This window comes from Spermophilus citellus, assembly GCF_964194105.1.
Source record: "Spermophilus citellus genome assembly, chromosome: 1".
In the NCBI taxonomy this organism is placed as follows: domain Eukaryota; kingdom Metazoa; phylum Chordata; class Mammalia; order Rodentia; family Sciuridae; genus Spermophilus; species Spermophilus citellus.
The window spans coordinates 112,110,700-112,182,788 of record NC_138182.1 but is presented as its reverse complement, the minus strand read 5'-3'; the positions used below and the strand labels follow the sequence as shown (position 1 = coordinate 112,182,788).

The 72,089-nt window shown below is 38.6% G+C and overlaps 1 long non-coding RNA gene across 2 annotated transcripts; it reads right to left on the bottom strand.

Moving 5' to 3' along the window:
- Positions 1–42,681: 42,681 nt before the first annotated feature.
- LOC308656930 lies at positions 42,682–48,222 on the bottom strand. Of its 2 annotated transcripts, XR_014023800.1 has the most exons (4): positions 48,089–48,222; positions 47,379–47,465; positions 43,370–44,981; positions 42,682–42,833 (listed from the first exon to the last, which is right to left on the bottom strand). It is a non-coding gene; the product is annotated as an uncharacterized lncRNA (long non-coding RNA). The 2 variants fall into 2 exon arrangements; XR_014023801.1 differs by lacking the exon at positions 42,682–42,833 and having other exon boundaries at positions 43,108–44,981.
- Between the last annotated feature and the right edge of the window lie 23,867 nt (positions 48,223–72,089).

Genomic DNA, 72,089 nt, shown 5'->3' with positions numbered 1-72,089 from the left:
AGCAGAATGTGGTTAAGAGAGGTCCATGAGAAAAGGTCAGAGGTAGGGTGTCTCCACTATATCACACTCACTCCAAATATATAGTACGCAGAGCGTGAAGCAGAAATTAATATCTGCAGTAGTTCAAAGAAGAAAAGCCAGGAGAAATTTAAGTCATCACAAAGCAAGGACAGGAGAGTGGTTTGAACTCCAAAGCAAGTGCCTCTTAGCAAACAGTATTTTATTCACACAGTGAATGGTGGGTTGGTTCCATCAAACTCTTACCTGTCACATTGATCTTGTTTGTTTGAATTTTATTTGTTTCACTGTTTTGTTTGTAAATATATCTTTATTCTACGTCCCTGTAAGAATTATAATCATGAGGAACTTAAATTCATTTCACATTTGTGCACATGTGAGGGACACTCAGGGTTCTATGGTCATTTTTTCAGACTTGAGAAATGCAGGATTTTGCAGGTACGGCTGCAATAAACATGAACCCAAGAGTACAGACGTCTCCTTGAAGTCCTCACTTCAATTCTTTGGGTACAGAAACAACCTAAATGTTCACCAGTGAATGAATGGATGAAGTGACGCTTTCAAAAGGAAGGACTCCTGCTATGTTCCACCACATGGACAAACTGGAAGGACGTGACTTACGAGTCATGACACCACAGAACACATACCATGTGACTCACTTATGTGAGTAAGGTAGTGGGACTCATAGAAGAAGAGAGAGGACCTGGGGTGAGGGGAAATGGTGTTCAATGGGTATATAAAGTTTCAGTTATACAAGATGAATAAATTCCAGAGGTCTTCTATACAGCACCATGCCTGTGCTTAACAATAGTGTACTGGGGACTTAAAAATTTAAGAGGGTAGATCTCAAGTATCCTTACTATATTTTTTAATTGAAAAATATTAAAAGTAAATTTTTTAAAAAGAAAAATACCACCTTAGCATATTAGAAAGCGAAAATTGAAAAATTCTAAAAAGAGTACCCACCGTGATCTCAGTTATTCATTCATTCACTCATTTACTCATCCAACATACAATTTATTAGATATTGATTACATATAGTCAGGAATTATCTGAAACACCAAATAGAGCAATACACAAGTTAGTTAGGGTCAGATCTGTCCTACATCTTATCTTTCAGGAAAAAAAAAAGAGAGAGATAAGAGATAAGTAAAATGTTTTTAATAGACCACTTTAAGCCAGGTGTGGTGGTTCATGCTTATACTCCCAGGTTCTTGGGAGGCTGAGGCAGGACGATCACAAGTCCAATGCCAGCATGAACTTAAAATTTAAAACAATAAATAAAAAGGGCTGGGGATCTAGTGCAGTGGCAGAGCACCCCAGGGTTCAAACCCCAGCACCAGAAAACACACCCTCACACGTTAGAATATGATGTGTACACGGAAGGACATAAACCAGAGTGACTTGATCTGCAAGCCAGGTTATTCTGGAAAACAGGAAAGGACTTTCCATGGAAGGGATGTTAGAGGTGACACCTGGATGACGGGAAGGAGCAGCCATGGGCACAGTCAGGAATTCATGCTCCAGGCAGGGAAGCGTGAAGTTGAGAAGAAGGGTCACCAGGGCCAAACATATCATACTGGATCTTTTAAGCCATTTGAAAGAAAACAAGATTTGGGTTCCATGAGAAGCATTTGGAGAGTTCCTAATAGTGGAGACACAAGATTGAATTAAAATATAGAAAGATCAAAGTGAGTTCTAGAGCCTAAGAGCTGGGAGGCCATGGAGTTGACCTAGTGAGCGACGAGGGTGTGAGCAAGGTGTGGAGGAGGGAAGGAGAGAGGGAAGGCGTGACCGTCAGCGGTGCCATCCCTGGGACTCACTGATGGACAGGACCAGAGAAGGCAAGGGAGGGAAAGGGAGGAATCCAGATGTTCCATGGGCTTGGGAATCCAGGTGAAGAGTTTTTTTTTAAAAAAAAAATGAAATTGCATCAATATAAAGAGAATTCTGAAATATAACAAAACCCAAGGAGTGAATCTTTGGATGGCAGATAAAGTTTGCTTTTTTGTGCAGATATTCATTATTTTAAAATGGGACCATAATTAATGCTCTCTGTTTAAATGCCTGGTGATGAATGTCACTTGGTTTTTCACAGAGTCAAGGGTGAAAGGCACCTGAGGAAGGTGAAGGTCTGTCTGAGGCGTCTGACAAGGAGAGGCCCAGGTCAGGAGAAGCCAGGGCCAGGGGCTGATCATAAATGACGTTCAGGAGGTTGTGGGGCTCGGGAGCCAGAAAGGGAGAGGAGACACACGGCTGCAGTCTCTGCTCATGCGGAACAGTAGTAACTTGTCAATGTTATTGTTATTTCTGAGTCCTATTGAATGAACGGGAGTGCCACTCATAAGCATCGTCACATTGTTTCCTCATTAATCATCACTCTTGATCACTTAAACAGCCACCTGTAGGTAATTGTATGATGAAAAACAACTGAACAAAGAGCATTTCTAATCCCACCTAGTTATTTGGTGATTTAGGCCTCTTACCTTTCCACAACACTGTGTTAAACATGGCTAAATGTTAAACACAGTTAAATGTCACACCCAGAAGCTGGTATTTTTATAGGACGCTGGGCCACATGAACAAGGATGCTCACAGCCTGTTACAACTCCCTCCGGGGCTCCATTTGGCTCAGTCCTGACTTGGTCATATAAAAACAGAGAGGGTAAACATTTTAACATACCTCTCAGAAAACTCCACATGACATTTTAGGAAACTTAATCCAGAGGTTTCCAAACGTGACTGTCAGAATCATTTGGAAAACATTTAAAATACAGAATCCATCTCAGGCCTTATTCGAAACATATTCTTTTTTTTTCTCAGTTGTAAATAACTGATAAGGCCTAAGCAATGAGTGGGCACTTTAGAGTCATTCACGTTGAACTCTGGATAACTCAGTGGCTCACCTTGGTCGTCTGGGATTCACATCTTATTTCTCCACAATCCCATTCTGAATTTATCAGCTTTCCCTGCAGGCTGGCTTCTCTTATTGTCTAAACATGACTGAAACAGTTCCAGGCATTCAATAGCTCATGCTATACAATGTCCAGCAACATACAGGGCAGAAGGGGCCATCTTTTCTCGTGTCTCTTTCTGGAACGTAGGACCTTCTCAGAAGCCTAGCAGCAGACACAGCTTCACCTAATTAGCCTCACGTAAATGACATGATCAGGCTCATGTAATTAATCACAACTCCATCATGAGCCTGCCCTTAAACAAATCAGGGGTGATTATCCTGATTGGTTTATATGACTCGTGGTTGATTCTTGGATTCAGAAATATAATTGCCCTCCCCTGAGGCAGTGAGCATCTAGACAAAATTGGAAGAAGAGTGGCATTACTGGAAGCTGCACAAACCAAATAAAAATCCTGCAGAAGCACCAAACCTACTAGATAACAAGCCAAACTTGGGAGCTATAGCCCTGAGCACAGGATGGCTGCTCATCCATTTGTGGCCTTTGTGGAACTTAGTAGAAGAGAGTAGCCCTATGAGTGGACAGCTCTCAGTGGAGGGAGCTTTCCTTCAAGAGAAAAAGGAGCCCTCCCACCCCATCCCCACACTGGGGAGCAGGGTTGGACCACTGGCTGATGAGCAAGACAGGGCTAATTTTTATCCCCCTTCCTAACCTCCCCACAGTCCCAAGACTGAGCCAACAGATGCCTACCAACCAGCTCCCCGATTTTAGAGTTTACCAACTTCTACGGTGTAAATATTCCCACCATGGCCAATGTTAAGATGCATCACATTTTAGGATGTGATCACTGAACGTGGAACAGAGGTGGATGCTCTCAATTAGCCTTCATAGAAGGTCTGGCCAACCTCAGCACCACTGCCCATGGTCAGCTCCTTCCTGAGTCTGCACTGGGCTCCATATGGGTAAAAGTACCGAAATAAGCACTAAAGTTACATCTAACTGTATTTTAAGCACCTTGCCTTTAGTTATTTTTTCAGAACCCCACCTCACCTAGCAAACAGAAACTTCATGTTTTAAGTAACACCATGATCATTACTATAATATATTACTTATTAGTAGGAAAGAAAATTCTATATTTAAAAAAAAACTAGAATTCACAAAAGGCTGAGTAAAGAATTAATCATTTTTATAAATAATGTCAAAGGAGACTATTATACCTTTGAATTTTGTTAAAGGCACAAAATTTATTTTAGAAACTTTCTATCCCTGCTATTACTTAAAAATATCAAGAAACTTTGAGCCATGAATTACCTAGTCATACAATTTGTCCTTTGCCTCAAGTAGGTACTTTAAAACTTAAAGTTATTAAATATAAATGCTGTCATGCCCCTTTGGAAGCTTTTTGTAAAATTGGCATGGGAACCAATAACAAGGAAGCTGGTACTGCCTAGAGGTTAAAAGCATCTCTCATGCCAGGTTCCCTGTAGAAAGCCCCAGCTACCACCTGCCAGTGGGGGGTGGTCCTGGTGCAGTCCCTTAACCCCTCCTCACTCGAGCATTCTCATGGGTAGCATGAAGGTAATAACAAGACCTTATCAGAGTGCTTAAAAGAGGGCAAATGAAATAGTCCACACCCACCCTCAGCATCATGCCAGGGCACAGCCCATCCTCAGACATGAGCCATGGAATACTCCTGGGCCACGTGTACAGATCTCGTGACCCAAACCTAACTGACCAGTGACTCCCCCAGCGCTTTCCACAGTTCATTGTCTTCTCAGAGTGAAGACAACCAGGCATCGCCTGAGCAGTCTGTGTGAGTTAATCCGTGCTGTTAGTCCACGGCCATGCCGGGTGTCGTGTGTGTGATTTCTTCCTCTCCCCTCCCAAGTCCTGTGCTTCTCCAGGGCACAGACTTGAGTCCCCCTCCCCGGCCTCTCATGGTGTACTTAGTTACCCATGAGCACTTAAAAAGAGAAGCAGTCCCAGCCTACATGGCAAGAGGACAGTGTCCTCAGTTATTGCCAAAGCGAGGTGCTTGTCTTGTTTAGCCCTCCATCTCTTCCACTACCTCTCCAGGCCCCTCAGTGACCCCAGGCCCTGAGCTACCAGAGAGAAAGCAGATGGATCCCTGTCCCAGTGGCGAGACCTGGTGGGACGCTCCTGTGAGCCTGGCTGTGGTGGCTGCATTGCCCTGTGGCTCACGTTCTTGCCTCACTGTTTCTCATTCAGCATTTCTCCGCACTATTGGCATTTGGACTGAATAATTCCTTGCTTTGTGGAGCTGTGTGGAGCTTTCCTGTGCAGTGAAGGAGCCCCTGCTCCCCACCTGTGACAACCCCAAATGTTTCTAGACATTGCCAAATGTCCCCTGGGGGTAAATCACCTGGGGTGAGAACCACTGTTCTATACAATAGCTGCATTGGATAGCCGTGATCTGATCTTATGGCGCAGAGGAAGCAGCTGCAACGCAGCTGTGCAGTAGATTGGCTACCCAGTGCCAGGGCACTGATGAATGTCATGACTGGACTGAAGCATTCACTATTCTGCCCCTTGGTTTGTGGCTTAAAAGTCTAGCTCAAAATCTTTAAGACTGTAGGCATTCCATTAATGTTGTTAAACTATTAAATAAATGAGTAGACATCCTACTTTGCCACATTGTTAATACTCTGGGCTCTAGTTTTCCATTAAAGCATATACAGCAGATAGCTTGCACTTAGCAGGATCCACTGAGATGTAAAGTGGTGACAGCCAGCCAGGAGAAGTCCAGTGTGTAAGGGACCCTGATTTGAAGAGGTCCATGTCACAGGAGGCTGTTCTGAAACAATGGACAGCGGATCAGGGAGCTCACACAAGCTGTGTGACAGACCTTGGGCAAGATGCTCGATTTCTCTAAGACCCAGATTTCTCACTGTTTTAGGGAGCTTTTTCATCTCTGTGACCAAAAGACCTGGTAAGAACAACTTAGAGGAAAAGTTTATTTTGGTTCACAGTCTCAAAGTTTGAGTCCATGGTCAACCAACTCCCTAACTCTGGGTTCAAGGTGAGGCAGAACATCACGACAGAAGGGCATAGAGGAGGAGGGTAGCTCAAGACCTGTCAATCAGGACACAGAGAGAGCTCTGCTCACCATGGACTAAAATATAAACCCCAAAGGCATCCCCCCCGGGGACCGGCCTCATACAGCCACACCCTACCTGCCTACAGTTACCACCCAGTTAATCCGTATCAGTGGATTAATCTACTGGTTAGACTCAGGCTCTCATAACTTAATAATTTCACCACTGAATATTCTTACACTGTCTCATACACAAGACTTTGGAGACAACTCACACCTAAACCATAACACTCACCCATAACTATTACATTTCATGCTCTTATAGTGAGGACTAGAGAGATTGTAGGTATTTTGATCATAGGTGATCAATAAGTAAAATCTCTTACCATCATTGTTACTACTCATGTGTATAAAGAATCCACATATCTGTCCCAGATAAACCACAATGGGATACTGTCCCTTTTTTCCTAAGTGAGCCAAGATTCTGCATCATTTATGTGTGTATTACAATTTTTGGAATAAGAAAGTGCTTTGGACTGAGAGGAGAACTGGATCCCAGTCTGACCTTCATTAGCTATGAACATGTGAATATGTGAATCTATTATTCGGCCCTCTGAGACTGTCTCATCATCTGACACTTGGAAGATAGCTCACAATTTTTTTTCTAAATCTCTTATTCTGTATTCATAGGAATATAAAATGACCCTCTACTGATCTTTTCTAGATTCTTGAACCCATGTACATAAGATAACCATCTGCTACAGTAATAAAACAGCAGCCTTCTCTAAGACATTTTAGTGAATTGTTATAGGATTCAGATTAGAGTTGTAAAAATCAATAAAAAGTCACTAAATACATGTTAACTATCATGACTTAATTATTTCTCTGCATGGCAAATAACTGGGATATAAATATGTATGACTTTATGGCCAGTTCAAGAATGTGGTCTTTCCATCATGTATTGAGTAAAAATAATCAATGGAAAATAATGCCTCCACCCATCAAGCAGCAGTCAGATGGAATGCTGAAGAGGCTAACTGCAGACACAGCAGATTTGTTCTAAAAAATCAATCTTCCAACATGGCGCCCAAATTGATAAATTCCGAACAAGCCAATCTTTGCTGTGGAACCACTTGCATTTTCTTCTCTGCAGCTCTGTTTGTGACATTCCTCTGTTTTAATTGCTCTGTCAGCTTTCTGAGGTCTGGTGCAAATGGACAGAGAAATCTCCGGAATCTTATCACAAGAGGTGACACTTCCGGCCTCTGGATTGATTCCATCAAGAATATTCATTACACAATTACTGGATACTGACTGTATCATAATCCCTGGACTCACGGCCAAGGGGATTGTGGCAAAATTATGTGGCATTGCACATGGGAGCACCCTGTACTCTGTGATCCTACAGAAAGGTTATAGGACGAAATGCAGGGAGATGGTGGGAGAGGAGGCTGGGGGTGAGAGAGAGGGCAGTTGGGGCCACAGCTTTGTTCTTCAATTTCTGCCTCTTCGAGAGCTAAGACACTGACTCAGAGGCACAGATCATGAATGAGGATAATGAATAAGCCCGTGAAGAGGGTTGAGAATGATTAGCCTAAGCTGGCATGAGCCAGCATGAGTTTAAGGAAGGGATGGACATGACCACATTCGTGTTTTACATGAGGCCCATGACGATGGTAGGGAGGACACCACGAGGCAGGCAAGACCTACTAGGAGAAAGGAGCACTAGAAGGCTGTGGGGGTGACAGAGATCAAGTACAGAATCAGTAAGAAACCAACAGGAGAGAGACGCTCCAACAGTGTGAAGGGTAAAATGAACCTGAGTGACGGTGGTGAGGGAGAGAGGAGGAGGAGTCTGGAATGAAGTCCTGGCTCCCGGCTTGAAGGAGGAAGCAGATGGTGTGGCACTCCCCCCTGTGGGGAACTCAGCAGGTAGACAGGTTTAGGGTATGGCCTGTTCACCTGGAGGTGTGTGAGAGTGAAGGGCCAAAGGAGCATAGCACAGGAAGTGTCCCTTAGACATTCAGACATATCAGCCAGATGCTCAAGAAGTGACACGAGCTGAAGAGAGGGATATTTTTAAATATCATGGTAGAAATATAAACACAGCCAGAAAAGTTCATAAAAATAAATGTACAACTTAATAAATTATTATAAATTAAACATTCATTGAACTATAGCCCAAGACTAGAAATGGAACATTTCTAAATTCCAAGAAGCCACCTGCTTAATCACAACCTAACAGAACCCCTATTTTGATTTTATGCTAATCACTTCCTTGTGTTTCTATCTATATTTAGCACCTAATTATACATTATTAATCACTCTAGCTGAATTCTGCCTATTTTGACCTTTATATGAATGGAATGATATGGCTTCATTATTCTATGCCTGCTGTCTTGTCTTCAGGGATTTGAAAGACGTGTCCACGTAGCTGCGTGCTGCAGGAGTTTGCTTGTTTTCACTGAAAGGTGGGATTCGCATCCATTTATGTCTGGTGGGCATTTGAGGTGTTTCAAGCTTCTGGCCATCAGGATCAAAGATGTTATGAACACCCCTCAAAACCTGGCAGACATTGCTGGCAGCTAAATCGTGTGGAATGGGATGGAAGGTCAGGGATGGCAGAGTGTCCTCCACTTGAGCAGGCACTGTTAGCACATGTTCTTGTTGCTGTGCCAATTCACACATCTACAGCAAATGGGCAGTAAAAGAGATTCCCGTTGTTTCATCACCTCACCAGCACTTGATAGTGGGTGCCTTTCTAATTGCAGCCATTCTGGTCGGTGTGATGGTTATGACAGGTGGCATTTCACTGATAACCAATAAATCTGGGTATCTTTCCATTTGAATGTCAATCATTTAGATATCCTCTTTTCTGAAATGTCTGTTCTGATTATCTTGCCCATTTTTCCCCATTGAACTGTATATCTTCTTTTTAATAATTTATAGGAGATAGTCATATTTTCTGAATAACAGTCTTTGTTATTTATGTGTATTCTATGGATTGTGTTTTTTATGGTTTTAATATTTATTACTTATGGACAGAAGTTCTTAACTTTTTGTATTAAAATTACCAATATGTTCTTATGGTAAATAACTTTTGGGCTTAGTTTCAAAAACAGTTGTCTCTCTTAAAGACAGGGTATTCCTTTAACTTATCTTCAATGCATTTGATTTTTCTGGTTCTCCATATTAAGGTCTCCAATTTACCTGGAATTAATTCTACATACGGCTTGGTAATCATTTTCTTTTTTCCCCTGTAGAGGTAACCAATGGTTACAGCAGGACAGATTAAGTACTCTTACATGTCTGACTTTTTCCTGAGTTGTTTATTCTGTGGCACTTGATTACTTGTTTTTTAACCAATACCTTGCAATCTTAATACTATAGCAAAACAAGTATTTATATCTAGTAAAGCACACTCTCTTTCTTACTCAAGGTTGCTTTAGCTGTTTGGGGTCTGTTACTATCCATGTAAGTGGAAGAGTTCTTCATAGTCTCATGAACCATTGTATTTTAGTGGGGATCACATAGAATCTGTAGAAACATTTAGAAAGAATTAATAGCTTTATTATATTGAGTCTCCCAATCCATTAACATTTTATCTACTTTAATTTTCATTCATTTTTCCTAGATTCTCTGCCTAGAGGTCTTTCATATCTTAGATTAGATTTTTTTTCCTAGAAATTTATTTTCTAATTGTAACAAATTTCTAAACTCTATTTTTATGTACATTTTATTGCTGTATTGGAAAAAAAACAATCACCTTTTATTCTTTTGATCTTTTATCTAGCCAATTTAATTTTTAAATTAAGAATGTAGATGTAGATTCTTTTAGATGTGTCACATACAAAACCATATCCTCAGAAAATAAAGATTATTTTATTTCTTTATTTTCATTCTTAAAATTTTATTTGTTCTTCTTGCTTTCTTGCACTGGCTAGACCTCTCAGGGCTCAGTAAGTAGTAAAAGTAGCTATTATTCTCATGTTCTTAAGTTCAAATGGGAAACTTTTTATAGACATATATGCAATACTGAGAATATTGCAATATTATAAACAAAATGTGAATAAAGTAGACTTTATAATATGTGAAAAAGAGAAATCCATCATGCTCAAATTGGTAGTTCAGAACTGTAAGTTCCTGAGTGAGATTGGCCTTGAATGTTCCTTTTATCAATATCCTTGTTCAAGTTTTGCTGGATTTATGGAATTGCATAAGGAATGTTGTTTCTTCAGAGGATTTTTGGTAATATTTCTTCTTTACTTGTTTGGTGGAATTTGTTGGAGAAGTCATATGAGCCTGGAGTTTTGTTTGTTTATGGATATATAGACTTTACAGTAATATGACTACTATTTAGATTTTCTATTTCTTCCTGTGGATGCTTTAAAATTGTATTAAAATATGTTAACTCCATTTATATACATTTTCCTTTTGACTTTTTTGCTATACATATAATTATTTTAAGTTTATACATAAAAACTTTAGAAAGTCCATTAGTATTTTTTCCAGTTCAATATTTGTTTGGGATTTTTCACCAACTTAACATATCCTTTGCATGTAGTTTCTTTCTACGTTGAAAACTTACTCTGGTACAATCATCTTTTTGCTTTAACATCTTTTAATATTTCTTTCAGAATTTACACTGGTCTTCTGGTGGAAAATTCTTTCTGATTTTATTGAACTAAAAATAGCAATTTCACCCTCACTCCTGAAGAATATATATTGTTGGAATTCCATCAGTATATACGATTTATACTATAATGTGCAAATTTTTAAAACATGGAAAAAAATAAATATTATTTTAAAAGAATATATATTATTGATCTAGAATTCCATATTGGCATTTGAACATTTTAAGATTATCAGTTAACTGAATCCCTTTCTCTCGCCATGCACAAAAGTTAACTCAAAATGGATCAGGGAACTTGATATCAAACCAGAGACTCTGCGTCTGATAGAAGAAAAAGTTGGATCCGATCTACAGATTGTGGGGTCGGGCTCCAAATTCCTTAATAGGACACCCATAGCACAAGAGTTAACAACAAGAATCAACAAATGGGACTTAATTAAACTTAAAAGTTTTTTCTCAGCAAGAGAAACAATAAGAGAGGTAAACAGGGAGCCTACATCCTGGGAACAAATCTTTACTCCTCACACTTCAGATAGAGCCCTAATATCCAGAGTATACAAAGAACTCAAAAAATTAGACAATAAGATAACAAATAACCCAATCAACAAATGGGCCAAGGACCTGAACAGACACCTCTCAGAGGAGGATATACAATCAATCAATAAGTACATGAAAAAATGCTCACCATCTCTAGCAGTCAGAGAAATGCAAATCAAAACCACCCTAAGATACCATTTCACTCCAGTAAGATTGGCAGCCACTATGAAGTCAAACAACAACAAGTGCTGGAGAGGTTGTGGAGAAAAGGGTACACTTGTACATTGCTGGTGGGACTACAAATTGGTGCGGCCAATTTGGAAAGCAGTTTGGAGATTCCTGGGAAAGATGGGAATGGAACCACCATTTGACCCTGCTATTGCCCTTCTTGGACTATTCCCTGAAGACCTTAAAAGAGCATGCTACAGGGATACTGCCACATCGATGTTCATAGCAGCACAATTCACAATTGCTAGACTGTGGAACCAACCCAGATGCCCCTCAGTAGATGAATGGATAAAAAAAATGTGGCATCTATACACAATGGAGTACTATGCAGCAATAAAAAATGACAAAATCATAGAATTTGCAGGGAAATGGACAGCACTAGAGCAGATTATGCTTAGTGAAGCTAGCCAATCCCTAAAAAAACAAGTGCCAAATGTCTTCTTTGATATAATGAGAGCAAATATGAACAGAGCAGGGGGGAAGAGTAGGAAGAAAAGAGTAACATTAATCAGTGACATGAGATGGGAGGGAAAGGGAGAGATGAGGAAAATTGCATGGAAATGAAGGGAGACCCACATTGCTATACAAAATTACATATAAGAGGCTGGGAGGGGAATGGGAAAATAAATAAGGAGGGAGATGGATTACAGTAGATGGGGTAGAGAGAGTAAAAGGGAGGGGAGGGGAGGGGAGATAGTGGGGGATAGGAAATGTAGCAGAGTACAACAATTACCAATAGGGCATTATGTAAAATTGTGGATGTGTGACCGATGTGACTCTGCAATCTGCATTTGGGGTAAAATTGGGAGTTCATAACCCACTTCACTCTAATGTATGAAGTATGATATGTCAAGAGCTTTGTAATGTTGTGAACAACCAATAAAAAAAAAGATTATCAGTTAATTCTATTATGATGTATCTGGTGTTGCTGATTCATTTTTGATTATTCATTTTGCCTACTTACATTTTACTAATATTTTCTTATTCTGTGACCGGTCAACTTTCAAATGTTTCGGAAAATTATCCAAATTATAATTTTGAACTTTTTTCACCAGCATACTCTGTCTCTTCTCCTTCTAAGACTCAAACTTCCCCTTTCATTTCATCCTCCTTTGCTTCAAATGCTCTTTTGTTCTGTATTTTCCACCCAACATGTTCATCATGCTCTATTTTACATATTTTCCTCTGACATTCTTTCAATCCTTTTCATTCATTGAATGTAGCTGTATTAAATTAACTATTAATCTCATTAATTTAATTTTTAGTTTCAGATATTTTTAAAGTTCTTGAATTCATATTTGTCTCCTTTCAAATTTGTCACCTCACTCTTTGTAATTTCCAGCTTTCTGAGAAACTTTTATCTTTTATCTGGCCAGACGTACTGAACAGTACTCTTTCTAAGTCCTTTTCTGATCAGTTCAGTGCCTGACATTCCTGTGGATATGTTTCTACTGTCTATTGCTTTGAGTTTTTTATTCATGCTGTCTTTTCTGTGGATGTACTTAGTTGTCTTTGCTTGTATGCCAGATATTGCTTAAAATGTTTGCAGAAATATTTCAAGTCTCCAGATAATTATCTACCTGTAAGAGGTCTGATTGCTTGGTTGGTTTCTCCAACTATGTAGTAGCATCAGCGATCCTAGATCAACTCAGTACAATTTCTAGATTTGGGATTTTTCTCTACTGTACAGAAAACTTGAAGCTAGATTATAAAAGAAGAAAAAAGAAGGAGGAGAAGTTGTCAAGTATAATTATTTGGCAAATAAGAAAGTGAAGGTACTGCCCATGGAATAGTAGAGAAAGTCAGGTTTGTGGAGGTTGGGAAAGAATGTTGAAATGAAGAAATGGAGAACTGAATATTTTTTCTGATATGTGGATGCTAATTCACAATAAAGGTGAGGGCACTAGGGAAGAATAGAGTTATCTTGGATTAGGTAGAGGGAAATGAAGGGAGGGGAGGAGATAAGAGAGGATAGGGGTATAGGAAGAGAGTAAAATGAAACAGACATCATTACCTTATGTATATATATGACTACATCACTGATGTGATTTTACAACATATACAATCAGAAAAATGAGAAATTATTCCCCATCTACGTATGTTATAGTAAAGTGCATAAATGCATTCTACTGTCATGTATAACTAATCTAAATAAATTTAAAATTTTTTTAATTGAAAATATTTTCAAGAAGCTTGACTTTGATGGGAAGAAAAGAGCAAGGCCACAGTCCATATGTGAGCCATCTTACAGGTCTTCACATTATGCTGTGAAGGCTCCCTCCCTGCTCATATACAGTGCTACCACCACCACAAGATCTTCTAAAAAGCCAGAACCTTGACTTCTACTGGCTCGTAACTCCAACACACATTCCAGAGCCTTCACATGATCAATGCACAATTAATCTAATTGAAATAGCTACATTATTCATTTGAGACTCTTTGAATACTTAATCCCAACAAAATATGCGTGTATTTTATTTTGTGGTCTTTATTTATCTCATTGACATCTATGGGAAATGTTAGTACATTCTCCAAGGACCATTGAGAGCTACAGGAATTTACGAGCATGTCAGTACCTATGTACCTGCAGCCTGGTTGACAATGGGAGACTAAGCGGGAGGAGGCCTCCCTGACCCATCTGGAGGGGTGTCCAGTCAGGCAGGGGAGACAATCGTGCATGTGCCAGTAGAGAAATAAACTTATTCCTTTCTAGTTCTCAAAAAAATACACACTTTAGATCACATTATCGCTTTCAAAGATTGCATCGAGCAGACATATCTCTTCCACAAGTACTCCTTTGAGAAATCTCAGGATGATCCTATCCCCTCAATAATTTAAGTGTTCTATTATGTGGTAACCTATACTTTACTACTGGGCTTAAAATTTTATATTGCATTCTTTAAGAGTCTGGCATTACATTGCAAAACAGGCATAGTGAAATATCTAGGAAATACGTTCACAGCATCAGCATCTCTCTTTCCCTATGGGGAAGACAGGTAGACGCAACAATTACAGGTCGTGGAAAGCCAGAGTGACAGGTGGTGCTCCCGATATTCATTGCTTCCTAGAAGGCTAGGACCTCAGGGCAGACCTTAAAGACCATGTCTAACCCATCATGGAGGGAACAGCGCCCCAGGTAGGGTTAGGGCAGAATCTGGAGCCAAGGATCCATGAAACAAGTATAGTGAACCTGTGAAAATGAGAAGCAACAGATCAAGGCACAATCTGGAAATCAAATTAAGGTAAATGCTGGATCCCTCTTGCTTTCAACTATTCCTGACACTCTGGGAGGAGCCAATTTTACTAAAAGAAGCTGCAACAAAATAATTAGCTTTGGGAAGGTAGTGAAGAGACTGGGTTGCAATCCCACCGTATCCTCTTATTAGCTGTATGGCCTGGTGAGAAGGAAATACAAATAACAAACATGTAACCTACCTACGTTTCACGTTCTTCATCTGGAAAATTAAAACTAATAACGAAATTTCAAGGTTGCTTCCATGGTTAAATGAGATAGGCATGTGAAATTGCCTCACACCACACTGCACACCTAAAAGACAACTAAAAAGTGCTATTTTCCCATTGCAGTTTGTATTAATTAAGGTGACATTAGATGCTATAGTAAATAAACCCTGTTCTAAGAGGCTTAACATAAAAAAATTCTTTGTCCTCTCACATCACAGTGCAATGAATGCAGACATTTGTGGTTAAGCAGACTTCCACAAGATACTTGGGTGACTCTGGCTTCTCTTATCTTGCAAAACTACTCTCTGTAATTATCAGAGTCCCCTCAATTCAGCCAATGAGAACAAAGGGAGACTATGGAATGATGCACCCGCTTCTTGTACATTTAGACCCAGAAATAACACATTGGTAGCACAATCCAGGAACTCCAGGATTGGGACATTCTGTTCTTACACAGGGGTCCTGGCAAAGTTTTCCATCTGCCTCTATGGAAACACATTATATTTATTACCTTCAAATGTTGCAGATCTGCCCTGAGGAGGAGAAATAGATCTCTACCTTCCCAAATGTGTAAATTTGCTACAGGAGCTCCTATCTGTATTTTTCCGACATCACTTGCCTATATAAATAATAACAAGAAAAGTTAGATTTTAAAAGTTGGTCAACCTCCTGGAGGGCACCTGATGCCCAGCAGTGACTGTAGAACCTGGAAGTCCAACCCTGGTCTCCAGGGTCTGCAGGCAGCCCTCTTCCTTCCCTCCAGTGAGAAGTGGCATTTGAGGGCACCAGGCAATTTTTGCAAATAAGAAGTCTAACATTCTACCAAATGCCTTAGCTGAGATCACTTAGGTACTTAGCAGGAGAGTCAGACTTGGACCCAAGAGTCTTTTCTCTAAGACTACTCATATCGTCCCACAGGTACTTAGCAATAGAGTCAGACTTGGACCCAAGAGTCCTTTCTCTAAGACTACTCCCATCATCCCATGGGTGGTCACAAGATAACTTCAGATCACGACATAGAGACATCTAAATCCCATTCCCCTATTTCAGATACATATTTGAACAGTTCAGTTCTTTAACTTTTCTGAGACTCATATCCCTTTTCTATGGTGGGAAAGGGACCTTCTTTGCAAGGTTGTGGTGAAAAGTAAAATGAAGCAACATGGTGTAAAGCAGCCAACATGGTGCCCAGCATCAAGCAGGCTCAAAGTGGGTAAGGGCAAGCACTTAGGAGCTGTGCTGTTCCATCCACTAGAGCAATTATTTACTAGCTACATGACCTTGAGCAGGTTAACTTCACCTTTCTCAGTTAAAGCATCTGTACAAAGGGACCAGTAATAACATCAACATCCTGGGGAAGATTAAACAGAATACATAGAATAAACACTAGAATAGTACCTGGCACCTAGTGAGTACTCCAAAAGTGTTAGCTATTAGGCTGGGGATATAGCTTAGGTGTAGAGTCCTTGCCTAGCACACTTGGGGCCCTAGGTTTGATTCCCATTACTGACAAAAAAAAGTGTTAGGTTTTATTATTATTGTGCATAGTATACAATTGTAATTGGTGTAGTCATGCTATCAATTCTACTCAAAGAGGGCTACTCATTTGGAGACTTCCTAAAAGATCCCTTCTGTGAGGGAGCATCAAACATGAGGATCTCTTGGTCTCCTATCCCACTTAAATGAGAGAAACTCAATTTTTTTATCTTTATTATTCAATGTCTCTCCATAGATGGACTTCTTCCAACAGGGTTTTAATGTAAAATGTAAGTAGAAATGGCCTTCCTTTATTTTACTGCTTCTTAACCACAGTAAAACTTACAGAAGTCAACCCACCCCTCTGGGCCTTCTGTTTCCTCATCTGTAAAATGGCGGGAGTTGTTGGGTTGTTACTTCTCATGACACTAAAATTACGTGTCCTATGGATCAAATCCTTCAACCTTAACCTGAAGGGTTTGATCCATAGGACATGGAATTGAGAGAGCAGCTAGGGTGGGAGGTTTGGAGGGAAGGAAAAGAGGACACAGGGAATCTATGGGCATGGGAGAACATCCAACCAAAGGTCAGGCATGCAGAAAAGGACTCCCAGAGAAGGAGAATACAAATGCCCAACTTCACGCTTCAACAAGTCAGTGATAGGAAGCAAAGGTCCCTAGCTGTGAAAGAGAAGGGCACCTTGATTTTCAACTGAACTCATTAAAAAAAAAAAAAAACTTAGACTTCTAAAACACATACTATTTTTTATATTTAAACTTCTCTAAAATGAGAAATTGTCTTACCCATAATATATATACTCATCTGATAGTTTTGTTTTTTTAACAAATGCTGATGTTAAATCAATGAGGCATCTTAAAATTAAATGAGCACTAGACTCATCAAATGTGGTAATATGTATGTAGTGTCTTCATGTAATCTCGTTTTGTTCTCTCACAACAATCCTATGAATCTGACATTATTATTAACCCCATGCTCTCAGAGAAATTGAGGCTCAGAGACTTTGTGTTTTTGCCCAAGTTAGCAGAACTCTAAGAACAATATCAGGATTCCGACTGAAGATTGGACTCATTCCACATCTCCTACTCCTTTTATTTATCTGAATACACCCTTAGAAGTTCCCCAGTTCTGTTTTCAGAGGGATTTTTATCAGAATAACAGTTTCAGTTTCTCAGTCTGTCCCAGGGGAGGTGGGACAGGTGCTACATCTGGTCAGCAGAATCACAAGGGACAGATGTTATTGGTTCACATCACTCTGTGGACCAGGAAGCAGTATTGAAGCTTCCTGCTGCCATGTGGTCACTTCCAGTTCCACTCTGGCAGAGAGACCATCCTCTCTTCCACGTGGCCTGCTGAACATCTGGGCTCCGTCCTCCACTGAGTGACTAGCAGTTCTGAGTCCTTTAATCAAGCAGATGATAATAATAAGACTGACTGAACACAGAGGCACCCTTGCTCTCCAACCTAGAACTACTAGCAACATTCATTTCTCTACCTGTCAGTCTCTGCCTTGTTCTCAGTTGATTCCTACTGCAGTAGGGCAGAAAATGGTTACTGGTTTGTTATAAATAGCTATGGCAAACATGTCTGGAACATAGTATAATAGCAATAATATGATATTATATTATGTACTTATATATTTATCTAGAAATTTCCTTATTTAGTTTTTAGATGAGAGAGTCAAATCCCAGAGATGCTAAGTGACAGATGCTCTCAGCTCTGAAGTGGAAGGAATATAAGTAGAATTCATGTTTCTGAATGCCTAGTCAAATATTCTCACTCATTCTACTTAATCATGTATTCATTAAAATATAATGGTCAAATGAGATTATGTGCCTGAAAATTTACTACAGAGGGCAGAGGGCCTTCTCTTGAGAATCAGAATAATTCTGAAAAATACTGCTAAGCAGATTTAATGACAGTCACAAGTATTGTCGATATTCATTTGAACCACACACACACACACACACACACACACACACACAAAATAGACTATCCAAGATGGGCTTTGCTTCAGCATTTCAGTGTTATCCACACAAATCAGGAATGGCTCTAGGGAGATCTGAGGCTAGAAGACAACTAACAAGTCAAACATCTAACTGCAACACTGTGAGTCATAACAAGTATGTATGCTGACTGTTTTAGTCACAGCAATATCATAGGATTTTGTGCCAAAAAGATCTTGCATGACTTATAAGGCATTACAGAGAGACATTTTAAAAAAGAATAAACTATAAGAGGCTAAGAGGGGAAAATAAAACCTCCCATTGGGTAAATGGAACAAGTTGATGTGTCTCTAAGAGGAGTTAGACTTGTCTGAGGCCAGGTCAGGAAGCCAGCCTTTCTGGTCACGGTCCAAGAATCAATAAAACCTTCCCCAAGCACAGCAGTTTTCTGAATAGAAAGCAATCCAAATCAGGCCTCCGTAGCTTTGTCTCCACATCATGGCACAGGAGCTCTGAGGGGTTTCAGATTGTAGATTACTTTAACTCTGGCGACAATCTGAAAAGTCCAAAGAAACACAGGGTCCACCCTCTCTTGGGGAGGATCTGAGCAACTGGCTTAGAAGAACAAAGGTACTGTTGTTCTCTCTCAGGGGAACATCTTCACTTGGCAAGGTTTCTACTCAGGATCTGGTGTTTCTAGATGCCTGCCTGAGTCCTCCATTCGACAGTCCAGCAAGCTACTACAACACATCCAAGTGCTGGCCAGCCAAAAAGGGGAGGAACGTGAAGATGGCTATCACTTACTAGAACATTCTGGAGACCATGCACATGATTGTTCTCAAACATAGTAGGATGTTGTTCTCCCGCTCTGTCTTCTGAGAAGTGGATTTTTAAAATTCAGTCTCTGGGCTTTGTTTTGTTTTTCTGTCTTGCCTTATTTGCTATGGTGAGGACCAACTGCATGCCCTTTTGGTTTGCACATTTTTAAAATGTGCTGACACATAATAAAAACAAAAAGTAAATCTCTCTTTTTTTTTTTTTTTTACTGCTTCCGATGTTCCTGGAATTATCAAAAGTTTTCTTTTCTAGTCAACCTGGGGATAGCCATTAGAGTCACAGAAAGAGGAGAACTGTGCCCCTGAGCATCCAAGTGGAGGACGATGAAAACCCACAACCCTCCCTCTACGCGGCTGGTCTCTAGAACCTAGAGTGCCTTTGACAGAGTGTCGCTGTGTGTCAGCTGTTCTCAAGGGTTTTACAGAGAGTATCTCCATCAGCATCCTTATTTTACAATTCAGGAAGCTAAAAGCCAGTGGGTAGGCACTTCACTGACCTTATGGCTGACACCTATCAGGGCTGGAAGCTGAATCCTGATGGATCTGGCTCTGAAGCTGTCCTCTGTGCTGTCTGCTGTGCACCCCGTCTGTGAACAGTCGGGTGTCCAGATTCATGGTAGCATCTGCTGCTTTACAGCACCTTGGTTTATTGCCATTTTAACCTCAGAAGTAGTTATTTTGATCTTGGGTTTTAATAAGACAAGCATAGAGTATGTTGAAAATGACTAAAATTTCACTATGGGAAGATCCACATGTAATTTACTAACAATGATTTTAAAACAAGGGTCTAAATATATCCTTGTAACTGGCCTTTAGTATTCCTGAAAGTCCTCTCTCACCAATGTTGCTCTCCTGAGACTGTTTCATTATTCTGTAGTTCATACTGTAGACCTGGGTGGAATATCACTTTGGTGTATTATATCCCAGAACTCAGAAACCCTCTGGGGTGTATTCAAGGATTATACTAGATATAACCTTCAAGCCTAGTATAAACTAAAAAACAGGGGCCCTCTTGTACATCATTTTGTGTAATCAGTCTGTATGATTTTGTCTTCTCAATACCCTTTTCTTCCATGGACAAGCATCCCTTCCCATCTCCATTTGATTCTGATAAGGCTGCAACTCATAAAAATATACTCAGCCTTGCAGTGGAGAGTAAGGGCTGTAGAGATGACTGAGAGCTAATGCACATGAACCAGATGGAGCCCACAAAAACCTTCCCCAGAATTTTCCAGAAAGTATGTGGGGGAGTTGTTTTCTCTTTGCTCTGAGAAGGACAAGTGAACATGTCTCCAACTATATATAAGAGCCCAAGAGAATGAATCCACTTCACAGATTAAAGAAATAAAAGCTCCTATCTTCATGATCCTTAAATATAGTGGAAAGAAACAAGAAATGAAATAAACAAGCAAATTACACCAGGCATTAAGTGCTATTGCTCTTGCCCCCCAAGCTTGGCCACAACTTCTGATCTCAGACCCTGTGTCTTTCTTCCTCTTGGCTGAAGACCCCCCACTACTGCACCTGGAAGGGTGTCCCCCAGCCCCTGTGAATAACTGCCCGAAGTTCTAGAGATTTGCTTTTTCCAGGACAATAAAAAGAAGCCAGAACTCTGTGGGCAATGTCTCAACGTCCCTGTCCCTCAGGTGGGAACTGAAGTACGTTCTAGCTGTTACTGAGAGAGTCTCTAGCAAAATTGGGTGAAAGTCACCTGTAGTAGCAACAAGTCCCCCCATGCACCCTTCAAAGCTGGCCTCCCTGCCCTGAGTCACTCTCCTCACCCCCTTCCTTAGGTTCTAAGTGATCCAGGGTGTTTTGGTTAATGGGATAAACTATGGTCCCTACTTCCACCGCAGGTTTCAGAGCGTCATGAATTGTACACACCAGCCTCCTTCTCGTCCTTCTCCTCCTCCACTGATCATTCTCCCAAATTCATGCCCAAAGAGAGTCTACACTGGGGGAAACAAACTGAACCCCAGAGGTTCTTGGAATGTTAAAGACAACATTGGAATTTCAGGGAGCCAAAGTGGCTAGAATCCATAGAGCAAAACCCCAGAGACCAGAGAACTGCACTCAGAGGGAGAGAACTTCCAGGAGCTGCCAGGGTGCTTCTTGAGTCCTTGGCTAAGTTCTCAACACAACACGGGTGTGAGGAAACTACCAAGTCCAGGGGAAGCCACCAGGAAGAAGAATCCTGAACACTCCCCAAGACTTACACAGGCAGGGGATAATGAAGAACAGTATTACAAATACAAAACTACACAGAATGGTCAATTTAAAGCCAACTATGTCCATTGTCATATTAAATGTAAATGATCTAACAGAATAATTAAATGGCAAAGATTGTCAAAGTGAATGGGAAAACAAGGCCCAAATATAGGCTGACCACACACACACACACACACACACACACACACACACACACTTACAAAGACAGTGTAAACATAACAGGATGAAAAATATAAACATACAAAGCTAAAGAAGACTGGACTAGATGATATAAATATGAGAGAGTAATTTTAGAGCAAAACATAAAATCAGAGAAAAAGAGGATCATTTGATAACAAGAAGACATACTAATTCTAAATATTAATTCATAATAGTAGAGATTCAAAAAACATGAACTAAAATTAATAGATTCAAAGGAAAAATAAAGAAACCCAATAATCTCCTTTCAATAATTAATAGAACAAGTAGACAGAAAATCAGGAAATATATAGAAGTCTTAAAACTGCCTATTAATATTACATACAACAAAGCAGAATGTACATTCTTTCTCAAGAGCACATGAAATATATCCCAGGATATATTATAAGTCATAAAACAGGTTTCAATATATTTAAAAGGTTTGAAATAATACAAAAATAATTCATTGTCTATAACAGAAGAAAATCAGATATGGTCCTCCCAAAGAAAACCCCAGGAAGTAGCCAAAATCATTGAATTTTGGCTACTTGGCTCACTCTTCTAGGTGACCCAGAGCAAACCTCGCTCATCATAATCTCTTTGTAATGCTAATTCTTCAACCAGAGAAGTTCCTAACCCACCTCTTTTTGAACCAGCAAGGTATGAAGAAACATGATCTTCAACTGAGCATGCTCAGGATGTACCACCCCTGCATAGGCTGGGAGTCTCTCCAATATAAATACACATGAGTTTTCCCAGCAAGAGCCCCTTGCTTACCTTGTTTGGGGAGAGAGGACTTGGGCAGTTTCCCAGGGCTCTCTGTACTTGCTCCAATTAACCTTACTGCACTTGTGTCTCCTGGTTGTGCTTAGGTGCTCACCAAGGGCAAACACATTGTGTCTAAGTACACTACCGATGTTGGGAAGAGCTATGGGGAATCACTACAGATCTTACAGAGGATAAAAGTATAACAAGGAACTATCAAGAATTTCATTAAGCCAATAAATTTGAAACTGTAATTGAGAGGAATTAATTTCTTCAAAGATACAAACTCACTCAAGAAGAAGTAAAATACATTTTAAAAATTTTTAAAAAATAGTAATTCTACATAATCTTTACTAAAAATGGGGGAATTTTGCGTAGCTCTTTCTATAAGACCTGTGTCACATTGAAAAGAAAAACCTAAAAGATTATAGGAAAAGAAAACTACAAATTAATCTATCTGATGAAAATAGATGCAAAAATCCTTACCAAAAATTTGGCAAATAGAATCTAAAAAAAAATATTTTTAATAATAAGAGGTCATGATTAAGAGGGATTTTTTTCTAAATAATACATGTTTGGTTTAGCATAGGAAATCAAAAATATAATTCACTCTGAAAATAAGCTTTAATAAATTCATTTAATCATCTCAATAGATGCATTTTAAAAAATTCAACAAAAATCAACACCTGAATTCATTAAAGAAATTTGCAAATATCTAGAAATAGAAGGTAGCATCTTCTATGTAAACTGTTATCAACCAACAACTACAAGTAACTTTATACTTAAGGGCAATAGACTACACACTTTCTGGCTAAGATCAGGTGAAAAACAAGGATCTTCAAACTCACCACTTCTATTCAACATTATAAATAGATCTTAGAAAAATGACAGAAAAGGCAATAAAACATAGAGACTGTAAAAGTGAGAGAAAAACAATTTTTATTTGTAGACAACATAATCATCTATATAGAAAATGCCAAGTAATCTACAAAAAAAAAAAAAAAAGGCTACAAATAGTATCCTCACTATGCAAGTGAGATTAGAAAGGTTTCAGGATACAAGATTAACAAGCAAAAATTTTTTTATAAAATTTTTATAAACTAGCCACAGTTAAAAATTGAAATTTTAAAAATATAATGCAAAATAGCATCAAAAATATGAAGGTGTTGTTATTTAGTGCCCCTGAAACCTGACACTATAATATGAAGAGAAGGGGAGAGTTTGCCCAGCCCCACAGACAACCATCAATATACACTGTTGTCTGACCCAGGTGAAGGCAGATTACGTCCGGCCCCCCTCACTGGAAGGGAAGGAAAAGAAATCAGTACAAGACAGTGGCAGCATACCGTGCACCTGCATTTGCTCCAGCCAAGATTCTACATCTTGCATAGCAGCCAAAATGGGGCTACCTGGGGGAGCCCTCCTTAGTCTCTGCCAGTCCCTGTGGAAAACACTGGTCATGTATTGTCACTGTTGGGGAGAAGGCGGGTTGTGAGGTTTCCACTTGGCCTTTCCATGGCAATAGCCCTTACTTTACAGGTCAGTATAAATTTTTTTCCAATTACGAAGGATATACATTCTGATGTTAGGGATTACTGAAATGACAACCAGGCAGATTCGTAGACTCTTTGTTACCTCCTGTGAGCCAGAACTTCATTTATTCCATTTATCCGAAGTGACCCATTTCCCCTATATGCCCACTCTAACAGAGGACCCATGATACAAGTTTCTTTGCTATCAGTGTCCATAGGACCTGTTTCCACTAACTCTCAAAATGCTGAATATTCCTTTTCTCCAGAATATCCCTTGTGTACATGAATATCTAAGTAAATAGCAGAAGGTCCCCTTAAGGAAAGATCCGTTCCTGTATGTACTCTGTGCAGTAGGGGTGTTCTTGTTGGGAAGTGGAACTATCCTTTAGTCAACGTGTTCTGAATTTAGGAGTAAGTTCAGTCAGGAGACTGGCAAGGAATGAGAATTTTAATTGGGACAGTGGGTGTCAACCTCCTGGTAATCCTTTTTTCCTTTTGATTGTACTTATTGAGCAATACCCTTGCTGGTCCTCCATCTGTCTACCTTGTTCTTATGGACTCACAGGTCCTTAGCTCTTCATCCGTCAGAACCACCTGGCTGCCATTCCAATCTTGCTATAAGGTTTACAGTTTGCTTCTGATGGTTTTATGCTTCCACCTGGCCACACATATTGCAGGAATCCATTCCACTGCTATTAGGGCTCTCATTTCTACAGGGGCATCTCCTGCCATCAGCCCTGTCCTAGAGAGAAGAGCCACCACCAAGCTTCCCATCAGTGCTCACTCCCCTCTTACCAGCATGAACCTCATTGCCTGCTAATCCTGCTGTCCCCTGAGCTCAACTAAATTTTCTGGCTATGAAATGGTGGATTCACTTAAGCACGCTCATTTTTCTGAGCTTTTTGTAACTACTTCTCCTAGTGCAAAGCATACTTCTCCCACACATCCAAGAGTCAGCACTGTTTTAACTGCTTTCCATGGACCATAAAGGCATATCGATTCCCATATCATGGAAAGAGGCTTCTCTATCAATGAACTCTCCTTTATCCAGCTTTACATCCCAACCTCCTTAATTCAGCATCCTCAGGATTCAGTCTATGCTTGCTGGGGAGGGAGCTAGAGGTAAAGTCTAAGAAGAAAATACCAGACAAGAACTTCTGCATCATCTTCAGACAGAGGGGAGCAACTCCTTAAAAGGGAGGAGTCAGATACTTCAGGTTCAGGGGATTCAGGAAGATGGGTTTTCAACTTTTTCTAGTGCAGCAATTCAGTTGTCACCAGCCCAAGTCTCAGTCCCACTTTTTCCTAACCAGAGCCCAACTTGAGTCTAAGAGACTTTCTAGGACTGAAGATTTAATATTTGTGGACATTCCACTATTATAATTATGTCTGGGGCTTCCTCTTCAACTTTTCTTGACCTCTTGCTATAAGAAATGAGATATCTGTATTCTGCAAAGGAGTTTCCTTTCTTTCTTTGGGACTGGGGATTGAACTCAGGGGCACTCCACCACTGACCCACATCCCCAGCCCTATTTTGTATTATATTTAGAGACAGGTCTCACTGAGTTGCTTAGTGCCTCACTTTTGCTAAGGCTGGCTTTGAACTTGTGATCCTCCTGCCTCAGCCTCCCAAGCCGCTGAGATTGCAGGTGTGCACCACCTTGACCAGCTTGCAAAGATGTTTTCTGACTTCATATTTCACATTTAATTGCTAATTCCTTAAGCCTCTTTTTGTCCTCCTCCAACATATAGATGACACTCACTAATGGCCATCAGGTTCCATTGTCCTTATGACTATTTCCTTGATACCTCTCAAATGCCTCAAATGCTACTATACCTGAAAGTGTCCTTCCTCAATTGCTATCTCACCCCAGTTCACCACAGGTGAAATTCAAACTATCTAGCCAAAGTATGCCAAAGCCTACCAGTGCTCCTATTGACTACTGGTTGGCTGGCAGGTGAGGCCACAGTAAAATCCTATCTATGATTGATCTACCTCCTCCAATAACTCCTGGCACCAATTATCTTAGGTCAGCATTCCCAGAAAAAAAAATGGACCTTAGGTCAGCATTCCCAGAAAAGTTTCCCACATGAAATTTATTGAGATTGTCCTCAGGAGCAACCTCAAAGTAAGTGAATGATGCAGAATTGATTTGTAGAGGAAGAAGTTGAACTGTGACATGACGCCAAGAAAGGCTTATAGAAGCAATGGAGGAGGAGGATCACGAGTTTGTTAGGCTCACAGTAGCAAAGCTTGAATGTGGCCACCTCCAAAAAGGGACCTAAAGGTGGTGGCCCAGGTTCCTGTGGCCAAAGGCGGTTGGTTTCCAGAGTGCCTTGACTGAGTTGTCAGCAACCAGTACTCCCAGCAGCTGGAGGGATGGAAACCTCTACTTAGGAGCTGGGGCCTAAGCAGGAAACCAGGATATCCACTATGGACCCAATGTTTTTGTTTGGGAATGGGCTTGACTTTTAAAGCAGTTTCTCATTCACATAAAAGTTTAAATGTAAAGTGCAGGAAGTTTCCGTATTCCTCTTCCCTCTCCATACACACAGTCTTCCCTTTTCTCAAAAGACACTTGTGACAAATTGATGAAACCACATTGAGACTCATCATTTTCATACCAAATCCATAGTGTACATGAGAGTCCATTCTTTGTGTTGTACATTCTAGGGATTTGGACAAATGTATAATGAAATGTATCCACCATTAGAGTATCACACAAAATAACTGAAGAGCTCCCAAATTCCCCTGTGACCTTGTATTCACCCTTCCCTCTCCACTAACCCTTGGCATCCATGGATCTTTTGACTGTCCCCATAGTTCTGCCTTTCCCAGAATGCCATGTGTTTGGAGTGATACAGCACAGAAACTTTTCACACAGACTTCTTTCACTTACTAACGTGTTTCAATGTCCTTTGTGTCTTTTCCCAGCCTTTAATTTCATTTATTTTCAGCACTGAATAATACTGCACTGTCAGTATGCAACCCATTGGATCTGTTCACTTACTGAAGGACATCTTGGTTGCTTCCAAGTTTTGACCGTTATGAATAAAACTGCTAAAAACACTCATGTGAAAGTTTTTGTGTGGATACTTTGTACTTCAGGGCCTGCTAGGCCTCAACTCAAGTACATTCTTCTCTCTAATTTTGTTGCCACATAGAAATGCCACATAGTAAATAACCCTCCAAGCCCCTCTACATAGAAATAGATACACGAGTTCAATGCAAGGGAAATTGTAGGTTAAAGCCATATTCTCTGATTATCTTTTCCAACAGCGACACCATTGGCATATTTTCATTTTGACCCAACTTTGCATATTTGTTTGTCAAGACACAAAGGCAGCCAAAAGATACCCAAAACCAGTCTGTGTACCAAGATTCTTGATTAAGAATCTATAGGGGAGATTATTTCTCAGATCTCATAGGATAATAGTATAACACATAGACTAAAAAGAAACTCAAATAAAACCACAAATAACACAAGCCTACAGCATGCCCACGGGGTAGTTAGAATGCTGCAAACTTTAATATTTACAGAAGTGATGAAATAAAGATTGAAACCTACAGAGACAGCTCCAGGGTTTGTCCCAGAGCAGAGAACAGGAGCTAGACTTAGCAGAAAAGAAGAGATGGCATCATATCCCAGTGATGGAGAAACAGAGATAGCATCTGCTCTGAAAAAGATTTTCCCACCACGAAGAGGGGAATAATAAGAAAATGTCTAAGAGGGGCAGACTGGCTACTGGGGAACCCAATGGAAGCAGTTTGAAAGTATCTAAGGGTGAAACACAGGTTCCGGGGCAAAGGGAGCCAACCCATAAGAACAGGCATCCCTTGGAGATTTGGTACTGATGGGGAAGAAAAATAGTGTATTCCATGATTAGAAAACACTACTGAGCTATGCATATCTCCCCAATGGAAAGTTTCTACTAATTTCTTTAAAAATATATGGAAGAGGGAACCTTGAACAAAGAAATTTAATAGGTAACCCAAATCCCCTAAACCTTTCCAAACATGTATTAGTTATTGCTCTAGAAAATTGAAGGGACTTTAGGATGAGCTGAGATACCAAAATCCATGTGAAAACACCATAAGATGAAAATAAAATTGAGCAACAGGGCCAGGGATGTTACTCAATGGAAGAGCACGTATCTAGCATGTGCAAGGCCCTGGGTTAAATCCCCTGTACTGCAAAAAAGGGGGAGCAACAAAAATTTTCAGCTCATTAAATACTCTACAAACCTCACTTAAAACAGAACAAAACCATAACACAACACACCAGCATAAAGTAAATTAAATAACAATGTAAACTATAAGTAGCTTAAGCTATATAAGTATTAAATTTAAAACTCAGGATTAAAATGGACATATAATACATGAACAAATTTAACAAAGAAATTAAAGAAAAAGATGAAATTGTATTCAGAAACAAAGACGAAATTATCAGGTAAAAGAGGAACACAAGATTTTGCTGAGACTATAAGAGAAATTGAAAAAAATGCAAATAGTAAATACAACAAAAATAAAATTTAAAAGTTTAAAATCAATGTGAAAATGAGACATATTAAAGTAATCTCTTTTATTAAGAAGATATTAAACATGACCCAGCACAATAATTTACATATTACATATGTATTACATATATTTTATGTTACGTATATTATGTATGTATACAAATAATATAGTTTCTGAAGGAAAAAGGAATAATGGAAAAATACTAATATTTAAGATTATAATTCAAAAACATTTTTGTAAAGAAAATAAGACCTGAATATTCACATTTAAAATGATCCACCTGGGAAAAACTTTTGCATTTGTGACACTATGATTAACAAAAACGTATCAAGCCTCCATTGTAAACATTTCCTTTATTAATGACTTATTCTTTCTCTGGGAGAAAATAACTGTCTCCCATAACCATCTGAGGGAAAGAGAAAGACAAGACGTGGTCTCCAGGAAGGTATATTTAAGTCTTAATGTTTAGATAGTGAAGAATTTGGTGGAAAAGGTAATTAAAGTTCTCCCTTATGAAAAAGAACCCATTTGGGGCTGTTAAGTTCCCTGGATGAGGATCCAAAAATACTCTAAATGATCAACTTTGAGGCATATCCTAGACAAATAATTGACCTATAAAGTAAAAAAGTAGAAAAGAGAAGTTTCTAGGCATGTAGGACAACAGAAAAGTTATTTAAAAAGAAGAAAGAAAGAAGGTTAGCCTTGGACTTCTCAAAAGCAGCACAGAAAAGAAAATAAGAGTAAAAGATAATTCTTTAAGACTCAAGGAAGAAAAAGTGAATCAAAAGTTCTATACCGAGCCCAGATATCCTTCCAGAACCGAGTCTAAAAAGTCTAAAGCAAAAACATTTCCTTTAACAACTCAGGGAACACTAATAATCCCTCCCTAAGGAGTCTGCTAACCAGGGTCTATGGAACAAATCCAGCCTGACTGACTTTTTTTTTTAATCTTACTGAAGCACAACCATACCTATTCATTATACACACACACACACACACACACACACACACACACACACACACTGACCATATATAATGACTATATGTGGTTTGTATCTATGTTTGTCTCTCAGTCGCAGGGTTGGACAATTACACAGAGAATATATAGTCCATAGAGTCTAACATATTCACTAATTGGACTTTCAACAGAGAAAGATTTCCAATTCTCATACCAGAGAATGACCTTTAGCCATATAAGAACCTGCCAAAATGCCTAGTGGTGAATACAGAAAAAATATAATAGTAACTCTAAGAGAAGAACAAAGATAAAGACAAAGGCAAAAGAATAATGTCTAATTGCTGCATATCTGACCAAGTAACTTGTGAGGAAATGGAATAATTTCATGAACTGTTGCGCCCTCCATAATCCTAACACTTCCTGGGACCCTATTTTCCTCATGCCCACACTCAATTGGCTTAAAGCTCAGCAGAGTGCTTACGCTGTGATTAATGAAAATAATGACTCTGATCTTAGCTCCAAAGTTTTATCCAAATCCCACTAATTAATCCTGTCAGCCAAGCTGGCCCACACTGGAGTTATCAGGATTGATTTCAACCTCCTAGACTAAAATCAGGAAACCATTTCCCCCGACTCACACCCAGATGCCCACCCTCCAACCTTTACTAGGAGATGAAAATAATTATAAGGTGGAACTATAAGCCTAGGAAACACAGGATTTCCCCCAGTCTCGCTCACCAAAACTGGCCTAAGATGTCTTTCCCAGGGTTCTATAATTGGCATTTCCAAAGAGGGTCTTTGGAAAGGTCTTCTCAAACAGGACATTTACCTGGAAAGCCAGAGGGTGAAGTGATCCTTAAAGAGACCTATCCAGGGAACTCAACAGCCCCAAATGGGTTCTTTTTCATAAGGGAGAATTTTAATTACCTTTTCCACCAAATTCTTCTCTATCTAGCATTAAGACTTAAATATACCTTCCTGGGGACCACGTCTTGTCTTTCTCTTTCCCTCAGATGGTTATGGGAGACAGTTATTTTCTCCCAGAGTAAGAATAAGCCATTAATAAAGGAAATGCTTACAAAGGAAGCTTGATACGTTTTTGTTAATCATAGTGTCACAAATGCAACAACATCCTCTGGAGTCCTGTAAGGAGCCACATCAGGGTCCTCGGTGTCTTCTCAGCTGCCCCTTCGTGATTCTGTTATTTTATTGTTTATGTGAACCACTATGCATCCCCCAGTGATAATATTTGCCTACATAAAACCTAAAATTAGCTTTCATAAGGGGTAATAGTACACATAAGCACAGTGTGACAATGTGTATAACTGGTAAATTGTGCGTGAAATATGTCAACTTAAGCATTTGCCTAATTTCACATTTACATATTAAAGATGCTATTGAAAGCCATGGTAATTTTTGTGCTTATTTGGGATAAAGAAAATGAAAAGAAGCTGCAAGGTGTACACATGTCTCTTCTTGATAAGCATTTCATTTCTCCTTTGCCAATTTGTTCCTATTTTCTCCCCCAAGCATCTTCATTATATTCATAACTAACACTGCAAGGGTAGGGCGATGTGAAGTGGGTGGATAACAGAGTCAGTGCGAATGTGGCAGTTTTGATTTTGTTTACTTAATCTGAACAATGTATTTCACATATTTAAATGCTTTACGCTTATAATCTCTCTTGCCTTCTTTTAATCTATGCAATACACGGGAAAATGCTTGTGATATTGTTTGGATCTGGAGTCTCCTGGAGGCATGAGCCTTGGAGGCTTGCTCCCCATTTGGTGGAGACACTGCTGGGTGGCTGGAGGCTTTAGGAGGTGGAGCCTAGTTGAGGGAGGTAAAGGCCTAGGGGGTTTGTCCTTAAAGGAAATACCTTTTTTTAAAAAATTTTTTACATACATCAATTTATTTTACCAAATACACAAGTCAATCTTGCACAGCTCTAAATACTTTATATATCTATGGCCTTAAAAAGCCTCCATTCAAATGTTCATTTTATTCTTTCTTGCAAAAGAATAAAAATGTATAGTAGAGGGGATGGAGAGAGAGAAGGGGAGGGGAGGGGAGGGGAGGGGTGAGGGGACAGTGGAGAATGGGATAGACAGCAGAATACATCAGTCACTAGAAAGGCAATTTGTAAATCAATGGAAATGTAACTGATGTGACACAGCAATCTGTATACGGGGTAAAAATGGGAGTTCATAACACACTCGAATCAATCTGTGAAATATGGTATATTAAGAACTATGTAATGTTTTGAACAACCAACAATAAAATAATAAAAAAAAGAATAAAAATGCCCAGGATGCAGACATTTTCTTGCCTTTCTGTGTTAACTTTGATATCTGAAGGTTGCTTTTTCCCCACATTTGTAATTGGTGCATTAGAGTTTTACAGAATGGTGGGGTCTATTGTTACATATTCACACGTACAAAAAAACCACCTAAGTTGGCCAAGAGCCTTCCCCAGCCTTTCCCCTCCCTCCTCACCTCCCACCCTTGGTCCCTTTCCTCTATTCTGCTGAACTTCCCTTCCTCTCTCCCTCTGTTCTTCCTGGCCACCTGAGGAGAGTAGCTTGGCTGGGCCACCAGTGCTCTGCACCATATTGGTCTGCCTCACCACAAGACCAGAATCAATGGAGCCAAGTCATCATGGGCAGGAACCTCTGAAACCACAAGCCAAATGAATCTTTCCTCCTTTCAGTTGATTTGTCATGTACTTTGCCAGAAGGCTGACTAACAGAGATACTTAGACCAAAGGAGCTCTGAAACGTGGAAATTAAAGCAACACTAATCAAAAAAAAAAAAAAAAAAAAATCTGGGGAATGAGTCCTGAGGTAAGGGCAGTGTTCATGAGCACCATGTTGTGGCTCAAAGTCATTCATTCATCTTTGTATTTAAAAAGAATTCTATGACTGCTATGGGTCACACATCAATGAATGAATGGACCAACCTCTCAGAGGTGTCTACTCTCCTCCCAAAAGCTGGCTTCTAGAAAGTGAAGGGATTTAAATGTCATCAAGAAGAGAAGACACTGATATCTGCTCAGGAGTAATCAGGAGCCTCATGCCTCATGGCCGGAGCACAGACGCTCTTAGGATGCCCACACCTCCCTTGGTGTAGCCCGCCACCTTCCCACGATGGCAAGCTTGATCAAAGATGAACTCAATGTGCTCGGGGTTTCTATAAAGCCGGGCCAGTGCTCACACTTCACCACTGTGCTGCAAAGGAAGTCAGAACTCAAAAGACCCTAAAGGACCCTGGGAACTCTGGAAACTGCTTGCTCGCCATAAATCTGAATTCCACCAGCACCAGCATCTGGGGTTACTGGGGTTGGAGCAACCTTTCAATGGAGAGAGAGCTGGAGGGGCTCAGTCTGTGGAGAAAGAGCTGTTTCATGTGCATGATCTTTCTCACACAGGCTCGTGGAAAGCAGCTCCCTGGACCTGACCAAATCAGAACTGTGGTCCCTTGCTTCAGGAATAGTGGGGGAGAGGGTAGGATGGGGGTTGAGCAAAGGGAAGAAATCCTGTTCTCTGTCAATGTTCCTCTAAAAAACGTGCCACATCGTGCTGAGTTCCTATCATTTTGTATTCACTTATGAAATGAAATTATACTGGTCATCTGCCATGAGTGTGTCCTCACCTGGCTCTGAGAACCCTGCAGTGTCAATAGCCCAGAGATCCTCCTCAAGAGGTTGCCTTCCAATGGAAGGAGACACACACATACACACACACACACACACACTAAAACACACACACACACACAAATAAGCTCAAATGCTAGCAAGTGCTCTATGGAAAGCAGATGATCAGCCAAAGGTAACTGGAAGATCACATTGGGGAGTGAGACCCTGTCTCTAAATAAAATACAACATAGGGCTGGGAATGTGGCTTAGTTGTCGAGTGCCCTGAGTTTAATCCCTGGGGAGTGTTATTGGGGAAGATCCCTCAGAAGAGATGTCAGAATCCAGAGAATCCAGCCATTCAGAATCCAGGAGAAAGGGACTTTCTCCAAGTGAAAGTCTCTAAAAGGGACTAATCATCGGGCTTGGAAGACCTGTCTGGGACTTAGGATCTTATTCCAAGTTCAATGAGAAGTTATGAAAGATTTTTAAAGAGATAAATAACATGATCTGATTTATGTATGCGAATACTGCTCTCATTGCTGTGTGCAGAATGGATTTGGAATGATAACAAGCCTAGAAACTCAGAAAAATCAGTTGTGTAGGCAACAGATAATGATAGTGTGGACTTTAATATCAGAAGTAGAGACAGAAATGGGAGGGTTTGAGGTACATATTTTTAGAGTAGAATAAGATTTTCTAATGACGGGATATACAAAGTGAAAGGAGGGAAAGAATCAAAGATGATGCCAACACCTTGGCTTTTGGATTAAGCAACAAGATGGATGGTACATCCTCTCCCAAGACACAAGATACCAGGGGGTTATGAAGAAGGAGAGGCAGCACTAAGACCTCTATTTCAATGCCTATTAGACCCCCAGGGACCAAATGCAGGAGGACTGATGAGTCTGGAGTTGAGTGGACACTGAAGGACTCCAGATGTAAAGCTGGGATTTGTCAGCATGAAGACGGAATCCAAAGTCCAGGGAGGGGATGGGGTCTCCTAGAGACAGGTTTTTAATATGGAAGAAAAGAGGGCCCAGGACTGAGCCTTGCAGAGCTGTTCTCCTCAGGAGCCAGGGAGAAGAGATGTGGGCAAAGCTTCAGAGAAGCAGGGACCCCTGAGGGAGGGGGCAAGTCTCAGGAGCCAGGAAGAAAGTGTTTCAAAAGACAGGACTTAAGGGCCCTGCTAAAAACACAGCAAAGCTGAAGAGAAAGAGAACAGAGTGCGCCTAAGATCTGACATTGAGTGGGCGCGGTGCCCACTGGTCAACCCAGAGGTTCGAGAGGCTGAGGCAGGAGGATCCCGAGTTCAAAGCCAGCCTCAGCAAAGGCGAGACACTAAGCAACTCAGTGAGACCATATCTCTCAACAAAATACAAAATAGGGCTGGGATGTGGCTTAGTTGTCGAGTGCCCTGAGTTAAAAAAAAAAAAAAAGTAGTTTTACTAAAAGAGTGAGAACAGAACCCAGACTAGAATGGAATTAAGGGTAAATGTGAGTTAGTGATAAAAAGAACCTGCAACTTGTTTGCTCTTTAGGAATGGGGAAGAGGCTGGAGTGGGTATGAGTCTGGGCAACCCAGCCCAGGTCAGATTTCTACCATGCCAAGCAGGTCCCTACCCAACTTGTCACAGGCCAAGGCTCTGCCCCAAGGCAAGCTCCGCACCTCTCAGGCTATCCATCAAGGGCTTCACAGACAGACTGAAAGAATGAAGCCAGCTCAAGTCCTGCCTCTCTTTCTGTCCTTGCCACCCTGACCCCACTCTGTTCACTATGCTCAGACCCTAATAGTCCCCGTTCTCCTATCATTTCATTCTCTTCCCGACCCTACACCTTTTCTTTTACCAGAAATGTCACTCCCTTTCTAATTCTTCAGTAATTGAGATTCAGTTCAAATTATCTCCTGCATGAGAATTCCCAGCTCCCCCACAGCTCCTCCACCTCTGTCTGTCCAGCTCTCCTCCACCAAGGCCCCATGAGGACCTGTGGGTGAGGCTGAGCTTGTACCCAGCATTGGCCAATTGCCCGTAGGGACGGGTGAGATGAACATACCAACACATGTTATCAAAATGACTTACAGCCGTAGTTACCTGTCACACCTACGATGCTGCCAGCCAGGGTCCATACTGATTTATATAAACTCTGATACCATTCCTTTGTCTCACACCTTCCTCAAAGGTCTATTTGCCCCAAGGTAAATAAAATGGGAAAACTTGGTTAGACAAGGGACAAAGAAAGTGAGAAAGGCTTAGTAGAATCACCAGATTGAATAAAAGCATATTAATAATTTTTATTTCTGGAGCCTGGGGGCCATTTTCCTATTTCATACAAGTTCAGATCATTACAAAGCCAATATTTCCTGAAAAATTGCAGAGAGCTCTGCAAAATATCAAAGAGTTGAGGATCTGGTCCTTGTTTTACTTGAAGTGAAATCCAAGTAGATAAATATTAAGTTTCTCCAAGGAAACTTAATCATCTTAAACTGATTGACAGGAAAAAAGAATTTGCCATGGCAGCCTTACTTAGAAACCCCATGAAATGCCGTAATCCTTTAGGAATAAAGTTATCTGGATTGATATTGTTTTAGATGGCAGATATTCTAGATATTCTAGAATGTCCCTTTCTTCTGAAAAGGGTAGTGGGGAGAAGCACAGGGCAGGGAGTTCTCCAACATGGAGCCTCGGCCCCGAGTGGCCTTGCCTTGCTTGCCTGTTCATAGCAGCTACATCTGCCCCTGGGATTCTGAGAGCTCTATTATCTGTCCTCTGCCTTATTCCCAACACCTACTTCCTCACTAAATCTAATCTGTTTTAGGTCCCATCTCTAGAATCCATCACTTCATCTTCACAAGTTTAATCACCTGCTAGTCCCCGACGGGGGTCCTGCCTGGCCCCAGTTCCTCACACCGTCTTGTAGTGATCATGTTCGGCTCACAGATCTTCTTTGCCTTCTTTTGCTATGAAATAACCACAAACTTCTTCCCTGCTATTGAAAGCCTTCCATAGTCTGGCCTGTCTGCCATATTACTAGAGACTCCTTCTCTCAAAAAGTGATGTGAATGACATCCAGGCTTGGTAGTACATACCTGTAATCCCAGCAACTTGGGAGGCTGAGGCAGGAGGATTGCAAGTTGGAGACCAATCTTAGCAATTGATTAAGGCCCTCCCTCAGCAATTTCCAAAAAAAAAAAATATGTAACTGAAATTTATTAAATTAGCCATTTCTTGCCAAGTGCAGTGGCACACATCTATAATCCCAGTTATTCAGGAGTTTAAGGAAGGAGGATCATCCTGGTCAGATTAGCAGGACCCTGTCTGTTATGATATTATGTGTCCCCCAAAAGCTCATGAGTGTGACAAAGCAAGGACATTCAGAGATGAAATAATTGGGTTATGACAGCTTTAACCCTATCAGTGAATGAATCCCCTGGTGGGATTAACTGAAGGCAGGTAGGGTGTGGCTGGAGGAGGTGGGCTTTGGGAGTGGGCCCTTGGGTATATATTGTGTATCTGGCAAGTGGAGTCCCTTTCTCTCTCTGCTTCCTGACCTGCTTCCCTCTCTCACGCCCTCTGCCATGATGTTCTGCCTCACCTTGAGCCTGGAGAAATGGAGTTGGCTGTCTATGGCCTGAGACCTCTGAAACTGTGAGCCTCAAAATAAACTCCTTCCTCTAAAATTGTCACTGCTCACGCTGGCACAGGCCTTCAAGAGAGCAACAGACTGGAGCAATGCTTTTCCATCAACATTCTAATCAGAAATATTTGTCTGAACCAACTGGTTTATCCATCTCTGTGAGCACAAAAACAGAAAGTTTCCAAATCCAAAGGTAGCATCCTATGGAAGCAGAAGAAGGAAAAGAATTCCCTGTCACCAAAATGAGTCCTCATAACTGACCCACAGAATGTAGTCCTGTGATTTCCTAGAATTCCAAGAAAAAGACCCAGACTTCCCACATTCTTGCAACACAGGCAGCTTTGAGAAACAGATGCATCGGCCCAGCATACAAAGCTTTCTAAGACTGAAGTTCCAAGCTTGGTAGGGAAGAAGCTGTGAAATATGCATGACATTAGGAATGCAGTTCTTCCAGGTGCTAAATGAGTGCTTTTTGACCCTTCTGAAGTTCCTGATTTATAAAATAGAGATAATGGGAATTAACTTGTAGGATACATTGTAAGAAAGATTTACACAGAAAATCACTCCAACAAAGTAAGTAGTCAATGAATTTAAAAGGCATTTCAATAGCAAAGCCATATCATCTCACACACACATGTGCATGTACACACACACACACATACACACACACACACACTCACACACTCATTCATACACACAACCAATATATTAAAATTATAAACAGAAATTTAATACATGTGCATGTAATTATGATTAGATGTGTTCCAAATTAGCTAAAATCATTACAGAATATGTGATCTGAAATAATTAACTACTTTTGAAAACGTATTTGAAATATAATAGTGTCAAAACTCCTAATGTAATGTTCTCAAGAAATTCTGGATTTTTTTTTCATTAGAAAACAAAGTTATATGTCTGGGGATATATCTCAGTTTGTCTGAACCAACTGATTCATCCACCTAGCCTAGCATGTGATTGGTTCTGGGTTCAATTCCCAGCCCAGCACTATAAAAGGAAAAAAAAAGAATGAAAGAAAGACAAGAGAAAAGAAACCCTACTGTTTGTAAATGCTGATACCTATCTTTTCTGAATCATTTCCCCTCATTTGAGGAAACTATGAGAAGAAAAACTTATCCTTTCTTCATAGTTTCTGAGGATTTTATTCCCCAGAACCCAAAGATTCATTTTACAAAAGAGATAATGAAAGATTCTTAACAAAGAAAGTAGAATGTATCATGATGTAAGATATAAATTTCCATATTTTCCACATAGCAAAAAAAAACTCTACCTCAATCCCAGAAAATGGCCTTAGAGGAAAAATATAAAGCTTAGCATCCAGCATATTTTTATTCAACTTTATTTAGCAATACTAAGCATTTTCTGCTGATAAGGGTATTACCTATGTATTATCTAGAAGAATTTGCAAATTATTTTGCTGAAGTTAAGAACTTATTAAAGGTAGTGGCAATCATGCTCTTAGAATAGCAGGCACTAAAATCAAAGTGCAAATTGCCTTAGACTTCAGCTTCAAAAATACCCATTGGTAAATGAAAGAGATTATTAGTAGCAAATCTTTTTTAGAATAAAAGGATTATAGTTACTAATTTCTATAAAAATTACTACTCTCTCTCTCTCTCTCTTGCCAAATTAATCCCTGAGAGACTTGAAACCAAAGGGAAGGAGTGATTCTAAAATAGCTATATTAGCATAAATATGCCACATATATATTTTTTGTCAAATTTTCATGATTACTGGAAGAGAGAAGAAAAACAAGTCAGTGGAGAGAAGCAGAGTACTTGGGAATTGGGGTCTGGATTCCTATTCTGAATCTAGACAAGCCAAATTATAAAAATATTTCCAACAGAATTAATATGATACAAATAAAATGCAGAGATAGAAATAAAATTGCTAAGATAAAAGTGCTTTAAGACGGGGGTGTAGCTCAATGGTGGAATGCTTTCCCAATAAGCACAAGGCCCTGGGTTTGACCCTCAGCACCTCAAAATTAAAAAAGCTTTATAATGTTTGATTTTTTAATTAAAAGAACTGGATTAACACAAAGCATATTTTAATATTGAATATTTTCTTCCACATATAGGTATCTGGATCTGACACTGAGAAGCCCTTCCATAAATGTTTGTAGGAAGAGTGGATCACCCTAGTTCAAATATGGAAGGGCACAAAAGGCACCATTTCCCCATCACTTCACCTACAGAATCTCATTCGTTTCTTAGGACAACCCGAGATTTTAAACTGTGAGTGAATAGAGTGAGAGAGAGAATCAGGAACCACCCCAACAACACACACACCTAGAAACAGCCCGGCTCTGAGCGACCCTGGAACTCTGGTAAAGGAAAGAGATTATTAGCAGCAAATCTTTTTAGTAGCCCTTTCCCTCACTCCAGGGACAGCACAGTTCTCCCCCAGAACCCAGTTCTGCAAGATGGCCCCCAACCACCACCCTCGCCTCCAACTAAGGGAATCCAGGGACTTACCTACATTGCCTTCACTCCTTTCTAAAATCAGGGAGACAAGAGGCAGCTGTGGTGTGGTAAGGAAAGCACTGGGCTTGGAATCAAGTAATATTGATTTCGTTCCCAGATCTGAAAAGTATTTTCTGACCCAAATCACTTACCCATCCTTTCATTACACCAGTTTGCTCTCTTGTAAAATGGGTCTGATACTAACTCCCAGGGTCAGTATGAGACAAGCCAGTCAGTGTGTGCTACCACCATCTAACAGGGCACACAGGATCCAGGAGATGCAACATTAAAACATTTTTAAAGAAGGTAAACTCCAAATCAGTAGCCGTTCCTTCTGGGTGAGCCCGTGCTGTGCCGTAAGCAGTCCTCCTTCCCCACAATGAAGCCTTCAGCACCGACAGTCATGGCACAGAAATGGAGTGAGGAGGAAAGAGAGAAGGGTGGACAGGGCAGCCATGATCACAACACCCATCCAGAGGGGTGAGCCCCAGACTGTGCAACTCCTCTGCTGGTGAAAATAAAACAGCCATTAGAGATGCTTTAAAGTATAGGGGAGGATTGTGTAGGTTACATGCAAATACTATTCCATTTCATAAAATGGACTAGAGCACCCTCAAAGTTTGGTGTCTGTGGAGGGACCTGAAGCCAGTCCTACACAGATACTGAGGGATAATATATATATATATATTACATATATATTATATATAATGATATATACACATACATATATGTATACAGCTCACTTTAGTAAAATCTCTTTCTCTCCAATCTCTGAATGGAGTTCTTCTGCCTACTGGGACCAACTAACACCAAGTATTTTTTCAAAATTAATCTATTCTTTAATCTAAAATCTAAATATTACTTAGGAGAATACTTCTTAATTTCTACAAGTTAAGACTCTATCAATATTGTATTTTTGATTGACTTTAGACTTGTAGAGACTCACAAAAATTTGACTCTTATGCTTGTCTACTCAAAGGTGTTAGAGGATGTTCTCTGCCAAGATGAGAAAGTAGACCAAGCAAGAGGAATAGTGGGATCCAGAAGACGGGGGAAACAGCAGTCAGGAGGCAAGGAGACTTCCCTGATGAGTGAAAGAGAAAGTCCTTAGATGACAGTGGTGTCATCCAGAATGGAGCAAAAGAATAAGGGGCCACCAAAAGCTCTATAAATGATATATTTGCTGATATATCTGGCTGCATTCAGAGAGGTTTTATAGGTCTTTTTGAAGAGTAGGGAAAAATATGAGTGACAGGTACCTCCATAACTAAGCAAATGAAAAAAAAATAAACAATGATAAACTAAAAGAAAAGTGGAATAAATTGTCATGAAAAAATTAATATAGAATATAACATGGCTCGGGGCTGGGGTTATCGTTTAGTGATTGAGTGCTTGCCTCACGTGCGTGAGGCACTGGGTTCGATCCTTAGCACCACATAAAATAAATAAATAAAACAAAGGGGGAAAAAAGAATATAACATGGCTCACCTGTGAGTGGTGTTTATACAACAATAATAATATGAACACTGAATATGGATTTAAACAAAAACTGGAAGTTGGATGGGAGGGAAGAGAAGGCAGAAGCTGCACACATGGAGGTCTCCCTCCGAAGGAGAATGCTAACCTACCGTCCATGCACTGGTCAGTGGAAAATGGTACAATGAGCATATCATCTGGGAACAAGGAGGTCAACATCAAAAGAAATAGCTCACAAAATTGAAAGTGGTTTATGCTAAGAAGCAAGAGCTCCGAGTGTAGGGGAGAAAGGCAGAGAACTGCTGTGTTATCATTATTGTTGAAGGCTCTATGATTCTGTTTGGCTTATTAAATTATGTAAATATGCTATTTTGATATGAAGATGAATGTATAAAATGGAAGAGTAAGAAAACTAAGCCACTCAGCTTTCCCTCACAGATAACTGGCAACGAAACAACAAAATTGTTCTGGGAAAAGGAAATCCATTGACACCGTAATATGAACTATGTAAATGAATAGGCTCCTGTTTCTAAATCTCAGTGGTCTCCTCATTCAGGGTTTCCCAAGAGGCTCTTTGGTACTCAGAAGAGAGGAGAGCCACCTAACTCTTGCCCTCAAAAGTATCAGAGGCCTTGCTTCATTCATCCCAGCCAAGATGTCACGCTGGAGATTAATAATACCAATGTTCAGTATATTCCAAGTACCAAGCCATTATACATGTTATTAAATCTTTTTCAAATTTGATAATATGCTGCCTGAAATTTAAGAGCAGTTTTATTCTGTTTCTCGTAGCAAGTTAATTTTTGCCTTAGTCATTCTCCCTCCCACACTGGATGCTTCCTCAGTGTTGTGGGGGAGGTTCCATAGCATATATCTGGAAGCTTGTCCTAAGCACAACAAACCAATTAGCTGCTAAGAAACACACTGCAGCGTTCTCTTTCCATTTTTGTTGACTCACATTCTGTGTGTTAATAGCAGCCCAGCCACACAGAGAGCACCCACTGTGTGTCAGGACCCCAGCTGCCTCAGCTACTGCACAGACCCTGCGGGGCCTCCCTAAGGGTACAGAAACCAAGCACCAGCCCTGCTGGAGGCGGAAGCCTGTGGACCATTAAAAAGGTAAAGCCACAGGTGTAAACACCTGGGGAATGGATCACAGCGAAAAGGACTATCTTCACTGATGGTGGCCATTCTGTTGACAAGTTAGAGGCCCCTTCATACAAATGTTCTAATTTTTTTCTGAGAATTCACATAAAGTTTGACCACACAACCTGGAAGAAAATGTAGGGCCTCTTATTCAGAGATTTCCAAGTGCCAGGTGGAGGCCTCCAGAGCTGTGTGGAGAGACTGCAGGGCCTCTGTGGCCCAGGGGAAGTGGGCAGTCAGATCATGTGACACAGGAGTCCCTGAGTGGTTTCTTTTCCCATCACTTTTTACATGGGAGAGCAAAGCCTCGGGCAGGTGGAAGGAGCTCACCCATGCCACCTAGCCAGCAGGTGGCAAAGTAGGGCCCAGAGCCAGGCCTGATCCCACCTCCTCCTGGACACCACCTGCTGTTTTCCTGCCTTTCTTAGGTGCTTTCTACTTATGGAGACTAAACTTGGACCCTTTCTAGAGAATTATGGAGATACTACTCTGCATTCTCCCCAAGGAAAGAAGTTTGATAAATGATTGAAATATCCACTTTTCTCTACTAAAACGTACACTACATTTTTTCTCTGAGTAAAATGTGAAAACACTTATTTTACTGAGCCATTTATATGCACCATTTTTCTTCTGAAAAGCTTCCCTTCTCCTACATCCGTTGCTTGGGAAACCTCGGGAGATATAATGAAATACTGATTGCCCCCACTCTTGTCTTCCCTCTATTCGAATGATCCTACAACTTCACAATGATTTCTGTTGAGCAAGTCCCAATCCAGAAAGGTTCCTACATTTTTTAAAGATACCATTGGCTGGAATGTGCACCAGCCTTTCAGCACATTAACTCCTGTGTTCTAGGTCTTCTGGTGGAACATCAGAGTGCAGCAAGAAGGTGGACTTGCTAGCCTGAGAGGGGACCTTCTGATTTCCCAGAGGGCAGCTGCAAGTGGATGGCAGTGGTTATAAATCAGACTTGGGTCCTTGGGAGGGAGGAGGAACCATGTGGAGGTCCACAGGAAGGGTACAAGTCAGGCTCCTAGAGATACCGAGGGCTGCTTACCCTTCATAGCACATCCCTGGGTTGAGTGCAGACACTTTCCTGACTGGGCCAGATTGAAACCAAGAGTGGTGCTGCCAGTTCAAAATAGCAGGAGTGATGTTCTGCTGAAATATGTTCTGAGTTTAGAATCAGAAGAACCTAAGCTCAGCTTCCCCATGGCCTACCAACTCAGTGGTCTCCGATAATTTAATCAGACTTGGCCCAGTTTTCTCATTCACTGGAGGTAAGTAAGGACAATCTTTTTATTGATATTGCGAGGATTCCAACAGGTCATTCCTCTTAAATGCCAACATGTGCCTGTGGATCCTACAAGAATGCCAAATCTCTTTCTTCCTTGAGGAGAAGAGATAAAGAGCAGCCATTGGTGTTGCCAAGGAGATGTGGGGCCGATTTTCCAATAAGACTCAAGAGGCACTTGGGAAACCACTCACCACAGATGGGCATCATGACAAGGACCCATCAAGGAAGTTGGAGCAGTAAAGCCATCAAGTTCAGATGGCAGAGAACAGAAGGGGTCGTCTGCTTTTCTATGGCTGCCTCAGAAGCCCCCTAAAGCCAAGCCATAGAACATCCAGCGGGTTATTATTTCTCAGGATTCTGCAGCTGGAGCTCATCTGGGGAGGCCTCTGGGTCTCACCTGGAGTCTTGTGTGGTTCTGTCACCTGGTGGCCAAGTGGGCATCATATGGAGGCTGTACTTGGAAGCGAGAATGATGGGGCCTCTCTCCCTCTCCTCCTGCATGGTTCTCCCACGGGAAGGTTGGATTTCTTACCTGACAGCTCAGATCTTCCCTAAAGCAGGCATTTCTGGAGAAGGAGGCAGAAGGTTCCAGGCTTTCTTAACACCTCAACTCAAAGCCCGAGGCCCAGACTTGCTCCCTATTTTACGGTAGAGCAGATCCCAGGCCCAGTCCACCCCCATCAGGGGGGCAGAAAAGCTGTCCAGGGAACTTTAGAGACTTCTGCCCAGCAGTCCAGGTGGCTGATGTCCACTCGGTAGCCACAATTGTGCACACAGGACATTTTCAATAAATAAATGTCAAGTGGCTGAATGAATACGTAAATGACTTCTCTTATTCTAGCTTACTTTTTTTTTTTTTTTTTTTTAGTTCTTAGTGCGATAAAATTGAGGAGAATTAACTCTGTGGCTGGCTCACCTGCAGCGGCTGCTTTGCAATTGCTGTCAGGCTCACTGTGATGCTAACTTGGGAGATTTTCTACACCCCTTGAACACAACAGTGCCGACGTGTCCCTTGCAAGTTTCCACCAGAAACACTGCTGATTTTACTGCATGATATTTTAAGAGTGAATACAGTTTGAAGATCACAACCAACTTGGAATTTGGAATTTGATGGTTCTGTTCAAAATACTTCTATCTATTCCTCCAGGGCCCTCTAAGAGGAAGGAGCCCACTTTCCTTACTCCCCAACCCCAGGTAACCAGCCAAGGTTCACCCTAGAAAATAGGCCAGCTGGGGGGAGCCTGTGATTTCAGGCCTGGGGAAGGAGGCACACCCCATATCTGTGGTTCTCCCACCTCCTCTCTGCGAAAGCACACACTGCACCAAGGGAAAGCCGGCTTACAAGGACAGAGGGGGCAGGATCCTCCCCAGGAGATGCAGTTACACTGGGAAGGGAAGATGATATGGATGGTTCCTGCCAGTTCTTAGGGAAAGACAATCTCTCTCCCATTTTCTGTCTCTCCCCTCACCATAAAACTGTAAACTCTACAGCCTAATGTCCACAAGGCCTCAATGGTCCTTCCTACCTTTCCAGGCTTCTATTTACAAGATACAGACACACACTCAACAAATATTTGTAGAAGACATAAATGCACAAATGACACCATCCATTTTCCCTCTAAAAAAACAAAGCCTTCTCAGCCATGCCAAAGGGCATCCTATGGTCAGCAATAAAAGGAAGTCCAGCACTTTTCCACTCGGCCCTTTTCCAGCCGGTAGCCCCTCCCTCCGCCGGGCGTGTCCAGCTCCATGAAGTTTCACCACTGACACTCCACTCATTCCTCATGGTCTGGTTGTAAATGTCCAGTCTACCAGCAAGTCTTCCCTAGTCTCTGCATCTGTAAAGGATTCTTTTCTTCCAGGTCACCCAATCCGTTCACCATTACTTCTAAAATAATAACTCTACACCTGGTGTTTTTAATAATTTGACCCCATGTGCTGAATGGTGGATCGGGCACCAGGGACTCAATTCAGAATGAGGTGAAGTCCTGGTCTCCAGAGTTCAGGCTCTAGGAGAGAAAGGGAGGCTTTTCAACAGTCAGATAGGGTCTAATAGGTGCACAACAAGATAAACATTGGGTGCAGAGTGCAGCACAGAGGAAGGAAGGAAGGATTTTGGAGGAAAAGCAGACATCAGACTGTAAGAAGCGGTGACACTGGGGGAGAGGCATGGAAGGAAGCTGTGCCACACACACCACAACACCAGGCTGCAATTCCACCTGCCAGACAGGCCATAGACATCCACAAAAGGGTCAGTGACAACCTTCAGATTTGTCTTGGGAACCTGAAATTCATCTGCCAGGGTTTAAGCAGAGGAATGCCTCGTTTCCAATTCATCTTTGTAATACTAGGATTAACCAACACAGGGCTGGAAATCACAATTACCACATGGGCATACAGTGAGTGCTTCCTGTATACTGTGGCAGTCACTGCACATTGCATTAGTCAGCAGGTGCTCAATAAAAGTGTATTCGGCTCTGGGTTAGTTCTCTCCATTAAATTAAAGGGAATTAAAGCCCCATCCCATCCAAACAGGGTGAAAATAGAAACCAGCATTGGAGCTTTAACAGAGAGACTTGGAAAATTACAAGTCTAGAGAAATATTGTAATGAAAAAAGATCAGAATGAAGGAGAGGATTTGATTATGTCTCAGCTAAAGGCCAAACCAGATAGGCTTGGGCAATGAAAAAGGAGAGATGACTCTTTAAGTGGCAAAAGAGTTAGAGAGGATTTTATAAACACTTTAAGGGAGAAAAGGATAAACCACAAAGAAAAATGGGTCTCCTAATAAATGACTAGGAAAAGAGAATTAACAATAAATGAGAACAGATGAAATATTGAACTCATCTTTTGCAAGAAAAATGAGAGGAAATAACTTAGATTCTTAGCAAGTAATAAAAATCTTGCAAAATACTTAATAGGGGTAGAAATCTAGGGAGAAGACAGTCATTAAGTTGAATTCATCATTTTTAAATAGACAGCCCACAGCCCTCACAAGGTATCTCCAGGAGGGATCAGCTCCGGGTTAGTTCTCTCCTTCTTCAGTTATGGCTCCTAAAACACTGACCTAAGGACACAACAAATAGTCTTAGGAACTGTGGTGCCACACGGGGGTGCAGGCCCTAGGCAGCGCAGCCCTGAGCTGGGGTCTTGAGACACCGTCTGCCAACAGAGCATCCCTGAGCTCCATGAGTCTCTCTGACACGGCTCCAATTTCTGAACCCCAGTTTCCTTTCCTCCACAAATTGGCAGCCCTGATTAAGGCAGCCATAAATTGTTTTTCCCTACTAACCTTTGCATTTCTCATCTTTTGTATTCCTGATATTGTCTGTAAAAGGAAGTAACGGGAGGAGGAGAGAGAAATACTATATGAATATGTATGTACATATATTATGCATTATATGTTATAATATATAATATATATACTAATATATATAATACATAATATATATAACATTATATATAATATAATATTTTTAATATATATATTAAAATATATAGGATTCTATCTGCATAAACTTTCGAAAATGGTCTGCAACATTACTGTGAACCTGGGAATTCTGCCTCCTTGAGTCCTTGCTGATTACAATGATGATCAACATGAGGCTCAAAGTTGCTGAAAACTGAGGCTCTGGAAGGCTGGGGAAGGGCAGGGTGTAGACCAGGAAGCAAGAGGCTGTGAGGAGAGCAACCCAGATTGGAGTCAGGAGCTAAGCAGCCAGAAAAGCATGATCCCAAAGCCACAGAACCTAGGGGAAGGGTCACGAAGAAGAGAATCCTTACTGGAGTAAATTAGCTGTTCTGAGGAAAGAAGTGAAGTAGGAGTTTATGTCAGAGGACCAAAGGAATAGAGGGTCACATGGTCAAGAACCGGTCCTGAAAGGGAGGCAAAGAGAAGCCAGGAAGTCACAGTGGCAACCAAGGACAAAGGCCAGTTCCAGTGAAAATCAGCTTTTGTCCAAGACACTGTTGATGAACGTGCCAATGAGTGAATAAATGAGTGTGCAAACACACCAGGCCGTCTCAACACAGTCCTGGTCTTGCCTAAAAAATAAGGGTGATCACTGTATTTTACAAGTTCTTTTCTAGTGATGGCGTAACCTCTTGAGGACTATACGGGCAAAGCCAAGTGCAGATGACTAAATCCAGTCACTACAGCCACATGCAATGTCACAATCCTGGATCCAAACCTTTTTATTTATTTATTCATTTTAACTTGTGGAACAAGCTCTAAAAATCATAGAAACCAGAAACTGGTGAAGTTCTATGAAAGCATGTCTTTCTCCCAGAGTGGATTAGAGCCTCATGTGTGGGAAGACGTGCCCCAGGTGACAGAATGAGCTGACGCAGCCACTTGGGGAAAAGCTGCTTCAGCGTGACAGTCACCACTTTGAAAGAGTACCTACCGTGTAGTTGGTGTACAGTTGGAATCCACCAGAGGCGAGGCTTATGAATAGGTGGGCAAGACCACCATCCTCAGAGCCAGCTTCTCACTAAGATGGAAATGAAGCACTGGGAGGAAAATGTCACCTTGTACAAAAATCACAGAGCTGTTTTTATAAATGCAAACTAGTGATCAAAATCATGGTTTCAAAGGAATTGAGAGAAGAAGTCAACGCTGGAGGTCAACACTGACTCAATGCTGAGAAAACCAAGGTTCGGGGGAGAACTCCTGTCGCCTGTGGCATGGTCACATCTGATGGGATGGTAGGCAGTTGGCAGCCAGGAGGACAGAGCCACTCACTGCCCAGGAGATCCGGGGCAGGGCTGGCCACCACCTGCAGGGGGCAGCTGAGCTTCAACTCATTAGGTTGGGTCAGGCTCCCCCTCCTGGACGCTCCAAGAAAAGTGGGCATTTCTCCATCTCTGCCTTAACTTTGCTTTATAATCCTATGTACTTTCCTCTAGAGCAGGAGCTCTATAAAGACAAGGACTGTGTCCCAGTAAATGGTGTGACAGTAGTGAGTATTCGACAGATGTTTGTTGAATAAATAAATGCACTAAGTGAAGATTCCAAAAACAGGCTATCAAAGACCCCAGGCTGCAGTAGTGAAACCAGAGCCCTGAAACTTCCTGAAGATCCCCCCTGCTCTCATGCCACCCAGCACCCACCTACCTCAGCTTCTGGGGAGCTGGTGGCCCTGCTGTCCTCTCTGTGGGCTCCTCAGGGAATCAGGGAGGAATCCAACAGCCTGGCGGTCACGAAACAAGCAAACCAACATCCAAACCGCAGACCCATGTATCTGCCTCCTCCATTCATCTTGAACTCAGTGGCACATTGGGAAAGTGACTCAGCTGAAGTGCTTGAAATCTGGGGATATTAAATGACACCGGTCCTAATGAGAGCAATGCAGACTGCACGTGACTCATGCATGTTCTGGGGGAGGGGAGGGTGGAAAGATGATGATCGCAGAGCAGGTGGCCATCTGCTCCCTGGAATGCCTTTAAAACTCAAGTCTTGAAGAGACCCAAAGCCCATTTCCCCAAGGAGCTTTGTCTGAGGACTCATCAGAAGAGTTCTGTCTCTAAACTCCCAAGGCACGTTCCTCCCTGACCACCTTTGTCAGAGTGAGTTCACACGCTGATGGGTTTGCATGTGAAGACTGTGAGCTTCCTGAGGGCAGGGAAAACTCTAGCCCTTCTTACCACCTGCTCCCAAACGTGGTTTCTAGAACAGTCGACCCTCCAGGCATGTGAGTAGCGGCCACAGCAGTAACACTCAGCTGCTCTTGGTGGAAGCCCTGGGATTCTGTCAGGGCTGTGCACAGTTTCCATCTTCCTGTTTCATGTAATCCTAAAAGCAACTCTAAACAGTGAGTGCTCATCATCTCTATGTTGCAGGCTTAGCCTCTTACAGGTGAGAAACTCCAAGAAAAGACATGCAAGATCAAAATAGCTCGTGTAGGAGAGGCCGAGCCAGGTTCATGCTCAGTCTCATTGTCACCAGATCTGTTACAGGCATGTGCCATCTGTCACCAGATGGCACATGCCTGTAATCCCAGGACTCTGGAGGCTGAGGCAAGAGGATTGCAAGTTCAAAGTTAGCCTCAGCAACCTTGTGAGGCCCTCAAAAACATAGTGAGACCCTGTCTTTAAATAAAATATAAAATAAGGACTGTAGCTACAATGGTTAAGCACCTCTGGGTTCAATACATGGCAGCTCGCAAAAAAATAAATAAAAATAAATAAAGAAGTTAAATATTTGACTGATCAATGAGTACCGAGGCTAATAGAATGGAAATTGTTTTCCAAAGTGATGCCTCCTTATTCTGACATTTTGAAAGTCCCAAATTAAGGAAAAACTCCTCCTCCTGTCACCTAAAGCAAATATTACAAGTTATCAAGCTTTGAACATGTAGTCTGGATCCTCAATTTACCTTTCTACCACTTAATTTTTAACCTTAAAGGAAAAGAATGGATCATAAGATGCTTGAAGAAAATGCCTAAAGAGAAGGATCAAAATAAAGAAAGAGACCTGATCCCAGAGAAAAGACATGAAAATTTAGAGGCTAGACAAAGATAAAAGGAAAATTTAGAGGATGAACACAGGAAAAAGAAAACTCAGTACAAACATCCTCAAGGAAACTGAAGATGAGCTGGTACGTGAAGAGTAGGTAAAAAGGGAACATTAAGAAAACAAGAAAGGCAATAAAGAAATTGAAAGTTATGATCATTCAATAGAATAATTAACAGAAGTAAATATAATAAAAGCCTATAGGACATATGGTGAAAAGAAAATACATAGAAAATATAAAAATTCTTCTAGAAATAAAAGAATCCATGTAGTAGAAGCACAGACAGCATAGTCCTCACAAGCAGCAATTGGTGTTTGAATATAATGGAACAAAAGTCTTCAAATACCTTCAAGGGAAAATAGCTTTGAACTTATACTTCTACACTAAGGTAAATTTTTAAGTATGTCAGATCTACAAGGTCTTACAGGATGCCACACCTCTTTCCTAAGAAGAACAATTAGGGTGTATACCAACAAAACAAAGGTAAAAACCAAGAGTCAGGCATAGCTTACATAAAATTGTGGAACTAAGCAAAGGGTTCAGTGAAAATAAAGATGAGGATGATGACATAAATAGATCTATCACATGATCAGTTCATATTAAAACAGATCTGTGAGATCTATCAGGAGATAATGGTCTTTCAGGCATGAGAGTCAAATAGAATTCCATAATAGGAAGAACTAATAATGCCTGTAAAATATTATTAATGTGGTGAATAAGACATGGTTCTTCTGTCAACAAGTAAAAAGAAAGATAGGGCAGATGTGTTAGGGGCAAGCAAATTTGAAATTGCCTCCAAAGTTATACTCTAAATAGGTGTTCCAGCTCTGGCTGAACATTGAGATCAGCTGGGGAGTTATTGCAATCACCATACTTAGGCTGTGCCCCACACCACATACATCACAGTCTGGTTTTGAGGATCCAGGCCCCCCCAAAAAGAAAATGTGTATACACACACACACACACACACACACACACACAAATCACATAGTTCCCCAAGTGATTCCAATGTGTAGCCATTGGAGTGCTATTCTAAATATAAGCAAGCTGAGTTTTGACATGATTTTGTGGAACTGAACCAGAATAAGAAAACATTATTATTTGACTTTGCTTTTTAGGAATTAAAGAGATTGTGGCACTGAAAATAGAAACTCTATTATCCTCTGCTGTGTAGTTAAGTGTATTTACATAATTAAATGAGAAAAGCTTAATTTTGTTTTAATTTTTTATAATCAATTTTTGTATATGTTATAATAGAAATTATATTTTAGATAATCTCTCATACATCACTTAATGGGCTTACATATTTTAAAAATTTTCTGAGAATGCCTCTGTAAGATAATGAATATTATATTATCATTTACTATGGTCTAATATAAATTAGTAATGACACTGTTCTCTCACTTCATTCTGGTCCTGGCTGAAATGTAAAATCCCTCAGAAAAACTATATATATCCACCTCATGTAAAATAAGAACCTTTGTGATTCTTGTTCTCTTTAATTTTTCCTCATAGCACTTACCAATTTTGGACTTTATTGATGCATCTATTTTTGTCTCTTATTCCCATTTTTCTTCTGAAAAATATGCTTAAAGGCAAAAAAAATATTATGTACTATTTATATCAAAGATGGATTACTTTGAAGGCAGTACATGTGTGTACATGAAATAAATTAAAGCTGTAAGGTTAATGCCATGGGCTATGCCATATGCCTCTTTGTTTTCCATTAACAGTCATAACGTTTTTTGCACTGATCTACAATGTCCACAAGTCTAATGGAAGAAGTAGAGTAAGACATGTGCACTTTGGAATCCCAGCATAAAATAAGTGCTCATTTTCTTATACAGACTGCCACACTTCCTGCTGCTAAAGCTTGCAGTAATTTGGCAAAACTTTGCAATATATTAACCTTGTTTCATTAGTGACTATAAAAATGAACAGGGATATGACCAATTTTTGCAAGACAGAGTATAGGTCTGTTCCCGGTGAGCAGTTTAGTTGATTTAGCTGATCTAGGACTTCTTAAATCTTTATGTTAAGAAGTTCTTTAATACCCCATAATTTTCAAAGCCTCAGATAAGGAAACATTAGTCTTGTTGCCTAGTATGTAGGACATGATAGCTGACCTTACTATATTCATTTGAGCTTCATTCAAGTCATTACCTCTCATCCAAGTCAAATATGAGACAAAGAAAAAAAGTAGATAAAAGGGCTGGGGATGTGGCTCAAGCGGTAGCGCGCTCGCCTGGCATGCGTGCGGCCCGGGTTCGATCCTCAGCACCACATACCAACAAAGATGTTGTGTCCACCGAGAACTAAAAAATAAATATTAAAAATTCTCTCTCTCTCTCTCTCTCCCTCCTCTCTCTCACTCTCTCTTTAAAAAAAAAAGTAGATAAAATATTTGAACATGGATTCATTTAATCTATGTGTAAATAAATGATCCTCAAATTGTTATAAAATAATACTCATGCAAAGAGTTATCTTGTGTCAAATTTTATTTAAATTATTAATATAGAAACCCACAGGGTAAAAAAAGCTGACTCAAAGAAGATATGAGAAATTTAGATTTATAAGGTCAGTGGGAAAAGAAATTTGGAATAAGATTGCTTAGTTTGATACAGAACATATTAATATCCTACACAGAGAAATAAAACTACAACCTTTGGGGCTATCTTCTCTGCCAAATTGAAGAAAAAAATAGAATATGCTTCATTTCCTACAAATTAATATTTAACACTACTGAATTAGAAGACACGTGAGTCCTAATCAACTATGAATAGTAAATAAAAATTATTTTCTGTGAAAAAAATCAGGCGACCTTCAGGAAATTGTGTTAAAAAAATGTTCTAGTATACTGGTGTAACCTTTGTTTGTTTGTTTGGTTTGGTTTAGTTTTATTTTTTGAGATGGGATCTCACTATGTTGCTCAGACTGGTCTTAAACCCCTGAACTCAAGAGATTTTCTGTCTCAGCCTCCTGAGTAGCTGGTACTATGGATATGTTCCACTGTGCTTAGCTATAATATAACATTTTCTAAAATAAATAAATAAATAAATAAATAAAACTATTTCTTTTTGCCTATTTCCACATTTGGCTTATTTTTCCCCCTGAACACATGTTAATCTTTAAAAGTTGTTGTGGAAAATGTACTTATTTTAAAGGGAAGAAAATTATTTGGGAAAAGTTAATATAATACATGAATATTTTGGAAAAGGGTTAAAAGCAGTCTTGCTTAGTACCACAATATTTGAAAGTACTCTTAGATTCTCAGAATTATGTTGTTAAACATATAGAACTTCCCTTTTCAAAACAAAATCAATTGTGTCTGCTTATATTGAATTATCTAGTATGCTAATAATAGTGAATAAAAATAAAACTTCCAGGCCACTCAAACATTGTTCTATCCAAGAATTAAGCTTCTTCTATTTGAGAACGTTTGTATAAAGATCACTTCAGTCATTTCCTTGTTGAATTCCCTTATTTAGTATTCTGAGATGTCCAGGGCTGGGTACTAAATACCTTGAAATTTCCCTATTTCATTCTGTGTGGCTTCTATGAACAAGAATAGTGCTACGTGTTTGAGTACTTGATCATATCGTTTGATGCTGTCTTCTACTTGCTGCACTGTTTTTCAATCATGTCTTTCTTCAAACACTGTATCCCACCAGAGGCTGCACATTTTGTCTGTCTGCCATATATCTGGGCAGTGTGTTCCAAGTACTGCAATCCCCTCCTCTATGGCTCTACTCATCTCAACTCTAATGAAAGGGCAAAAAATGCTCTCTTTTAAAGTCCATATTTAGGAAAATTTCAGTAAGTAAAATGATTATTGACTGCTTTCCCTTTCTTCGCTTCATCTGTCTCATATCCTTGTCCTTTTCTTCCTTCACCTGACACTCCTACTTTCCTGTCTCTCATTGTTCTTTAGGGTCTTTGGTGTGAACCATCCACTGTCTCTAGAGAGCATTAGCCTTCAGACTGCTTGCAAATATGGTCCTTATTTGGAAATGAATTGTTATTTGGATTTACTTAGTTATACTTCTAATGATAATTTGTATTAATACTAGAGAAAATGTAAAGTTTTCATGGGTTCAGCAGAAGATTTGATGATTATTTTACAAATAAATTGAAACTGAAAAAAATACCTTGCCTAGTGTTGGGGAGTCAAGTTGGTACCAACAATATCTCTCATTCTCAGATTAGTTCTGTTAGAAATGGAAATTTTGCAAAGAATGTGTAAACTTCAGAGTTGAAGTGTCTGAGTATAACTCTCAATGTGGTCCTTGACTGTACTGGTGATTCTCCAATGTGTCCTGATGAATCAGCAGCAGCAGCATGTACAAACTTGCTAGAAGGCTCCATTCCTCACCTATGAAATCAGAGATTCTGGAGTTATTATTTAGACTAAAAAATAATAATTATTATAATAATATGACTATATTTATACATATTTATCATATTATTATTAATAGTTATAACTATAGAGTTATATATGTTTGCTATATAGTTCTATGTCTAACAATTGTTAAAACTATTATTATTAATATAATATCCACAATATTATAACTATTAATAATTAACATAATCATGTTAATAGTTATAATAATATAACAACTATTATTTAGTATAAATAATAACTTAGTACTCTCTATTTTAATAAGTTACATAGATGTTCTCTTTGATAAAATTTGAGAACCATTGGACTGCATTGTTTGTGTGAGCCTGACCTAATTATTATTCAACTTCTTTGAACATTATTATCCTCATTGGTAAAATGAAGTTAATTATATTTCCTCTTTTCAGGTCACGGTCCCAAGAATTAAATGAGAAAATCCATGTACGTAATTTAATGCCATGTATTACACCACAGAGTAAACGTTTAATAAATTTCAACCCTTCTTATTAGCTGTTATCCTCTGTTAGTTGAGACTGTCATATTTGATTTTTAAGAACCTAACCTGCATTGCTACTGTATCTAATCCTAATGTCTTTGATATTCATTCTTCTAAATGGAAGGGGGAACGCTAAGAATTAAATCAGGTTTGAATTCAAGTACTAGGAACACTACTAGTTGTGTATGCTATTAAAATTCTCTAACATTTGTTTTTTTCCACTATGAAGTGGGGATAATAATTTCTTCAGGTGGTTGTTGGCAGTTAAACATGATTAAATATGTAAAACCTCTACAGTAGGGCACAGATTAGATATCCAACATAAAGAGCTTCTTTTCCTACTCCTACAGTCATTTTTTATTTGGCCTCTGATTCTTTTCACATTGTAATTATTATAGTTTGAATCTGAGATGTTCTCCCCAAAAGCTCTTGTGCTAATGCAGGAATGTTCAGAGCTAAAATGAATACACTATGACGGTGATAACCTCACCAGTAGATTAATACATCTGATGAATTAATAATTTGAAAGGATTAATGTACTTTTTCATTTACCATCAGAATCAAGCAATGGAATCTCTATAGAGATATCCTTATAGGTCAACTACCCTACAACATAATAATATTTCCATATCTAACTGATGACCAGGGTCAACTACTCTTCCAAGTTGGTCAATCTTTTCCTTGACTCTAGATATTTTATAAGAGTAACCAGGTTTCAATCACAGCTTAAAGTTTAGTGGAATCTTTATAGTGTCTCCTGTTTGAGGCATTCCTTATGTGAACAAAGACAACAAGTTCAAAGAATCTAAAGGTACAATGATGGCATGCAAAAAGAATCTAAATGGGTAGCTTGTAGTAAAATTAAGTTAGCCATTTCTACTTCCAACTCTTGGTTACCAAAAATAGGTAATTCTACCTGTTGGAGTGTTCTTGATTTAAGGAGTATATTGAAACCAAGAGTTTAGGGCCTCATCTTTTTGGTGTGTTTTCTCTATTGACAATTTATCTATGTTTTCAAAATGCTGTTTCATTACTCCTTCATTGTGTAGATGGTATAATATGTGATGGGATGAGTAGAGTCCTCAGAAATGAGACTACTGCTGTATCAACTTTCTGTAACATACACCCATTTATTGAAGATATGATGATATTATAGATACCAAGTGGGTGAATTAAAAACTCAGTAAACTTAATAATGTTGCTGGTTTAGGCAAACCATATCTATAATATACCCCAACACCAGCAGTATGACCAGATATACTTTCCGGGATGGAGGCTGTCTAATGTAGCTAACATGCCACCAAGTGCCAGGTTGGATCTTCAAAAGATGCTTTCAAAAAATCCTGACCCTTATCAGTAGAATACTTTGTACCTTCCATCCTTGTACTTGTATACTGTATGAATTTTGAGGCATTTGTTCCCAGAAGGAACACCAAGTGCCAGGTAGGACTCTTAAAAGAATGATGCTATCTATATTTAAGGCGTGAATTTAGTCTGTGTCTTTTGCTAGATAGAATATTTTGCATTTAGTAGCCGTAGTGAGAAATATTTTCATTTGGCCCTTGCATATCCTCTATTCTTGCTACTATAAGCTCATTATAAGCTTAATATTGCAAGCACAACGATGGCCAACTGCAGGGTGACATCATTTAGCTGAGTCATACTTCATGGTGAGTGCTCTCCGATTGACTTTAACATGTGACACGGTAATCTTCACTTCATGTACTTAGTAACTGTATCCACATCCACTTACCATGAAATCCTTGTCTAATATTTCAATGTTTTTTCCCCAGGACTTTCATCATACAGATAAGTCATTCAGCTCTATGGTAGTCCCTGGACATTAATGTGTCATCACTTCCCCTTGGAGAATTTCTTCTCACCACTTTTACAGAAGAACTCTGACTTGAGCTGCATTTTAGTGGCATTCTTTTGGGTGTGCACTTTTTGTTCAGTAAATCAATTTGAACTTTTTTCTCATTATCAACAGCCCATAAGCCTCCCCCACATCCATGCTGGTAAAACTTTCTGGCACAATGCTTGTTGACTCTACTAGAATCCTGTTCCTAATCAGAAGGCTCAACCATTACATTCTCTTTCAAGACCCATTACTATGCCAGAAACTGTTTTACAAATGGTTTGTAAGTTCTCTACTGCATGGTAAATCAGTGTGGTATTCTGTGAGGTATTCAGATAGCCCTAGTTTCTGTATTATTCTGAGCATCAGAGCATTGGCAAAACCCTGGGCTCATATTATAATACTTTACTGGAGTCTTCCCTTTGTTTTACATTTTGCTTTGAATTGATAATTAATTGCCTTTACTCATTGCAATCACCATACTGACAGTCATCCAACACCAATATCATTAGAGTGATTACATCTGAACTTCTCAAGTGCCTGAGGTAGTACATCTACCTGTGTATTACCTTCCACCAACAAACCCTCCCAGTTTGACTTTTGTGAAATTTACTAATTTCATCATGGCAAGCTTAGTCTTTCCTTATCACTGGTGATTGTCCCCCATTGTGTACAATCTGGAAAGCAATATACTTCCAATATCTCATTATATTTTATTTTTAATTATTTTGCTTAGTTGGAAAGAAAATGTATAATAAAAAATAGAAATATATTTTTTTAGATTCATTCTGGAGCAAGTTGCCCACCTAATTCTTCTTCACTGCCAAATGCTTGATGTGCTACTCAAACAAGGGTTTACTACATAACCTTAACCCAGCCATCAAAATTAGCAAATTAACATTGGAATATATTACCAATGTTATTTAGATTTACTCCTATCTAACTGTACCTGAATACCCATTAATCAACTTTTCCCCTCTTTTCTCTCCTATTCTCCCCAATTCTGGTAACCAGCATTCTATTCTCTATGTGATAAACTTTTTTTTTAAGAGAGAGAGAGAGAGAGAGAGAGAGAGAGAGAGAGAGAGAGAATTTTTAATATTTTTTTTTTTTTAGTTTTTTCGGTAGACACAACATCTTTATTTTATTGTTATGTGGTGCTGAGGATCGAACCTAGCGCCCCCCGCATGCCAGGCCAGCGTGTTACCACTTGAGCCACATCCCCAGCCTTGTGATAAACTTTTTTAGATTCCACATATGAGTGACATTATATGATGCTTGTCCTTCTGTTTTTGGCAAATGTCCTTAACATATTCATCTTCATTTCAAGCCATGTTGTTGCAAATGACAGTATTTCAGTCTTTTTAATGGTTGAATAGTACTCCAATGTGTTTATGTACCACATTTTCTTTATAAATTTGTCAGTTAATAGATACTTAGTTAAAATGGTTTCTGTTTCTAGGCTATTGGCAATAGTACTGCAATAAATATGTACGATCACAGTTGAGTGTTTGCCTAGCAAGTACATAGCCCTGGATATTGAAGATCAGTATACAGATGTCTTTCCAACATACTGATTTTGTTTCCATTGGATACATACTCACATACCTAATAGTGAAATTAGGAATGCTGGATCATTTGTTAGTTCCATTTTCAATTTTTTGAAGAACATCTATACAGTCTTCCATAATGACTATAATAACCAATATTTTCACCAACAGTATGCAAGAGTTCTCTTTTCTGCACATCCTCACCAATATTTTTCTTTAGTTGTTTTGATAAAAGTCTTTCTTACTGGGTTGAGGTATGATATCTCATTCTGGTTTTCATTTATTTTTCTTTGATGGTTAGTGGTGCTGAGCATGTACCTGTTGACCTATTTGTTATGTCTTCTTTTGATAAATATTTGTGAAGAGCTATTGACTAATTTTAGCCAGATTATTTGATCTTTAGAGTTTCTTATATATCCTAGATATCAACCACTTCTTAAATGTATAGTTTTCAAATATTTTCTTCCAAGTTACCTCTTAACTTAATTATTTCCTTTGCTCTGCAGTTTAAATGTACACCCATTTGTCTATTTTTGCATTTGTTTCCTGTGTTTTGGTGTCTTGTCCAAAAAAAACATGCCTATTTCAATGTCCTGAAGTGTTTCTCTTCTATTACCTTCTAGTAGTTTCATATCTTACATCTAAGTTTTTAATCTGTTTTCAGTTGACTTTTATAACTTCTAAGAGATAGGGGTCTGGTTTCATTCTTCTGGATGTGAACATTCAATTCTCCCAGCACCATTTTGTGAAAAGATTGTACTTTCTTCAATGGATGTTCTTAGCACCATTGTCAAAAATTGGTTGGCTGTGTAGGTGTAGGTTTACTTTTAGGCTTTCTACTCCATTCCATTGTGCACGTGTCAATTTTTATGCCATTCCATACCATAGCACTGCAGTACATTTTGAAGTCAGGTAGTGTAATGTCTTTTCCTCAAGAGGTCTTTGGCTATTTAGAAAATTTTATGGTTCTATATAAACTCTAGAAATTTTTTTCCTCTTTTTTTCTAGTTCTGTGAAGAAAGTCATTGTATTTTGTTGCAGATTGTATTGAATCTGTAAAACACTTTGGGCAGAATGGACATTTTAACAATACTCCTTCTAATCTATCAACACTTGATGTCTTTTCAAGTTTTTGTATCTTCTTCAATTACTTTCATCAATTTTTTTTCATTGTAGAGATATTTTGCCTCTTTGGTTGAAATTATTCCTAGGTATTTTATTTTTTGTAGCTATTTAAATAAGATTGCTTTCCTGATTTCTATTTCAAAAGTTTTTTTTATTTGCCATACAACGATACTACTAATATTTGTATGTTCACTTTGAATCCTGAAACATTGCTGAATTCATTGATTATTTTGAAATTTTTGTGGAGTTTTTCAGGTTTTCTATATTTAAAATCATGTCACTAAAACCAGTGACAATTTGACTTATTCTACGATATGAATGTTCTTTAGTTCTTTTTTGAGCCCAATTGTTCTGTTAGGACTTTCAGCACTGTGTTGAATAAAAGTCATAGAAATGGACATTCATGATCCACATCTTAGAGAGCTTTCAGGCTTTCCCTGTTCATTATAATGTTAGTAATTGGCTTATGGGCTTTATCATTTTGAGATATGTTCTTCCTTCTATGCCTAATTTATTCAGCACTTTTATCATGAAGAGATGTTGAAATTTATTAAATGCCTTTTTTCATCTATTGAAATGATCACATGGTTTTTATCCTTCATTCTGCTGTTGTGGTGTAGCATATTTACTGATTTGCATATATTGAAGTGTCCCACATCCCTGGGGTGAATCCCTCATGATCATGGTGAATAATTGTTTTTAATATGATGTTGCATTTAGTTTGCTGATGTTCTTTGAGGATTTTTGTATTTATGTTTATTAAAGATGTAGGCTTATAATTGCCTTCCATCCCCTCCTCTCTTTATACCTTTCTTTTTTCTTTCCTTTATTCCTTTCTCCTCCTCCTCCTCCTCCTTATCTAGTTTTGGTATCAGACTAATGCTGGCCAGCATTATAGAGTGAAGTAGTGAAAGTTTTATTTTATTATTTTTATTATGTCATTGCTAGTTAACTAACTCGATACTCGAGTAGCTTCTCTACTATAAATTACTCTTTTCACTTTTGTTATTATTAGTGGTCTGTAGGAGACACTTTGAGCCCAAATTAATATCCTAATTTTAACTATACTTTCAATTTTTAATTAATTAATTTCTATCAATATGTGCACAACAACTCCTATTTTATTCACTGATTTTATTTTTTTTACAATCATTCTTCATGTTTATGATCAATTTTTCCTAAGTTGACTAGTAGAACCCCCTCAAGCTGGTTTCTGTGTTCTTTTGAGCACTTCCTTATTCTGAATCAAAATGGTGTTCCAGCCTAATCTTCTATTTTATCTGCCCCAGCCCTGGAATTAGTCATTTCTCTAAGTAATTCTCTAAGTTAGAGAATAGAATTTTTAAGCCAAAACATGGCTTTTAAACAATTATTGTGGTGCCATAGTTATCATCTTCTCTCATTGGACAGAGCTAGAAAATAGACATACAATATGTATGTATGCATGTCTATAATGTGGGTGTGTATGTCTCCTGCAATTTACACCTCTTTTTACACCAGTATTCATGTATATATATTGATGTCTTTGAATTCATACCAACATCTCTAATTTTAATTCAAAACTCTATTTGGAAGTTGCTTTTCCAACAGTGAGAAACTTGGGTCATATGTTCTCAACATATTTCCTTGTCTGGTAACTCCCACTATACTTAGCCAGTCTTGTTCCTGCTTTCACCTCTAGCACTGAGTACTATACATACACCTTATCTCATAATGGCTAAGTCCCTACTCTGAGCTGCTGTTGCACCATTCCCTATATAGACATCCCCATCACTTTGGGCTTTAGAATAATTTTTTTTTACTTTCATTCTTATAGTCCTAATAGGATTTACTTCTTTCCCTTCTTCAACTCCAATAATCCATGCAAGACTGACCTCTTCTGCTTGGGAAGAATTCTTCAGACAATATGTGCAGTGCAGGCCACTTTCCTCTCTGATGCCCTACTAACTAGCTTACATTCTCATTGTGCCTTGAGATTTCTAAACCTCCCCCTTTCTCCACTCTGGGCCTACACCTTTCTCACCTTGCTGTAGCATAGCCACTGCATATTTTAGGGTCTGCAATCAAAGAATGCTTAAGGAAAAGCTATTATAGAATGAGTTCTTAATGAAAGTGATTCTAATAGAAAGAATCACTTACAGGAAATTTATTGGGGAATGTTTCTGGTAGGAAGACCTGTAAAGAAAGGAGAGAAGCATCCAACATCATGGGGAGCTCTACAGCTGCTGAAGCCTGTACATGAAGTTGTTGTTCCCTCACAGCACTGACTCATTAGGCTACATCCAAGGATGAGGGTAGATGTGGGATGGTTGCCTCTATTGAAGGGAGGATCTGAGCAACAAACCACAGAATCCACTTGATTTGGTTTCTGAATCCAGATAACATAAACCACCTTTTAGAAATGCATATTCTTAAATAATATCCCAGAGAGTGTATTTTAGTACATTTCAACAGGGCCCATGAAATGGTTTTCTTTTTTAAGTCCTCAAATGATTCATTATTTGTTCTGTTTGCCTACAGTTGGGCCTTTAACTAATATAGTGATCTTACATATGTTTAGGCCTTAGATTTCTGCTCTCAGGGTAAGCAGATGGCACTTGAAAGTCAGAACTCTTAATTATCATGACTATTCCCTTCGGTTAAACTTTATCTACTCTCTCTCTCTCCTGATTTTTGATTAAGATGTAATAAGTCATTCACTTTTTTGTTTTTCTTGTTTGTTTTCTGTGCTTATGAAATGGTAATAGTTCCAACATAACTACATTAGTCATTAACATCAGACAGAAGACACTCAGTTTTTAAAAAGTTTTGATGTATTTTATATACTTCAATATAGTTACATAAAATACCCATAGTTGAAAAAGAACAAAATAACAATAACAACAAAAATTAGGGACTGCGTACTGCATGATCCTCACTTCCAAACATGTTGAAATAATGTAATTGGTGTTTTCAGTCGCATCTTCACAGATCAAGGCAAAGTAAGGCTGATGAGGACTTCTATACATACTGGAAAGATTCTTATGAATGTCAACTGGATACAAAAAAATCTTCAAAGGACTGGCACAATCCTTTCTAGAGACCTTTCCAAATCTCTTAAAAGAAGTGACAAGAGAGAGCTGTTTCCCTGTGGCTTTTCTGGATGTGCTTTCATGGAGAGATAGATGTACATGGCATCTTGTACATGTATAGCTACATAGCTTGTATGTAGCTACCCTATTCTCAGAAAATCCCCTGAGCAAGAGAAGCAAGGCAAGCGGGAGTGAACTCTGCAAGTCACTCCCACTCAGCAACAGTGTGGATGTCAAAAACCATGAAGCAAGTCTATAGAAACTGAGGCAGGTCTTGGGGCCGATGATTCTCTGCAGTAGGAGCAAGTGAAGATCTTCCTAAGCTGTTTCTCTCTACATTAGAACACATTCTTTCCCCATGGTGGAGGTAGTTCATAGTCCATAATCCTTTAATGTCAAAGAAGAATTTTAACTTTCATGACACTTCATAAAACTTATCACCCTGAAGTTCTAAAATCTTTTTCTCCCCCTAGGAGTGAGCCTGCCTCTTTTTTATCTCCTTCTCTTGTAGCACATTACAGGCCTGACGGAGTGAAACTAGAGAGTCAGATAGAACATTGTAAGAAAAATTCATCTAGTATGTAGTTTATATATGATATTTTTTTGTCCTGAGGCTCTCAAAGGAGTTTCAAACCAAATCCAAAGCTCTCCTTTGTTTTTATTAAAATGATTACCTAAATATATCCCAGAGAGTGTACAACATTAAGAAATAGTGATCTGTGTTTCCATTTCTTCAAGAGATGACTATCTCTCCTATTTGCTGTCTGATGTATTATGAATTACCTTTATGTGCTATTTCTCACACAAAATTCTGGGAACCCCTAGTTTAAAAGTCTATCGTTTACTTATTATGCTGAAAACATAAATGGTAACTGACATGTGTGCATATTTAATGTTTCGATTTATATTCATTCCATCAGAAAGTGTTTATTTGGCATTAACTACCTGAGACACTGGGAGGTGCTGAGGGAAGTCAAGGAGTTTAAATTCAAGGTTAACTGCTGCTTGGCTTCCTGGCTTTCCTTTGAGAAGTGGTTATCTAGTGCCTATCTAGCTTCATTGTTGAGTAACTCTGCTTAATTAACTACCATATTGAACAGCTTTGTTGAGGTTGTTTCCATCTAACTTCACACATTATCTTAATTCTGTTTCTTAGAATCACACAATAACACCCTAATTCCTTTTTCTCCTGGTAGTATTTAAAATAGTTAAAAACAGCTATCATGATTTAGCAGACTACATATCTAGAATGATTCTTTTTGTCTTTGAAATACTAAAACCATGTACTATAGTGGACATTTTGGACACCTAGGATGTATCGTTAGGAGAGCATGAGGAGTGGGTTTTAACATGGGCTAGACATCTGTAGCAATATTAACTGCTGAACTAGCTCTAGTTTGGATACACGGTACTATTGGTGGGGAAATATTTTATACTGTACTTCATCCGATTATGCACTATCAAAGGAAAAGAACAAAGTAAAATATTACTGAATTATTGGATAAACTCAGAAACTTTTTATATATGGACTTATAATTTTTGTATGTGTATCATACATTTGTGCTCTTCTATGTTAGTAAGACTCTAGGAAAATGTGATGTCCATCCAGTGTTTGGCTTTGATTACAAAACACATGGGAAGTAGGGATGTAGAATTGAGTACAAGTGTCTGCTATCTTACATAACAGTTTTAAGCAAGATATAGAAAAGTCCTTTCCAAGACAGAAGAGAAGCCTCAGAGATACTTATGGGGTTACTGCTGTTTTTTCCCTTTCGTGAGAACTTGGGCTAATTTAATTTTTGTCTAGACATTATAATGAACCATAGAACTGTCCAAGAAAAGAAATAGAGATCAATGGTTTGGGGTTTGGAACCCAATAAATGAGTGCTACTTTGCTTATTATTGCTGCAGTTACCATTATCATTTCACATACAAATGTTAATAAAGAGATACTTGTGTTGTTCTCATAATTTTGGATTATGGAGATTCAATGCAATAATGTGTTTATATTTCCACTAGAGTGTTGTCATATTCTGAGCACTTTATGATTATTATTATTAAATTAATTATATTAATTTTGTGTAAATATAGTTAGTGCATGTAAATAATTCTTTTTTAGGTAATAAATACTCAATGGGATAAACCCATTAACACCCTAAGATTTCAAAAGAAAGGCTATAAGCACATTTACTCTCACTAACTTTTTCTTTTCTGGATTAGACTTGATTGAACTTCTTGCTAAATTTATCTGATAGTATAGGAAATGGGGCTCTTAAGACATTGATTGCACTGTTTTTTAACCTCTATGTCAATTGTATCTGAAATTTATCCTTACTTTTTAATATTCTCTTTAAAGTTTCAAGGACAGAAAGAAAAATAAAAATTTTTAAACCAATAAAACTAGAAAATATTTGCAAACCATGCATCTATCGATAAGAGGCTAATATCTAAATATATAAGAAACTCAAAACAATTCAATAGCAAAATAACCAGTAGTCCAGTTAAAAGTGGACAGAAGACCCTACCTGAATACATATTTTTCAAAATGAGATATTCAAATCCACAATAGGTTTATAAAAAAAAATTCATTGTCACTGATTATCAGAGCAATGAAAATCAAAAACTATAGTGAAAGACTATCTTCCCCAGTTAGAATGATCTTTAGCAAAACAACATAAGATAACAGTGTTGACAGAGGAAAGGAAACCTTTTAATTGTGTTGGTGGGAAGGTCAAATTAATACAGCAATTATAGAAAACAGTATGAAAAGTCCTAAAAAAAATTAAAAGTATAATTCCATATGGTACAGCAGTCTTAATTCTAGGTATATATCCAAAGGAATTAAAGATAATATATTGCAGAGATGTGTTTACCTCCATATTCTCTGAGCATTACTCCCAATAGCCAAGATATGAAAGCAGTCTAAATGCCCATCAGTAGATGAATGGATAAAGAAAAATTTATATATATATACACAGTGGAATATTATTCAGTCATACAATGAAGGAAATCCTGTCATTTGTGAACCTGAAGGGCATCATGCTAAATACTATAAGCCAGACAATGAAAGACAAACACTCCATAATCTCTATTTTGTGCAAAAGAGATTAGAATAGTGGTTATCAGGGGTCATGGGTGGGGGTTGGGGGTTGAGGGTTGAGGCAGATCTTGAACTTCATCTCTGCCTCTATTTCTTTGTGGCTGTATCCTTTCCTTCCATTTTTACTTCCTCAAGATCATTTACAATGTATCTATCTTTTAAATTGTCTTTATTCTGTTGTATAATCCATTAAAAGCGACTCCTCTTATAGAATGTTTGGTTTTTCTTCTCCATTTCTGCCACCCAGTTTTAATGTCTTATCCAGTTTTAATGTCTTGTCTGAACTGAAGTCTTGTAATACTTGTATCTTTTCACCAAATAAATAAGATGCTTATAATTTTGACTGAGATGATAGAAATCGATTTCTTTGAATTTTTTTTATTTTCTAAGATATTTCTTAGAAAGATTATAGGTCATTTACATACTTTTTTAACCTTTTTATTTTTTTAATTTGTTTTAATTAGTTATATTTACCTACTTTTAATGCATATTCTTTTAATCCCCACCCCCACCCTCAGAATTTTCTGTTGTGGTCTGTTCATTTGTACAGTAGTTTTTATTTAGGGGTATGTCACTTCTGTTTTTCTTTTTATCTACTATTGAAGGTTGAAGTAAGTGAAAGTGTGATGATAGATAGGAAAAGTAGACAGTTTCTATCAAGGATTTTTGTATAGAATATGATCTAACCAATTTCTTTTGATTTATCACTTCAATTGTCAATTTCTTGGATATGTTTTATTACAATGTTTGAGAATCTGAATTCATTGCCTATGAATTCAAAAGAGGAAAAATAGGTTCATTAATTTTATAATAAGGTGATCTACCCAGAGTTTAACTATATAAAACATGTTTTATAAGAATTATAGAATATGTCATAATAAATGTTTTAAAATAATAATCCAGGGTGGCCCTACTTTTATGAAATCTCTCTCTCTTTTTCTCTTTTAAAATTATGGATTGAACCCAACGGTGCTTAACCACTAAGCTACACCCACACACCTTTTTATTAATTTTTTAATTTGAGAAAGGGTCTCACTAAGTTGTTTAGGGACTTTCAATTACTGAAATTAACTTTGAATTTGCAATTCTCTTGCCTCAGCCTCCTAAACTGCTGGTATTAGAGACATGTATCACTATGCCTGTTGAGATCTCAATCTTATACAAACTGGGTAAGCCTCAAGAAGAAAGAAAATTAGAAATACAAAATTACGTATGAAAGTGACCATTTATTTAGAATAATAAAATAAATCACAACCAATCACAAATTTTATAAAGGAGACAAATACCAGAAAAGGCAAAAATCCTGAGGAAAATCATGATATTCTAAACAAAAAATTGCCTATATACTTTCTTTTGTACACTTGGTTTATTTTGGGGGTTGTTGTGGTTGTTTGTTTATTTGTTTGTTTTGCTTCAAATTTTGATTACCACTCCTGGTGACAATGATGTAATAATATTTTTATAGAATTTAGAGATATATTTCCATTTTTATTAAAATTCACTTTTACATTATAATTTTAAAATTTTCTTTCAGCCTCATAAATCTCATGTAAAACCAGCTAATTGTACTACTGCTGTCAAATATGGGGCAAAAGTTTGATCAAAAGTTTCTTTTATTGCAAGCTATAAGATGTAGAGGGATTTCCCACAGCCTAGCTTCCATGAGAGTTCTGCTCTGGGTCTTTGTGTCCCAGCAATGAGTGAGTTAATGCAGTGAGCTGTGGAAGTGACCATGGGAGCCAGATCTTCACCAGGACAGCTAGTAATAGCTCAAATATGCTACACATAATTGTAATCCATGTGTATAAACCTACACAAATCAAACCCTATTGTTCCCAGATCAGCTATTTCATAGGTACTACAAATCAGAGTTTACGTAAGTAGAAGTATGTTGAAGGGTCAATTGGAATGGAAAGAGACAGCAATCTTAATTAATTTCAATAAAAGTATCCCACTTTTGCAAATTCTACAAAAGCATGTAGAACAGATATGCTAGAAGAGGCCCACACAAGGAAGAGCTCTGATGTTTAAGCTTCATTGTTCTGTTGGTTAATTGGTATCTGAGTTAAAAGGCAGATCTGATGGAGAAGTGCTCTTCTTTGACTTGATATTTGAAAACCAGCTCACGAAAGTGGTAAATGCTACAGAAGAATGAAAGCTCATCGTTGCTACTGGAATTAGGACAATCAGATATACTGTGATTCCACAAGATGAACCTTGAAGGAGAAATCCTGTTCAATATTGCAGTTAGTAAATGGAACAAAATATCCTTATTGACCTTATAATAATCTTTGTAATTTTACTTGATAGCTATTTACAACTGTGTAACTACCTTTGATAGTAAAAGCTTGAACAGAATGAATTATTCTTGTATTTTCAATTGAATTTGAATTATTGAACCTCTAAACTTCTTGTCAACTGAGATTTTAATTATTATTTCATTTGCCATTAAATGAAACTTAATATCTAAATTTTATTTCCTCTGTTTATTTTGTCTTCCATTTAATCTTAAGTGCTTCAGAGGACTGGGCAATGTTTTATTCATTTTTTACTTATTACCTCCATTTCTAGCCTCATACTGGTCACTTAATAAATATTGCTTGCCTGACGGTACAGCACTTCTGGTCTCATTTCAGTTTACTCTTCATGTCTCCCTTCATATGTAGCTAAGGACTTTACTTAACCCTTTGCTTACTTTGTCTATTACACATTTTCTTTTTTCAGATAATACTCATTTTAGAAAGTTTGGAAGCAATAAAAAGCTAAATAGTTTAAAGATGTGTGGAATTACGCTGCCTACCCAGAAGGAATCACTGTTGATATTTTTAGAGATATTCTTTTGGTGGTTTTGCTATGACTTTTGCATTGTAGATGTCATATTTGGGCCTGTCCCTATCAAATTCAAACCTTTGCATAATTTAAAAATCAAATAAACTTAAATATTTTTAATGCAAATAGTACCTTACCTTACTCAGAATTCCTTACCAATAGTTCCCTGGGAGGATTTGAAACTCTTTGTCTATATCTTATGGTGTTTGCTTCTATCTTTCTAAAACAAAGAAAAACTTAAGCATCTATCCAGTTCTCTTTGGAATTATGCAATAAATCTTCAGTCTGATTGATTCAGTAGGATTTATCTCCTAACGTCTTTCTCATTTCCTCTCTTTCTAATAATTTGATAGAATTGTAGCACAATCAGTGTTTATCTTGATTACATAAATATTTTTCACTGCTAAACTAAGAACCAGATAATGATTATTTCCCTTCTTATATAACTTTAAAAAATATCTTCTTTTTTATTTGCTTGATTTCTATAAACTAAATCAAATTTATTAAAATACTCATCTAATTTTTCATATGGCAATTAATACTTCTGTTTTTTTCAATAACTTAAAAATAAATAATTTTAGTTCTGCTTTCTGAAGCCCCCTTTCTTATCCCTTTTTGCTTCTTCCATCTGGACTGTTCAATAATATTTTTATTTTGTTAGTGCTTTTTTAATATTTATAATTTCTATGTTATCAGAATTTTCCTCTTTCTGCTTTATTTTCATTGTTGTTTGCCTTTCAAATAAATTTTGCAGTGAACTCCCAAACTACCATTTATTAAACATGGAAGTACAGAACTGCTCTGGTTGATTGGGGACCCAGAAACTGATCTGATAGGCCTGCTTTTCATTTATCAATTGATTGCTCCTCAGCTCCCAATTACCCTTTACCTGCTCTGCAAAATTGGTTGAGATTCCTTTAAACCTGTCTTTGCAGTGAGCACAAGGTTAAGTTTTCTCAGTAGATGTTGCTGGAGCAGGAAAGAGCTTCTGTTGTTGTTGGCCCAGCAGCTACACCATTGCTCAGTAGTGTATCCTCTCCCAGCTGAAATGTATGTGTGCTCCAAAGGGATGTTTCCTCTTGGTCCAGTGACTGTGACCCAACTCAGATCTGGGGATACCCTCTCCTCTTAAGTTGTTACAATAAAATTCCCCTGTTGAAATCACTGAGTGATTTCTTTCTGCTGAGTGGACCTCCATTGATACACCTTCCTCTTGATTCCTCAGGGACCTTCAAGGAAATAAAAATGTCCAAAGAATGGTTTGGAACTAGTTTAAACAGTTTGAAACTAACTTAAATTATGCAGTGATTTAAACAGGAAAATTTTAATATAACAATTTTTAATGTATGGTCAAGAGTAACTACGATAGAAAGGGAATTGCATGGCTGCAAGAAAGAATCCAAGGAAGGACACAGTTAGATAGGAAGAACTTTCTCCAAAGCTAATTTGCAGACCTCATTAAAGAATAGCTTGAAATTAGTAATCTAAAGAAGAAACATTATTTGTAGTAGACCCTATACATAGAGCAAGTTAATTCTAAATGGCCAATTTAAATCAGTTTCTTCATTATTGCATAACTCCTTTGTTTTGATCAGATTCACAAATTTGGAGATTTAAAGTGTCTTAAGGAAACTTGCTTTTATTTTCAATTTTATTAATTCCTCCATTTATTAACTCATCTTCTATGAGTACTGTTTCTCTTTTCCCTCTTCTTTAGAATTTTTTAAATTAATTTATTTATTTTAATTAGCTATATAAGAGAGCAGAATGCATTTTACATACCCACAATAATAGCACACTGATCCAGGATTCACCTGACTGGTTCTTGTCCCATCTGAGCCAGGAGAATAAGGTAAATTCGAATGCTGCTAAGCTTCATTTATGTATCTGCAAAACAAAGCATTTGTGGTTGAATTTTACAATCCCTTAGCATTCTTGTTTTTAACCTTTATTCTTGAAAGTATTTATAATGGTTCCATTAACAGCCTTAACTGCTCAAAAAGGTAGTTCACTCCCATCTTTGTGAACTATTTTATACTTTTTACAGTGAAGAGTCTCAAGACTAAGACTGCCATCATCACAGAAGATGACTCAGTACAGCCCCAGAAAATAGTTGGAATTATAATTATCAAAAGACTGAAAATAGAGTTGCTTCCAGTGCTGATAGAAGTGAGTTAGGTTTTTTATTATTTTTTCTGAGATTTTAATTTTCATTTCTAGACTTGCCTAGGGGATATCCCACTGGTGTTAATTGACCTCCATGGAATGAAACACCCCAGACTCTCAGAATTTGGTAGGCTTTTATAAAGTCCCTGTAATAATTCTATACAAATTAGAAGTGATTTTTAAATGATTTTTCATCATAAAAGGAAAAAAATTAAAGTAAAATAAAAGTAGCTATTAAACATCACCTGCAATTCTACCATCCAAAGAGAGCCCCTGTTAGCATTTTGATATTTGCTCTTTAATTTTTTCTTATGCTTATATATTTGCATATTACAAAGTATTTATAGGCACTATTTTAGATGACAGAAACATAGAAGTGAACAAAGTTCCTGTCTAAAGGGTGCTAATATAATGTATAGATAATTTTTTGCTTCTTAAAATTAATTTTTATAAGTAGTTTTCCATGTCATTATATATTCTATAGATGTGCATATTTATTGATATTTTATCATATGATTTTTAGTTAATGAAATATTGTTTCAAATAGTTCATAATAAATCTGCAATAAACATAACTATATACAGCTTTTTGGACATATTCTAAGCATCTCCTTAGGATAAGTTCCTAAAAATAGAAATTTTAGGAAAAAGAAAATAATATTTTTGAGACTCAATATAAATTGTCAGATTACCTTAGGAGAGATTTTGAAAACTACACCAATCTCCCTGCAGGAGTGCCTGTGTGGGTTATCTCATCCTGTCCTCAGCATCTGATTTCTTCCTTGTTCTACAACCTCATGTACCAGAGGATTCTAGCCTGTGTGTGGACCTCCTTTCCCCTCTGGCATCTAGTGGAGTTTAACCAAAGGAGAGTCCCCCTGATATCAGTAGGAGGAGCAAAATAATGTGAAGGAATTTATCCCCTTATCTTTCTCCCTGCTGGTTGCCAGTGGCTATGGAATAAAAGCTACAATGCCTTTTATCTGGCCTGTGTCATACCTCTGCCCTTTGTCTTCCCTAATGGCTTTGGCAATTTCTTATTTTCCTGTTCTTAATGTGGCAGTGGCTTCCACTGTTCCCATGATGAGGATTTTTTTTTTTCTGTTGCTGTTCCTAAGCTTTGCTTTTAACTTAAAAAAATAAAACATATATATGTATATATACATATATATAGTTGATAGATGTTTATGTTATTTATTTATATGTGGTGCTGAGAATCAAACCCAATGCCTCACACGTGCCAGGCAAGTACACTACTGCTGAGCCCCAGCCCCAGCCCTGCCTTTCACTTTTGTAAATGGTGTTCACTTAGTTTTTCTTCTTGAATCTACGCAAGCAAAAACACAATGCCCACCTAAATGTACTTCTTCTTAAAAAAAAACAAAAACCTATAGATAATAGTAAATGTGAAATAACTATCTCAGTTTCAGTTTCATGGAATTATATTTTTATTATACTTTGATTACTCAAGAGAAATGTCTTTTCATATGTTTGGAGAAATTTTTGTTTTTGTTGTTGTTGAGTATTGTTTGGGTATATTTTCTAGGTATATTTTCTAAAGTTTTAGTTGGGATTGTTAATATTTTTTCTCATTGATTTTTTTTTGTTCCTGACATACTAAGGGTGCTAATATTTTGACTGTAATAAGTGTTTTAAATATGTTATTCCAGTTTACACTTAGTTAAAAACTGATAAAATCAATTGGTAGTATTTTTATAATACGAAAATATTGGTTGATATTTGAAGTTGATAAATTTTTTCCTGTAATAATTTCAAAGTCAGAACATTCAGTGATAGAATATTTGTTAATGATTCAAATGCCTTTAGGCTATCCAGAGATTTCATGGATGACTAGAAAGAGTGAAAAAGTACTTTGGAAAGTTTAAAGAACTTAATATGGGTCTATTTGATCTTCTTTTTCTATGTTGTGGTTTGTTACTCTCTTTTAATGACTTTTGTGTTTACTGATTGTGTTTGTCTACTTCTTTGGGTTCTCTTTCCATCGCATT